General features: G+C 45.4%; 4 protein-coding genes across 6 annotated transcripts; all 4 read right to left on the bottom strand.

Annotated features, from left to right (window-relative positions):
• Positions 1 to 16,683: 16,683 nt before the first annotated feature.
• Positions 16,684 to 23,963, bottom strand: LOC127343417 (LEAF RUST 10 DISEASE-RESISTANCE LOCUS RECEPTOR-LIKE PROTEIN KINASE-like 2.1). Its single transcript, XM_051369549.2, has 3 exons — positions 23,107 to 23,963; positions 19,110 to 19,136; positions 16,684 to 18,237 (listed from the first exon to the last, which is right to left on the bottom strand). The coding sequence occupies exons 1-3, from the start codon at positions 23,957 to 23,959 to the stop codon at positions 17,162 to 17,164; spliced, it is 1,956 nt and encodes a 651-aa protein (XP_051225509.1). The 5' UTR covers positions 23,960 to 23,963; the 3' UTR covers positions 16,684 to 17,161.
• A 230-nt stretch (positions 23,964 to 24,193) lies between these two features.
• LOC127339818 (LEAF RUST 10 DISEASE-RESISTANCE LOCUS RECEPTOR-LIKE PROTEIN KINASE-like 1.2) lies at positions 24,194 to 25,768 on the bottom strand. The gene is made up of 2 exons (XM_051365629.2): positions 25,142 to 25,768; positions 24,194 to 24,510 (listed from the first exon to the last, which is right to left on the bottom strand). Exons 1-2 carry the CDS (start codon positions 25,692 to 25,694, stop codon positions 24,200 to 24,202), a joined length of 864 nt encoding a protein of 287 aa, XP_051221589.1. The 5' UTR covers positions 25,695 to 25,768; the 3' UTR covers positions 24,194 to 24,199.
• A 15,452-nt stretch (positions 25,769 to 41,220) lies between these two features.
• Positions 41,221 to 44,338, bottom strand: LOC127343418 (LEAF RUST 10 DISEASE-RESISTANCE LOCUS RECEPTOR-LIKE PROTEIN KINASE-like 2.7). Its single transcript, XM_051369550.2, has 3 exons — positions 43,467 to 44,338; positions 42,219 to 42,257; positions 41,221 to 41,663 (listed from the first exon to the last, which is right to left on the bottom strand). The coding sequence occupies exons 1-3, from the start codon at positions 44,176 to 44,178 to the stop codon at positions 41,437 to 41,439; spliced, it is 978 nt and encodes a 325-aa protein (XP_051225510.1). The 5' UTR covers positions 44,179 to 44,338; the 3' UTR covers positions 41,221 to 41,436.
• Positions 44,339 to 45,558: 1,220 nt separating this feature from the next.
• On the bottom strand, positions 45,559 to 56,078 carry LOC127343416 (LEAF RUST 10 DISEASE-RESISTANCE LOCUS RECEPTOR-LIKE PROTEIN KINASE-like 2.1). Of its 3 annotated transcripts, XM_051369546.2 has the most exons (4): positions 52,690 to 53,682; positions 51,534 to 51,641; positions 49,547 to 49,585; positions 45,559 to 46,856 (listed from the first exon to the last, which is right to left on the bottom strand). In XM_051369546.2, the coding sequence occupies exons 1-4, from the start codon at positions 53,411 to 53,413 to the stop codon at positions 45,724 to 45,726; spliced, it is 2,004 nt and encodes a 667-aa protein (XP_051225506.1). In that variant the 5' UTR covers positions 53,414 to 53,682; the 3' UTR covers positions 45,559 to 45,723. The 3 variants fall into 3 exon arrangements, with proteins under 3 accessions (XP_051225506.1, XP_051225508.1, XP_051225507.1); XM_051369548.2 differs by lacking the exons at positions 51,534 to 51,641; positions 52,690 to 53,682 and adding an exon at positions 55,285 to 56,078; XM_051369547.2 differs by lacking the exon at positions 51,534 to 51,641 and having other exon boundaries at positions 52,690 to 53,676.
• Positions 56,079 to 70,942: the final 14,864 nt, after the last annotated feature.

Raw genomic sequence — 70,942 nt, 5'->3', positions numbered from 1 at the left:
CCGCCTACATATAGTCTTCGTCGCGAAACCCCCAGTACCGAGAGCCACGATACGGAAAACCTTCCAGAGACGCCGCCGCCGCTAATCCCATCTCGGGGGATTCAGGAGATCGCCTCCGGCACCCTGCCGGAGAGGGGATTCATCTCCCGGAGGACTCTACACCGCCATGGTCGCCTCCGGAGTGATGAGTGAGTAGTTCACCCCTGGACTATGGGTCCATAGCAGTAGCTAGATGGTTGTCTTCTCCTCATTATGCTTCATTGTCGGATCTTGTGAGCTGCCTAACATGATCAAGATCATCTATCTGTAATGCTATATGTTGTGTTTGTTGGGATCCGATGGATAGAGAATACTATGATATGTTGATTATCAATTTATCTATGTGTTGTTTATGATCTTGCATGCTCTCCGTTATTAGTAGAGGCTCTGGCCAAGTTTTTACTCTTAACTCCAAGAGGGAGTATTTATGCTCGATAGTGGGTTCATGTCTCCGTGAATCTGTGGGAGTGACAGAAACCCCTAAGGTTATGGATGTGTTGTTGCCACTAGGGATAAAACATTGATGCTATGTCCGAGGATGTAGTTATTGATTACATTACGCACCATACTTAATGCAATTGTCTGTTGTTTGCAACTTAATAATGGAAGGGGTTCGGATGATAACCTGAAGGTGGACTTTTTAGGCATAGATGCATGCTGGATAGCGGTCTATGTACTTTGTCGTAATGCCCAATTAAATCTCACAATACTCATCATATCATGTATGTGCATGGTCATGCCCTCTCTATTTGTCAATTGCCCAACTGTAATTTGTTCACCCAACATGCTATTTATCTTATGGGAGAGACACCACTAGTGAACTGTGGACCCGGTCCATTCTTTACATCTGAAATACAATCTGCTGCAATACTTGTTCTACTGTTCTCTGCAAACAATCATCTTCCACACTATACATCTAATCCTTTGTTACAGCAAGCCGGTGAGATTGACAACCTCACTGTTTCGTTGGGGCAAAGTACTTTGGTTGTGTTGTGCAGGTTCCACGTTGGCGCCGGAATCCCTGGTGTTGCGCCGCACTACATCTCGCCGCCATCAACCTTCAACGTGCTTCTTGGCTCCTACTGGTTCGATAAACCTTGGTTTCTTACTGAGGGAAAACTTGCCGCTGTACGCATCACACCTTCCTCTTGGGGTTCCCAACGGACGCGTGCTGTACGCGTATCAAGGACTCTTCACCGCCATGGTCGCCTCCGGAGTGATGAGTGAGTAGTTCACCCCTGGACTATGGGTCCATAGCAGTAGCTAGATGGTCGTCTTCTCCTAATTGTGCTTCATTGTCGGGTCTTGTGAGTTGCCTAACATGATCAAGATCATCTATCTGTAATGCTACATGTTGTGTTTGTTGGGATCCGATGGATAGAGAATACTATGCTATGTTGATTATCAATCTATTACCTATGTGTTGTTTATGATCTTGCATGCTCTCCATTATTAGTAGAGGCTCTGGCCAAGTTTTGAAGGAGATATGCCCAAGAGGCAATAATAAAAGTGGTTATTATATATCTTTATGTTTATGATAAATGTTTATATGTCATGCTATAATTGTATTAACTGAAACATTAGTACATGTGTGATATGTAAACAACAAAGAGTCCCTAGTATGCCTCTTAACTAGCTTGTTGATTAATGGATGATTAGTTTCATAATCATGAACATTGGATGTTATTAATAACAAGGTTATATCATTATATGAATGATGTAATGGACACACCCAATTAAGCGTAGCATAAGATCACGTCATTAAGTTATTTGCTATAAGCTTTCAATACATAGTTACCTAGTCCTTATGACCATGAGATCATGTAAATCACTTATACCGGAAAGGTACTTTGATTACACCAAACGCCACTGCGTAAATGGGTGGTTATAAAGGTGGGATTAAGTATCCGGAAAGTATGAGTTGAGGCATATGGATCAACAAAGGATTTGTCCATCCCGATGACGGATAGATATACTCTGGGCCCTCTCGGTGGAATGTCATCTAATGTCTTGCAAGCATATGAATAAGTTCATAAGAGACCACATACCACGGTACGAGTAAAGAGTACTTGTCAGGAGACGAGGTTGAACAAGGTATAGAGTGATACCGATGATCAAACCTCGGACAAGTAAAATATCGCGTGACAAAGGGAATTGGTATCGTATGTGAATGGTTCATTCGATCACTAAAGTCATCGTTGAATATGTGGGAGCCATTATGGATCTCCAGATCCCGCTATTGGTTATTGGTCGGAGTGAGTACTCAACCATGTCCGCATAGTTCGCGAACCGTAGGGTGACACACTTAAAGTTGGATGTTGAAATGGTAGAACTTGAATATGGAATGGAGTTCGAATATTTGTTCGGAGTCCCGGATGAGATCCCGGACATCACGAGGAGTTCCGGAATGGTCCGGAGAATAAGATTCATATATAGGAAGTCATTTTATGAGATTTAAAATGATCCGGAAGGTTCTAGAAGGTTCTAGAAAAGTCCGGAAGAAACCACTATGGAAGGTGGAGTCCCAAAGGGACTCCACCTCCATGGCCGGCCAACCCTAGAGGGGGAGGAGTCCCAAGTGGACTCCCCCTATGGGGGCCGGCCACCCCCCACATGGAAGGGGGGAATCCCACCCCAAGTGGGATTCCCACCTTGGGTAGGTTTCCCTATCACATGGAAGGTTTTGGGTTCGGGTCTTATGCGGAGACTTGTAGTCCAACACTTGGGGATTCCACCTATATAATGAGGGACAAGGGGAGGGGGCCGGCCACCCCAAGAACCACCAAGGTGGCCGCACCCCCTAGATGGCCAGCGCCCCCTCTCCCCAAACCCTAGCCGCCCCGCTCCTCCACTTCCCGCACGCTTAGCGAAGCTCCGCCGGATTTCTCCACCACCACCGACACCACGCTGTCGTGCTATCGGATTCAAGAGGAGCTACTACTTCCGCTTCCCACTGGAACGGGGAGGTGGACGTCGTCTTCATCAACAACCGAACGTGTGACCGAGTACGGAGGTGCTGCCCGTTCGTGGCGCCGTGATCAAGATCTTCTACGCGCTTTTGCAAGCGGCAAGTGAACGTCTACCGCAGCAACAAGAGCCTCATCTGTAGGCTTTGGAATCTCTTCAAGGGTGAGACTCAATAATCCCCTCGTTGCTACCGTCTTCTAGATTGCATCTTGGCTTGGATTGCGTGTTCGCGGTAGGAAATTTTTTGTTTTCTATGCAACGTTATCCTACAGTGGTATCAGAGCCGTGTCTATGCATAGATGGTTGCACGAGTAGAACACAATGGTTTTGTGGGCGTTGATGCTCTTGTTATCTTTAGTTTGAGTACTTTGCATCTTTGTGGCATAGTGGGATGAAGCGGCTCGGACTAACTTTACATGACCGTGTTCATGAGACTTGTTCCTCGATCGACATGCAACTTGTATTGCATAAGAGGCTTTGCGGGTGTCTGTCTCTCCTACTATAGTGAAGATTCAATTTACTCTTCTATTGACAACATTAGTATCAACGTTGTGATTCATGTTCGTAGGTAGATTAGATCTCTCTCGAAAACCCTAAACCACGTAAAATATGCAAACCAAATTAGAGACGTCTAACTTGTTTTTGCAGGGTTTGGTGATGTGATATGGCCATAATGTGATGATGAATATGTATGAGATGATCATTATTGTATTGTGGCAACCGGCAGGAGCCTTATGGTTGTCTTTAAATTTCATGTTGAGTAGTATTTCAAAGTAGTTGTAATAGTTGCTACATGGAGGACAATCATGAAGACGGCGCCATTGATCTTGACGCTACGCCGACGATGATGGAGATCATGCCCGAAGATGATGGAGATCATGTCCGTGCTTTGGAGATGAAGATCAAAGGCGCAAAGACAAAAGGGCCATATCATATCACATATGAACTGCATGTGATGTTAATCCTTTTATGCATCTTATTTTGCTTAGATCGCGACGGTAGCATTATAAGATGATCCCTCACTAAAATCTCAAGATAATAAAGTGTTCATCCTTAGTAGCACCGTTGCCAAGACTTGTCGTTTCGAAGCATCTCGTGATGATCAGGTGTGATAGAATCAACAAGTGCATACAACGGGTGCAAGACAGTTTTGCACATGCGGATACTAAGGTGGCCTTGACGAGCCTAGCATGTACAGACATGGTCTCGGAACACGTGATACCGAAAGGTAGAGCATGAATCATATGGTTGATATGATGAACACTTTGAGTGTTCGCCATTGAAATCACACCTTGTCTCGTGATGATCGGACTTAGGTGCGGTGGATTTGGTTCGTGTGATCACTAAGACAATGCGAGGGATATTGTTTTGAGTGGGAGTTCACCTAGATTTTTAATTATGTTGAATTAAAATTTGAACTCAATTTGTCATAAACTTAGTCTAAACTTTTGCAAATATATGTTGTAGAGATGGCGTCCCCAATCAATTTTAACCAGTTCCTAGAGAAAGAAAAACTTAAGAGCAACGGTAGCAACTTCACCGACTGGTTCCGTCATGTGAGGATCTTCCTCTCTGGCAGAAATCTGCAATATGTGCTTGATGCACCGCTAGGTGACCCTCCTGCAGAAACTTAAACCGATGAAGTAAAAGTTGTTTACGCGACTCAGAAAGCTCGGTACTCTCAAGTTCAGTGTGCCATCCTGTGCAGTCTGGAATCCGATCTTCAAAAACGTTTTGAGCACCACGATCCTCATGAGTTGATGAATGAGCTGAAAGCTATATTTGAGACTCATGCGGCCGTGGAATGCTATGAAGCATCGAAACATTTCTTCAGCTGTATGATGGAAGAAGGCAGCTCCGTTAGTGAGCACATGCTCGCCATGACCGGGCATGCGAAGAAACTCAGTGACTTGGGAATAGTGATTCCTAACAGACTGGGGATTAATCGTGTCCTTCAATCACTGCCACCAAGTTACAAGAACTTTGTGATGAACTACAATATGCAGAACATGAACAAGGAGTTACCTGAACTCTTTGGCATGCTAAAAGCTGCTGAGATTGAGATCAAGAAAGAGCACCAAGTGTTGATGGTCAACAAGACCACCAGTTTCAAGAAACAGGGCAAGTCTAAGGGGAAATTCAAGAAGGGTGGCAAGAAAGCTGCCACGCCTCCTATGAAACCTAAGAACGGCCCTAAGCCTGATGCTGAGTGCTATTACTGCAAGGAGAAGGGACACTGGAAGCGTAATTGCTCCAAGTATCTGGCTGATCTGAAGAGCGGCCTTGTCAAGAAAAAGAAAGAAGGTATATCTGATATACATGTTATAGATGTTTATCTCACTGGTTCTCGTTCTAGTACCTGGGTATTTGATACTGGTTCGGTTGCTCATATTTGTAACTCGAAACAGGAACTAAAGAATAAACGAAGACTACTGAAAGATGAAGTGACGATGCGCGTTGGAAACGGATCCAAAGTCGATGTGATCGCTGTCGGCACACTTCCTCTACATCTACCTTCGGGATTAGTTTTAAGCCTAAATAATTGTTATTTTGTACCCGCGTTGAGCATGAACATTATATCTGGATCTTGTTTTATGCAAGACGGTTATTCATTCAAGTCTGAGAATAATGGTTGTTCTATTTTTATGAATAATATCTTTTATGGTCGAGCACCTGAAAAGAATGGCTTATTTCTGTTAGATCTCGATAGTAGTGATACGCATATACATAACATTGATGCTAAGCGAATTAAATTGAATGATAATTCTACTTATATGTGGCACTGTCGTCTTGGTCATATTGGAGTGAAACGCATGAAGAAACTCCATACCGATGGATTACTTGAATCACTTGACTTTGAGTCACTTGATAGATGCGAAGCATGTCTAATGGGAAAAATGACTAAGACTCCATTTTCTGGTATGATGGAGCGAGCTACTGACTTATTGGAAATCATACATACCGATGTGTGCGGACCAATGAGTGTAGCATCGCGCGGTGGTTATCGTTATGTTCTAACCTTCACAGATGATCTGAGTAGATATGGGTATATCTATTTCATGAAACATAAATCTGAAACTTTCGAGAAGTTTAAGGAATTCCAAAGTGAACTAGAAAATCAACGTAACAAGAAGATTAAATTTCTACGATCTGATCGTGGAGGTGAATATCTGAGTTATGAGTTTGGCATGCATTTAAAGAAATGCGGAATACTTTCACAATTGACACCGCCGGGAACACCACAACGAAACGGTGTGTCCGAACGTCGTAATCGAACTCTCTTAGATATGGTTCGTTCTATGATGTCTCTTACTGATTTGCCGTTATCATTTTGGAGTTATGCATTAGAGACAGCCGCATTTACTTTAAATAGAGCACCATCAAAATCCGTAGAAACGACACCGTATGAATTATGGTTTAATAAGAAACCTAAGTTGTCGTTCCTTAAAGTTTGGGGTTGCGAAGCCTATGTAAAGAAGTTACAACCGGATAAGCTAGAACCCAAAGCGGAGAAATGCGTCTTCATAGGATACCCTAAGGAAACTATAGGGTACACTTTCTATCACAAATCCGAAGGCAAAATCTTTGTTGCTAAGAACGGAACCTTTCTTGTGAAAGAATTTCTCACTAAAGAAGTGACTGGAAGAAAAGTAGAACTCGATGAGATTGATGAATCTATACTCGTTGATCAGAGTAGCGCAGTACCGGAAGTTGTACCTGTACCGCCTACACCGGCAACAGAGGAAGCTAATGATAATGATCATGAAACTTCGAACGAGGAAACTACTGAACCTCGCAGATCGACAAGGGAACATGCCACTCCTGATTGGTATGATCCTTGTCTAAATGTCATGATTGTGGATAACAATGATGAGGACCCTGCGACGTATGAAGAAGCGATGATGAGCCCAGATTCCAACAAATGGCAAGAAGCCATGAAATCCGAAATGGGATCCATGTATGATAACAAAGTATGGACTTTGGTAGACTTACCTGATAGCCGAAAGGCTGTCGAGAATAAATGGATCTTCAAAAGAAAAACAGATGTTGATGGTAATATTACTGTCTATAAAGCTCGACTTGTCGCAAAGGGTTTCCGACAAATTCAAGGAGTTGACTACGATGAGACTTTCTCACCTGTAGCGAAGCTAAAATCTGTGAGGATTTTGTTAGCAATAGCTGCATTTTTCGATTATGAGATTTGGCAGATGGATGTCAAAACGGCGTTCCTTAATGGAGACATTGAGGAAGAGTTGTATATGGTACAACCCAAAGGTTTTGTCGATCCTAAAAATGCTCACAAAGTATGCAAACTTCAGCGTTCAATCTATGGACTGAAGCAAGCATCAAGAAGTTGGAACCGACGCTTTGATAAGGTGATCAAATACTTCGGGTTTATACAGTGTCATGGAGAGGCCTGTATTTACAAGAAAGTGAGTGGGAGCTCTGTAGCATTCCTGATATTATATGTAGATGACATATTATTGATTGCGAATGATATAGAACTATTAAGCAGTGTAAAAAGTTATTTGAATAATAGTTTTTCAATGAAAGACCTTGGTGAAGCATCGTATATATTAGGCATCAAGATTTATAGAGATAGATCAAGACGCCTAATAGGGCTATCACAGAGTACATACCTGGACAAGATTCTAAAGAAGTTTAGAATGGACAAAAGTAAGAAAGGGTTCTTACCTATGTTACCAGGCAAGGTCTTGAGTAAGACCCAAGGACCGGCTACGGCAGAAGAAAGAGAAAGGATGAGTAATATCCCCTATGCCTCGGCAGTAGGATCTATCATGTATGCCATGCTATGTACTAGACCGGATATAGCGCATGCTGTTAGTTTGACTAGCAGATATCAAAGTGATCCAGGAATGGAACACTGGATAGCGGTCAAGAATATCCTGAAGTACTTGAAAAGAACTAAGGATATGTTTCTTTGTTATGGAGGTGACCAAGAGCTCGTTGTAAATGGTTACACCGATGCAAGTTGGAACACTGATCCTGCTGACTCTAAGTCACGATGCAGGTACGTGTTTATATTGAATGGTGCTGCAGTAAGCTGGGCAAGCTCGAAGCAGTGCACGGTGGCGAAGTCTTCAACAGAATCAGAGTACATAGCGGCTTTAGAGGCTTCATCAGAAGCGGTATGGATGAAGAGGTTCATTGTAGAGCTCGGTGTGGTTCCTAGTGCATTGGACCCATTAATCATTTACTGTGATAACATGGGTGCCATCGCCAATGCACAAGAGTCAAGGTCACACAAGAGGCTGAAGCATATCAAGCTGCGTTACCACTCGATTCGCGAGTACATCGAAGATGGAGAAGTAAAGATTTGCAAAGTACACACTGATCTGAATGTAGCAGATCCGTTGACTAAAGCTCTCCCTAGGGCAAAGCATGACCAACACCAGAATGCCATGGGTGTTAGGTATATTACAATGTAATCTAGATTATTGACTCTAGTGCAAGTGGGAGACTGAAGGAGATATGCCCAAGAGGCAATAATAAAAGTGGTTATTATATATCTTTATGTTTATGATAAATGTTTATATGTCATGCTATAATTGTATTAACCGAAACATTAGTATATGTGTGATATGTAAACAACAAAGAGTCCCTAGTATGCCTCTTAACTAGCTTGTTGATTAATGGATGATTAGTTTCATAATCATGAACATTGGATGTTATTAATAACAAGGTTATATCATTATATGAATGATGTAATGGACACACCCAATTAAGCGTAGCATAAGATCACGTCATTAAGTTATTTGCTATAAGCTTTCAATACAAAGTTACCTAGTCCTTATGACCATGAGATCATGTAAATTACTTATACCGGAAAGGTACTTTGATTACACCAAACGCCACTGCGTAAATGGGTGGTTATAAAGGTGGGATTAAGTATCCGGAAAGTATGAGTTGAGGCATACGGATCAACAGTGGGATTTGTCCATCCCGATGACGAATAGATATACTCTGGGCCCTCTCGGTGGAATGTCATCTAATGTCTTGCAAGCATATGAATAAGTTCATAAGAGACCACATACCACGGTACGAGTAAAGAGTACTTGTCAGGAGACGAGGTTGAACAAGGTATAGAGTGATACCGATGATCAAACCTCGGACAAGTAAAATATCGCGTGACAAAGGGAATTGGTATCGTATGTGAATGGTTCATTCAATCACTAAAGTCATCGCTGAATATGTGGGAGCCATTATGGATCTCCAGATCCCGCTATTGGTTATTGGTCGGAGTGAGTACTCAACCATGTCCGCATAGTTCGCGAACCGTAGGGTGACACACTTAAAGTTGGATGTTGAAATGGTAGAACTTGAATATGGAATGGAGTTCAAATATTTGTTCGGAGTCCCGGATGAGATCCCGGACATCACGAGGAGTTCCGGAATGGTCCGGAGAATAAGATTCATATATCGGAAGTCATTTTATGAGATTTAAAATGATCCGGAAGGTTCTATGGAAGGTTCTAGAAGGTTATAGAAAAGTCCGGAAGAAACCACTATGGAAGGCGGAGTCCCAAAGGGACTCCACCTCCATGGCCGGCCAACCCTAGAGGGGGAGGAGTCCCAAGTGGACTCCCCCTATGGGGGCCGGCCACCCCCCCACATGGAAGGGGGGAATCCCACCCCAATTGGGATTCCCACCTTGGGTAGGTTTCCCTATCACATGGAAGGTTTTGGGTTCGGGTCTTATTCGGAGACTTGTAGTCCAACACTTGGGGCTTCCACCTATATAATGAGGGACAAGGGGAGGGGGCCGGCCACCCCAAGAACCACCAAGGTGGCCGCACCCCCTAGATGGCCGGCGCCCCCTCTCCCCAAACCCTAGCCGCCCCGCTCCTCCACTTCCCGCACGCTTAGCGAAGCTCCGCCGGATTTCTCCACCACCACCGACACCACGCCGTCGTGCTGTCGGATTCAAGAGGAGCTACTACTTCTGCTGCCCGTTGGAATGGGGAGGTGGACGTCGTCTTCATCAACAACCGAACGTGTGACCGAGTATGGAGGTGCTGCCCGTTCGTGGCGCCGTGATCAAGATCTTCTACGCGTTTTGCAAGCGGCAAGTGAACGTCTACCGCAGCAACAAGAGCCTCATCTTGTAGGCTTTGGAATCTCTTCAAGGGTGATACTCGATAATCCCCTCGTTGCTACCGTCTTCTAGATTGCATCTTGGCTTGGATTGCGTGTTCGCGGTAGGAATTTTTTTGTTTTCTATGCAACGTTATCCTACAAGTTTTTGCTAGTAACTCCAAGAGGGAGTATTTATGCTCGATAGTGGGTTCATGCCTCCATTAAATCTGGGACAGTGACAGAAAGTTCTAAGGTTGTGGATGTGCTGTTGCCACTAGGGATAAAACATCGATGCTATGTCTAAGGATGTAGTTGTTGATTACATTACGCACCATACTTAATGCAATTGTCTGTTGTTTGCAACTTAATACTGTAAGGGGTTCGGATGATAACCTGAAGGTGGACTTTTTAGGCATAGATGCATGCTAGATAGCGGTCTATGTACTTTGTCGTAATGCCCAATTAAATCTCACTATACTCATCATATCATGTATGTGCATTGTCATGCCCTCTCTATTTGTCAATTGCCCAACTGTAATTTGTTCACCCAACATGCTATTTATCTTATGGGAGATACACCTCTAGTGAACTGTGGACCCCGGTCCATTCTTTTACATCGAATACAATCTACTGCAATACTTGTTCTACTGTTTTCTGCAAACAATCATCATCCACACTATACATCTAATCCTTTGTTACAGCAAGCCGGTGAGATTGACAACCTCACTGTTTCGTTGGGGAAAAGTACTTTGGTTGTGTTGTGCAGGTTTCACGTTGGCGCCGGAATCCCTGGTGTTGCGCCGCACTACATCTCGCCACCATCAACCTTCAACGTGCTTCTTGACTCCTACTGGTTCGATAAACCTTGGTTTCTAACTGAGGGAAACTTACTGCTATACGCATCACACCTTCCACTTGGGGTTCCCAACGGTCGCGTGCTGTACGCGTGTCATCCACTCTTGTCATTGGGGGATTGTTGCACACTCAACATCTTGTCAAGTGCGGATTTCCCTTCATGACCCTTTTCCAAGTCTTTCTTCAAAGAAAGGACTTGTGCCTTGAGATCTTTGATTTCCTCTACATGGTTAGTAGAAATGCAAGTACTAGAGGAAGTAGAAGCTTCATTGTTAGAGCAACAAGGCAAGGCAAGTACTCCAACACAAGGTGTATCAATAGTTTGACTAGATGGATTACTAGGACTAGCACATGGCAATATAGCATTTTGAGTAGAGGTTGTGCTAATGTCCATATGAGGCTCACGAGATGTTACCTTAGTAATACTTGCCTCATGAGCTAACTTAGCCCATCATAGGAAATTAGAAGATCATTATGAGAGCCCGAGAGCTTTTCATGACTTTCTTCCAATTTCCTATAATTCATAGTTAGCAACTGAAGTTGAGCCCTTAGCTCAACATTATCCTTTAAGATAGATGCTTCACAAGAAGTAGAGTTAGTAGCACAAGCATCATCAACATGATTTTTCTTTTCAAGCTCAAGGGATTCAATTTTTTGTGTGAGAAGGAAATTAGTATGCTTCTCATTGTTCAGCTCATGCTTGAGGAGATTGAATCTCATTCTTCCATTTTCAACATGGGACTCCAACTCCACTATGGTTCCCTTGTATTTATTCAAGGTTTCCATAGAGTGTTCGAGATTAGCACGAGCTTCTTTATTATCATGAAGAGAAGCATATACCATCCCCATATAATGCAACAAAGTATTATATTCCTCATCATTATCATCATCATCACTCTCATCATTAGAGTATGTGTTAGGAGTCAAAGTAGGAGATACCTTTGATCCATTTGCCATAAGGCACATGTGCATACCAGAGGATGAAGATGAGGATATTCTTGAATCCCCTATTGAAATCGTGTCTTGATCCATAGAGTGTTCGGTTTCCTCTAAATTGTTAGTCAACAAACAACTAGAGGAAATATAAGCATTCTGATTATGGAAACAAGACAAGGCAATTATATCATCATGAGATCTATGTAAGCAATTTACACATAATATGCAAGGACTATCAACACAAGCATGTAGATTATTTTTAGTGCTAGATGTTTTTAAGTCCAATGAGGAATCATTACAATGGGATAGAGATGAAGAATCATCATTATTGAGCACAATATCAACATTGCAATTTTCCTCACCACTCACCATATATTACCTTGTGTCTTGTCACACGTTGGTGAAGTGGAAGAAGATGATAATACTTCACGGCCGGAGGTGGAAGCAACTTGGAGCTCTTCATGATGTGAAGGGGAAGAGAGCTCCTCGGATACACCACCGACCATATGAGAAATTGATCCACCAAACATTTCCTTAAGCTTGATCCACATATCATGAGACGACTTTCGCTTTATATATATCAAGAACCTACGAAAATCTGGTCTCAAGGAGAATAAAATCTCATTAGATACTTGAGCTTCAAGATGTAAGTTTTTTCTCATCCTCTAAAGATAGATTTTGAGGATCCATCGGAGGATAAAAACCTACATCTAGAAATTTCTCTATATTTGGACACAAGGTCCGAAGATTACAAAGCAAGCAATTTCCCCACAAAACATAATTTGTCCCATCAAGGATAATTGTGTCATTGTGCACTATATTACTAGCCGACATCTTTACTCTCAAGGCGGTGAAGCCTTAAACAAGGAGAGACCTTGCTCTGATACTAATTGAAAGGACGAGATGTCGCCTAGAGGGGGAGGGGGTGAATAGGCGTTTAAAAAACTCTTACGGATTTGGCTTGTAAGAATGCGGAATTAAACTAACATTTATTTCACAAGCACAAATCCTAAATAAGCTAGGCTCAACTAAGTGCAACAACAACAACTAGAGCTAAGCAAGATAGTCACAAGATGTATGTAGCACAAGTGATAGCAAGATATATGTACTTCAAGCACGATGGCTATCACAAGGAAAGTAAGCTCAGTTATAGAAATAACCGAGGCACGCGGAGACGAAGATGTATTCCCGTGTTCCTTTCCTTTGCAAGAAGGTACGTCACGTTTGGATAGGTGGGGGTCCCACGAAGGATTCCCCAACGCCACGAAGGCTCACCTTCTTCTCCGAGCCAAACCCACGAAGGATAATGGCCCTTTCCTTATGGTTAGTTTTTCCTCCACTCCGGAGATGGCAAGCTCCACAACCACTTCACAAGGTCCACGAAGGAGAAGCCCGGGCCCCTTCACAATCTTCCATGAAGAGGTCACCAGGACACCAACCAAGCCAACTAGGAGGTCACCCTCCAAGAGTAACAAGCTCACGGTCTCTCACTCGAACTAATCGTGGTGGAGAGCTCAACACTATGCAATGATGCAAAGCAAGAACACTAGAGGTGTTCAAATCCTTCACACTCAAATCCCACCCAAGTAACAAATGCTAGGATGAGATTAGAGAGGAAGAACAATGGAGGAAATCAACAAATGACACCAAGATCTAGATCCCAAGAGTTCCCCTCACTTAGAGGAGGAATGGATTGGATGAGGTTGTAGATGTAGATCTCCTCTTTCAAATCCTCCAAGAATATGCAAGAATCATAGGAGAGAATGGAGACAAAGCAAGCTCAAGAGGTTCAACAATGATGGTCAAAAACGTGCTCAAGAACCCTAAATAACTTTTGGGGAAGAACCCGGCCCTTTTATAGCCCAAGGAAAGATATAACCGTTGGGGGCAGATCTGAGAGATTTTCGTGCAGCCTGGTCAACCGGGCCAAACCGGGCCTAACATCGGGCCGCCTGGCGTAAGAGCCGGTCCGACCGGGCTAGGGACCGGGCCACAGACCGGGCCGCCAGGTGTGAGGGCCGGTCCGACCGGGCCACAGACCGGACCATCCGGTCCAAACCGGACCTGACGCCGGGCCCTGACCGGGGCGGATCGGGGACATACAGAACATGTCCCCAGTTGCCACCGGAGCAGGAGCCGGTCCACGCCGGGGAGGCCGGTCCACAGCCAGGTGTGACCGGGCGTAAGGCCGGACCGGCCGGGCGAAACAATAAAACATGTTTTACAAAAACCATCATAACTTTGGCGTCCGGACTCCGATTTCGATGATCTTGGGCTTGTTGGAATCAGAACAACAAGCCCTACAACTTTATGCATAGAAACATCATTGTCCACCCACGGAGTAAAAACCATAAGATGAATGTTTTGACCTATCTATAAAAGAGACTCCGGTAAAACCTTCAAGCTCAAAAACGCAATAGAAGATGCATATGGATTCCGTTTTTGATGAACTTGGGTTTGTTGTAAAGCTAGCAACAAGCTCAAGACCTCACAAAGAGAAACAACAAGAAGAAACAAGATTTATGGAATGCAAAGCATGCAAAGGGTTGAGCTCCCTAAAACGATGTGATCAAGTTACCCAACCGAAAGCCCCTCTTGATAGTGCGGCTATGTATCTATAACCCGGTCTCCCAACATCCACCTTGAGACCGGTAGAAAGGAAACCTAGCAAGGCCATACCTTTGCCTTGCGCATCCCGCTTGATCTTGATGATAACTCTTCAAGCTCCACTCAAGCCGGAATGCCTCACTTGATCATTGTTGCTTCGTGAAGACTCACAAATGCTCCCCCATACACCATGATGGGAAAGCTCCATCGATGCATATCTTCACATATCAATTATCACCAAATGGACGACAAGTTTCAAGCATATGATCCTCTTGAGATGCTCAACTTGAACTTGCCCAACTCAAGCCTTGATGACGATCACCACTTGACGTCATCCTCTCATGGGCTATATGAGATCTCACTTTTGATGCATGCCCATGGAAATATACCTAGCCCAGATAGACAACACAAGAGCACATATATGATGGGTTAGTTGATAAAGCATAATTGGTGGCACATTCTTCATACTTCATGTGTTGACCAAACTTGAATCTATTCTTCACTCTTTGTATTGGTCAACCTTGTATCTTCTCATGCTCTATCATACTATCTTGAGGTGCATATAGAACTCTTCATTTGTTTGCATGCTCTGAATCTTAGTTACACATAGCTCAACTTATGAGACTATCATGACACCGACTTAGAGCCATTACTTGAATTCTTCACTTGGAAGCAAGCACTCAAGATCTTGATCATTCATTGCTTATCACATAATTAAGCTAGAGCATTGCTAATATTGAGTTCCACATAAGAACTCCATCTTCATTTCTTCTTTTTGATCATATCACATATATATATCTTCAAATCGATGATCTTGATGCCAATACACAAGGTATATCTTAATCTTTATGGCATCCATACTTGAATCCAACATATGGAATACAAGTAGTACCTATGGAATATTCCTTCATATAAACTCAATGAAAACATTAGTCCATAGGAGTTGTCACTAATTACCAAAATCACACATAGGGGCAATATACCCTTACACCAGACCATCGCCGCCGTGAAGGAGATGGAGGCGCGAGGCCGCCGCCAATGCGCCATTCGTCATCCTCGACGAGTAGGTCGATTCGTAGAAGTCGCGATCCATTAGGATCGCGCAATTTTGTAAAATCCCTATCTATTATCTATGTATGAACGTGATGAACTATCGAAGAATTTTCCCAGGGTTTGCAATTTTCAAAAATACGGGGTGAAATACGAGTTCTGTTAGACGGAATGGTTCTTGCGTGAGCATTCTTTTTGATACAGGGTCCTCTACTCACGTTTTACGGGGCAGAAAAATAGGGGGGCGATGAATGCCAGTTTTAAGGGGAAGATGAATGCCAGTTTATGCAGGAGCCGATGAGAAGATGTGCCATGGCAGACGACCGAGAGAGTAATAAGGCAGTCGTGCTGAGAGGATTTGGTCGCTTCGGTGGTTCCATTGGATGTGGAAATTTGGTGTCATACGACCACGGGTCAGCGGAGCTGCTAATCCATTCGACGACCTTTCCTCGTTCCATACTTCCATCCCATGATTCCAAATTACAATTATCTGTCGCTTTCTGCACGATGGTGACTAGCTGTCAGCAGTTTACGAGCGAAAGTTAGAAAAATTCCTAGTAGGCTTTGCATTTAGCTATGATTCTCATGTTCAGTATCCCAGAATCAATATAAATATTGGTAGCTAGAACACCATTTGTATTTTTTGGAGAGGGTGCCATGGGTGGCACCCCCACTGGCTAGAGGACAAATAAAAACTCCTTCCGTTTTCTAACATAAGATGTTTTGAGAGTTTATTTTGAACTCTTGAAGGTTGTAGTAGTTTATTTTGTTTTTCTTTGCCATGTTTTTTTTGGGAAGCCGCAGACAACATGACGTCAGGACATGGACTAGGGGTACTCATGGAACCCTGTCCACACATGTTAAATGAGGCAACCCAGTGGGTAGGCGGCGTTTTACTTCAGTTTTTTATCCTCAATATTTACATGAAGATAAACTCCCTTAAAAATTCTCAACGATCAAATATAATTTTTAATAATAAAAATGATGAAAAAGGAGTTATACAAAAAATACTCCTAACGTCACATAGCACAGTATGCTATAGACAAATTACATTTCTAGGAACATATAATATAATATAATATAATATGAACCATTCTAGCTCTTTTTTGTCTACAATTTCTGACATTTGTTGGCACCACTATACATGGAAATTTCCATCTAGGTTATAGCAACTTGTAGAACTTGTTCATGTAAAGCAAAGAAATATTCAGCTTGTAAAACATATATTAGAATACAGTCACACATAAAGCAATAAAACACGATTGTGGATGGCGTCCACACGTCCGGAGAGATCTTATTTGTTGAGCTATATTGATTTGAAAAGATTTTGAAATTTCAAGTTGAACCAAATGTTCTATATGTAATGAATCAGGCTTCAGCGACTGATCTAACCAAAACTGGGCAAAAGAGTGTAGCGAATTTCATCCAGATTATGCCATAATGTAGTGTCACTTGAATAAGCCCGAATACTGAACCCAGTTCATGGTTCCATCACTGTTTACAGACCATTCAACACTAAATGTAGGTTTTAAATCTATCCCACTGTCTAACATGTGCAGTATTGCAGGTTTGCAACTACTGAACAACACATTACAAACATATCGGCTTATCAACTCAAACTCATTGCACGATCTTCATAAAAACTTAAAAGCACTTTAGGAGGTAACTTCAGGCCACTTGTGGTCCCTTCTAGCATCTCTACGACTCTAGTCATTGTTGGTCGATTAGGAGGACTTACTTGTATACACCACAGCCCAACCACTATCATCTTCCTTACAATCTCTGTAATTTCACCATTTATCTCAGAAGCACTCACACAATAATCATCTAGATTCTCATAGATCCACTGCGGGAAATATTGGCTGCTAGATTCACTGTCATTGATATTCTTCTCCCTTGCTCCAACCATCTCAAGGACCATCATTCCATAGCTATAGACATCAGACTTGCTACTCACTGCTCCAAAATGCTTTGAAAAAACCTCTGGGGCAATATATCCTATTGTTCCTCTTGTACCGCCGATGGAGATAATACTCTCTTTATTTACGCACAACTTTGCCATTCCAAAATCAGAAATCTTAGGGAAGAAATCTTGATCCAATAGAATGTTGTGGGGTTTGATATCGAAATGTACGATGCGAGTATTGCATCCTCGGTGGAGATACTCAAGTCCTCGAGCAATGCCAACTGCTATATCAAACAATTTCTCCCAACCTAAAGTATTTCCACCTTGAGAGTTATCTTTGAAAGCATATTTTTCAAGTGAACCATTAGGCATATAGTCATAAATTAGCGCCCTTTTGGATCCTTCCAAGCAAAATCCTATGAGAGTAACAATGTTAACATGAGAAGTTCTACTAATGCTAGCCACCTCATTGATGAAATCCCCCCCATCAGTCTTGTAGTCCTTTAGCATCTTCACTGCTATCTGACGGCCATCTGAGAATCTGCCTCTGTAAACAGCACCAAATCCACCTTGACCTAGCTTTTCAGCAAAAGATGTCGTCATTCTTTTCACTTGTGCATAAGTGTATCTTTTTGGATGTATAGTTCCATTCTTTTGTAGGAACGACTCAATTCTTGCTGTTTCCTTTGATTTATTTTTGCGCCCGTACTTCTTGTAGCCCAACCAAAATGCAAACAAAAGCAGGCACATCATTATGCTTGAGATGCCTGCTATTGTATCTGTGTAGACAATTTGAAGGAAAAGGCATCAAATTTGTGGGAAAAGGCATCAAATGGGGAAGAACCTTATGAAATCTTCTACTAATTTTGGTTTCTTCGCCCTTTTTCTACTAGCGCATAACGACAAAGGCATATATGAGTGCACACATGAAAGCAACACAATTTCTAGTTTCACGAATAGAAAGCAATGGATCTGAGTTACTGAAGATCCTTGTTGACAAACTGACTGTATTGTGTATTCTAAAAGGCTAGATATATTTAGAGTACGTTCCACCTTTTTTCCTTTAGTTGTTACTCTGTGACAGTATTTACCTTATTAATTTTTTTCTTCATATTTTAAACTCTAGTTCTGGCACTGTGACAATTTTTACCTCATTATGTTGTTTCCCACAAACTGAGAAGACATATCCACGTATATATCAGCAGCTGGACGGACAACTTGGACATATATGCATTAGATTTAGAGGTATATCCGACGTGGCACGGGAGCAGCCCGGTCCAACTAGGGGCACCTATTTGGAATAATTTGAAGCAGTTTCATGGTTTCGACCTCATTTATGAATTATAGGCATTTAACATAATCTATACACCCCCCAGAAAGTACATGCCTAAGTTGTCAGCCTGTCAGCTGCCATGTTATCTGAACAAGTGGGTCCAATTTGGTGGACATGATAAAATGGGGGTAAATTCTGTCGCATAGTCACAGCTCGGAATAAAACACAACAATATTTTTCAATGGGATAAAAACCATCACAAAGTCATGTTAAAGTGCAATATTGCGTAGTTGCTAAAAACATAGGATTGAAGCAACCAGATTGTAAAAGATGGAAGATGGAAAAGAATTAATAATCTGGTTGAGAGATATTTCTTACATATTTTTATGCTGGCCTTTTTCTTTCCTGCAAAATTTCAACATAAGGGCTGATAAGTAGATGAAAGATGCATTTCTTAACAAAAAGAAGTTTTTACTGCACGGCATCGTTCGGACAGTACCCATACACATTGAAACAGAAGGTAACTTAACAATTGTTCATCTACGGCTTAGTCTTCTTCTCAAAAGAATGAAAAGAACCATCTTTTTCTATGTATAAATCCGAAAGAGATAATTTGATAGATGATAAGTAATTGCTGTCATTTCTTAATTTATCACAGATCAGATCGTCAGTTGAAGTGAATGCAAATTTGTCTATTTGTAAATAGGTGACAGCTTGCAACAGTTTTTTTTTCTTACACATAGTACTAGGTTTTTCAGAAAGCTAGATCCACTTGTCACCACATTTAGAGATTTGGGTAGGGCTTACATGCGGGGTCCACAATTTTTGCTGACTGGGCAGCACATGTTTGACATGCGGGTGTCCGACGGCGCCGGCCATTGTAGCTCATCTTGCCATGGGAGGTGTGTCACCCTGTGGTGCTACTGTGCTAGACCCCGACAGAGGGGCGAAGGCCTGCAGCAGCTACTGAATGCTGGGTGTCCTCTCTGGCTCGGGGTATTCTGCACGCTCCATGGCAGCAGCTTCTGAATGCTGGGACTCCTCAGCCTCACCTTCACCTAATCTCCAAATAGGGTGCAAAGTGGAATGTTTCTAAATTTTTATGCAATGTGGTGCAAAAATAAAATCTGGTGGAACCTGTCACCTCTTTACTAGTACATGATGCAAAGTCGAATTCACTCTCCGTTGGTGTAAAAATAAATTTTTAGGATTCATGGTGATCGATTTCGGTTCAAATCAGAATGGTGTAACAGTTCACCTGTCCTCTGTATTTCAGGCCAGAATACTCATTGTCATTGTATAACCAATATTGTGAAGTGACGATCACGACTTAATTTTTGTTGCACATGAGGAGATGACGATGATGCACCTCTGAATTGATCTTAGTGCTAAACATACGATATAATCATCCAGAGATGAATCATTCTACGGTTGCAATGCTAAGCAGTTCGGCGCACCTCATTCATATAGGGTATGTCATGCCCAAAGACCGTAGGCTGGTTGCCTGTTGAGTACGTACTCCGGCAAAAAGTTCAGTTTAAGTTCATCTATATGGGTATTCATACAAAAGAAAACATCTACACAACTTCTTTCAGATCGGATCTATGTTAGAGATATGCTCATTTCATTCGCACTTATCACTTGGAACCAGCAACTTTGCAAAGAAGAACGTCGGTTTTGGTCCAAGAGCTTACCAGCAATAGCTACTGCAATCGTCAGAATTGGCTGATACTGCTATTTGGAGAGGGAATTGATTCCCACCACCAAATGCTACAACGTGCACTGCCTCCTGCAGGCTGCAGGCCTATACAGCCGTCCTGTTTTCATCCTTTTCCTCCTCCATCTCTTCCTAAAAGACAGATCTCGCCATTCTCCATACTCCTTCAGTCATGCCTGCCCTTCTCCAGCACTTCCTCCTCCTTTGCTCTTCTTCCTCCGCCCCGAACAAAAAAGACAATAGAACTGCTCTCATGGACGGCCTCATGGTGGAGCTCGAGGCAGGAGTTCTTTGTGACGTGACGTGAGTATGGGGAAGATGGTTCCAAAGGTGGAATTAGGGTTAGGCACCTCAAATATTAATGGTGAGAAGTTCAGAAAATTGAGATTGTTTCATGTTGCACAAGTTTTGACGTGTTGCAAACTCCTATTGATATACACATGACGTACAATATGTTGCAAATGTTGTGATCATGCTGCAACGGTGTTTTTCTATTGCACATTCTCAATGATCTGTTATTATAACTAATGCAGATTCGTTGCATACATAAAAAAGTAGTTGCATTGGTTTGTTTAAAGTATTGCTGCGTTTTTGTATGTTTTATCTGAAAATTGAAAAGATATTGTATGCTACAGGAGAATATTGTGTCTGATCTTTTTTTGTTGCCGGACGTACTAGAATCGCCTTTGATTAAGACCGGACGGCGTGGGGCAGCCAAGTTTCACGTACAGCTGCCCCAGGCCCGATGTAGATCTCCATTAAAGAAGAAACCTTTGTTGTTTTACAAAGCATAAAACTAAAAGGAAACAAAATCAAAGAGCGGCACGCACTCCAAGTCCGAGGCATGGAAAGAAAACGGAGGGGGTGAGATACAAATTGCCGAACAATTTTGGAAAATAAAACACAAAATTGCCTTTTCGTAGTCCCGCATAAGGGTTCAGTTTAAGTCTATCTAGATGGGGACTTTTCATGGGTTAGTTCTTCAAAATCTGTAAATATGTCTCACAAAAAAATCGATTTCCTTGCTATTTATTACTAGAAAATTGGTGGCTGATTGAGAAGTGTTTACCAGCTGAATTGGACGTAGTGCAATTTCTACCGTTGATTTGGCCGTTGGTGCACAGGCAAGCCACGAAGTCGCGCCCGTTTGGCTCGGCGGATTCCTCGCACTGTGTACACTCGGTGGATCTGTTGTCCCGCGACACCTGGAAGCCCTGACGAAGAACATCGCCGTATCCGGTGTTTCTCCATGTACTATCATCGTTTGGGTCGACGGGGTCATATTTGAGCACATGAACTTGTGTGACCACGCCGCACGCCCGCGACCAGTTCCCGGCGCATACTGAAACACTACTGGGAAGCACGAACGACGATCCAGAAACACTACTGCCGAAACCTGGGCAGGTGATCTATAGAGATTGGTTCAACATGTATTCGGGCTGACATAGGAAGGCTGTAATTGTAGGTTCCGTGGCGGTTGTATGGACTATTTGGAAAACAAGAAACAAATCTTGTTTTCAAAAAATTCGTCCTGGAGACCCCACAAGTGTTATTACTCTTGTTTGTCATTTCATTAACACTTGGTCGAAATTGTAGAAAAACGGGCTGCAAAAGTTACTGCTACAGGGGCTAGAAAGATGGCGCATGTGGCACAGGAAGTCTTCGGGCAGAATCACGGATGGAATCCTGTGAGGAGGAGGATTACCACCTAGTCTTGGTTTACTTCCTGAAGCTGCAACATCATCGTCGTCTTTTTGTCTTAGCTATCTTTCTCTGTAGTGGTGTGTAGCCTGAAAACCTGTAATTTGGTTCAAGTACCTAGCCTCTGGTTTTGTTGCTTGGATGGATAGGCTTCCATTCTAGCCTCTTTTTCGTTTCAGTTTGAATAGATAGCAGTTTTTTGTCCTAATTTTTCTTTTTGAAGTTAGTTCCTTGAACCATGTAAAATGTTCTGAGTGACTCTCAGTTTCTATTGAAACTGGGGATCCCCTGTGGGGTTCCTTTTCTTGAAAAAAAAAAGCTACTCGATCGCATGCGGCGGGCGCAAATATCGATCGAAACTTGAACCCTTGTATAGGTATGCCATTTTAGAAAGCACAACAATGGAAGAAAAAGCACCAATTTCTATACCGGTTCCAGAAGAGCGTAAGAGTGAAGTCTGGGGACAACGGTAAACGTCAAAAATGGGAACCTAGTTCATACCTCACCGGCTCTTTTTGTAAAGAAGAAAGAAGGTTCGTGGCGCGGCCTGATGACGACGAACCTCACTCGCGAGAACAGGAGCAAGGGGGCGTGGAACTGGTCAGGAACCATCCTTGTGGACTGACGAAATCAGGAACGAATATCTCCGCTACGCGCTATTCGGTTTTCAGGCAGGCTCCGCTGGTTTTCAGACTACACGTTTGCGACGGCCGACGGGCAAGAAACGCGCGCGCACACGGGGAGAGGGGCTGTGAAGCTACGACAGAGCTGCAAGTCACCATGGAACTAGACGAGAGAGAGTCAGACCGGCATGTGAAATTACTAACTACCGAGGTTCGCACAAATTGAGTTTATCGTCCGGCGAAATGGCTATCGGCAAAGCGAGAGATACTGTCGGGCAGTTGTTTCAGAGGGGAATAAAATTGATGGATCAGTTGTCAAGATTGAAGGACTTACTTGGTGAGGGGTATGCGGAAGCAGGTGTGGCGCCGTAGCAATCCTGAACGCCCACCTTCCCACCGGGGCACAAGCAACCAAGGAATTGATTGCTCGCGCTGTAGGCGCACCGTCCGCCAGACTGCTCGCAAAGGTTGCATACTTGCTCTGTGCCCGGGTTCCATTCCAGCTCGAACCCCCTCTGAAGCACGGCACCGTACGCCGTCGGCAACTTGAGCAGACCACTTCCCAGTAGAGGATCTTTATGTACCGGCACCTCGAAAGTATGATTGCAGTGGCCAGCCAGGTCGTACTCTTGAGAAACGTCGACTTTCTCAGAGGTGAACACGAAGGAAACACCGTCTCCACTGAACCCTTTGCAGTTTATCTGGTAATCAGGTAAATCAGGAGGCGACTGATCGCCTGGGTTGTAGCAGTCGAAGAAGAACGTCAGGTTGTCCAAGGAGTCGGTGTAGCTCAGCCACGCTTGGCCGAGTGACACGTTGTGGCTCACTCTGGGGCATAAGTTCCCGCGGAGCACGTCGGTGTCCGCGAGGACCATGTGGCGATCGTCGTAGGAGATGTTCAGGATGGTGTAGGTATCTCCATGGAGATGAAGGAGCGGGGCTATAGCTTTCCCCTCGCCTTCGCAGAAGATCTTCAGGTCGGTGTAGCCGCACGAGTAGTTGGATGCGTAATCGGGTGCTGCTCGTGTCGCGGTTGACAGATAGAATGGATATCTGATTTCAACGCCGCCACAACTGAATGATTCCGAGCACATGGAATCGTCGTAGGTACTGAGCGGAAGGGGGGAGACATGGGAAACATGGACGACGAGGAAGACGAAGACGAGCAAGCGGAGTGGGTGAGCCATGGCGACTGGCGAGAGGAGGCAGACGAATTTGGCTAATTCTCGCTCCAGTGCTACACGTCGCTGGCTTCGGCGACCCCAGCTCAATATAAACAGTGTTGACTTTGACCAGGTTTAGCAGAATGTTTGGCTGCTTGTTAGCCCGGAGGTTGGGGCTGAGCTAGTACTCGGTAAGCGCCCCTCAGTTTACGCCAAAAATGAGAGCTCCTAAATCACTGACACTAATAAGTCACCACCCACTGACTATTCAAAGAGAAGCACTGAGCCTGAGGGAGGAGATGACGGCATTGACGCGTACGTACCACAATGATCCGTGGTCGGGCCGCTATGGCAGAAGCAGGTGAATCCCAACGATCCATTCGTCTGGTTGTGCTGGTAGCCGCACCATCCGCCGGAACGCTCGCAGATGCCGCACTGCCCGGAGTGCGGGCTGTAGTTCAGTTCGAACCCGCCCATCAGCACATCAGCATATCTTCTCTCCAGGGGCATTTCCCCCATGCCCTCCTTCAGGGCCGGCCCTAGTGGGTGGGCAGGGTGTGCGGGCGCCCAGGGCCCTACAAATATGGGGGCCCAATTCTAAATACATGCACCTGTACATACGTTGCCTATCTAACTATGCTCAGGTGAAAGAAAAGGCCCATAGGTAGATTAGAGGACTTTGACGTGAACGTGCCGGATTTCGCTTCGTATTCCATCGATCTGGAGAGACGATTAATTAGCTACTTACATACTTCGCTTCATATTCCACGCAACCGTGATTGAGAATAGTTCTATGTCTCGTCGCTTCGTTGGCAGCCAGGAGGGATTGATCTCCTGCTGTATGCAGGCTGCTGTGCTGGTTGTTCTCTTCTCTTCTCTGCCTACGACGCCCAGCCCTGGACAACGGTCGATGGCACGACGCCATCTTCCTGCGACGGTGCGACCGATCACAGTACAGTTCGGCTGCCCAAACCGATCAGAGATTCAATCGCTGTCCGCCGTCCGCCGATAGCAGTTCACGACTACTCATGTAACACACTCTTTTATTTCAAAGTATTTTTTCTCTAATTCTGAATTTTTGATGGTCAGTTTTTTGATGGTCAGTTCGTCGACTCGTCGTCTTGTCGATGTCGTCTTCCTTGAGAAAGGGTCCATCTGGTCAAGCTAAAATTTTAGTCTCGCCCAGGGCCCTCAAAATCTTAGGACCGGGGCTGCCCTCCTTATGAGTATCCAGCACCGGCGCCACCACCGCCGCCTCGCAACCGTACTTGGACGCTTCGCCCGGGTAACCATCGTCCATGAGCACGTACGAAGTCTTGTTATAGTCTGGACAGCCACTTAATTCCACGGCAGAAGGCCAGGAGGCGTTCTTCGTGCAGTTGTAGAAGAAGGTGATGTTGGAGCCCGAGCTTGTGAGGTGCAGAGGGGAGCTGGTGTCGATGGTGAGGTTGAAGTGGAGGAGCGGGCAGCTGGTCGTGCTGAAGGTTTCGGCGTCTCCGACCAAGGACACCGTCTGTGTGTCGTAGTCGATGTGTGAGACTCTGTACCGGTGGTGCGATTGGTCGAGGAGAATCAGAGTGGTGTTGCCCTCGCAGGCGAGGCCCAGGCCGGAATAACCGCAGCTGGAAGATGTAGAGGAGTTGAGCCAGAACGGGTAGGCGATGGTGAGGTCGCCGCAGGTGGCGTTGCTGCAGATGGACGGGTAGCCGTCCACCACGACGAAGAGGAGCAGAACGGGGAGGAGAGGCAGTGGAAGCATCGTGTGATGAAGAAGACGAGACTGGGTAGAGTGCCGATTTTCTCGGTCAGTAAAGATGGCCGACGGTGAGATTGCTCGGGACAGTCCATAGTCACGATATGGCTGAAGGGGAGCTGTCACTTCGGGAAATTTTGCGCCACATGACCACGACTGGACGCGGCTGCTGGACCATTCCACGCCATTTCCTCCTTTCTATGCCCCTCCCCACGTTCGTTGCAAATTGTTAGACCATCTCCAGCCGTTGGGCTCCCCACGCCCCCAAATCCGGCGATATTGTCGTCCGGATTGGAGAAAAATTTGGTCTGGGGAGGCCCATTTTTCCAGCCGCGAGCCCAGGATGGATGTAACGTATACGGCGAATTCAGACAAAATTGGCGAGTTCGTTCAAACAATCAAACATAAGCGAAATTTAATGATATTTAACATATAGAGGCGAGTTCGTACATAAATAGGCCGAATTCGTACATATATTTGAATTCGGTGATTGGCAAACTAAAACTTAAACTAAAAAGCGGCCTCCTACATGCCGAAATGGCGGTAGAAGGCCGTGTAGTCGCCGCCGTCGTCGTCGTCGCTCGAGCCGGCGTCGTCCTGGGGCGGCGGTGCCTCGTACCAGCGGCTCGTGCCCTGGCCAGCGTCGCCGGCGCGTGGCGGCGACGGACGGTAGATGTCGTCGTCACTGCTCTCCTCGAGCTTGACCACCTTCCCGGGCGCGGCGTTCCTACCGGCGGATGGTGCGGCGGCGCGGGCGGCGAGTTGACGCGCGGCGGCCAGATCCAGCAGCCGCCGCTGCTGCTCCGCCTCCTGGCGCTCCCAGTCACGCCTGAACCACTCCAGTGCGGCGTCGATGGGGAGGTTGTTGTCGGCGGGCACCAGGTCCTTCAGCGACCTGGCGATCGCCTCCGGCACCGCGGCGTCCTCCGCGCTCTTCGCCTCCTCCTCGGCGAGCTGGTTGGCGGCGGCCGCGGCGGCCTCCTTCTTCGCCGACTTCCTCTGTCGTTGCCTAATCGACGGTACCTCGGAGGAGGGATCCTCACGAGGGGGAGAAAAAGTAGGGGCCATAGGGCGGAGTACACACGGGACGGTGGTACGCGAGTTACCCAGCTTCGGAACACCTGCACGATGACAGGGCCTACTGCTGCTTGTCTGGAATTATCTGGGCGCTTTCGCGTTGTTACAATGAGTTGTGGTTGTGTCTCTAGGGCTCCCGGGATCCGGCTTATAAAGGCGCACGGATCTAGGGTTTACACGGAGAGTCCTAGCCGGAATACAAGTTGCCTAACTACGGTACAAAGTCTTGCCGTGTACGTCAAGGATCCGCCTTCCTTCTAGGTCACGCTGGATCCGGATACTTCATGGGCCTTCACGGATCCGGCCTCCTTCGTAGGTCGGTTAGGATCCGGCTCCTCATTCCTGGGCTGGACTTCATCCTTCATGATCTACAGCAACTGGGCCGCCCGATGGGCCACATGCCTCACCACCAACTATGGGCCACCCGGGCTTGCTGGATCTAGGCCACGCCGTTGATATACCCATAAAGTATACCCACAACAGTAGCCCCCGAAGTTCTCCGAGATTCATCATTCCTCCGACTTCATACAGCTCGGAAACGAAGAGAATCTTGAAGAGCTTCAAAACTTCTTACTTGATTCCGGGTTCGCTCCTCCGGAAATCCTCCATCTTCAGATCATGCACAACAACGGAAAGTCCACTTTTCCCGCGCACAACTTCCTCATTTCCCGCGCTAAATTTTCACAGATGCAAATCTTTAGCCGGAATTTTCGGGAGTGCATGGTTAAGTTACCTCCACGTCATTTTACCGCACTTGACCTAAAACACGTGTCATCCATCCAACGGTGCGACCGTTCCGTTTCCACCGTCGGATCCGGATCCCGAATCTCCGCGCGCGGCCTATAAATACCCCGCGGCTCGGTAAAATTTCATTCTTTCACCTCTTCTCACCACCTCGTCTTCCTCCTCGCGCCGCGCCGCCCACCAGATCTCAACTCCGGCGAGCTTTGCCACGGTGAACTCCGCGCGCCGCCAAACCAAGGCTCCCCTCGCGCCAAGATTCCCGCGGTTGAACGAGAATTTCGCTCCGCCGCCGATTCGTGGTCACGCGGGACGATTTCCTTCAAGTTCGGCGACCTCATCTTCACCGGAGCTCCGTCGAGCCACCGCGCCATTAGCGGTAAGTGCGCCGGCCTCGTAGAAGATAACCTAGTGTAGAAGATAGACTTAGTGATCCGGGTACTTAAATACTTTGTATGGGCGCAGCCGGAAGCATGCCACTCGAATCGTCGCATTGTACTGGTAGCTCTCCGAGTAGCCCGGATCCCAATCAAATAGAACCCATATGCCCGGACCCCATATCATTCCTGCCACCATATGTTTCCGACATTAGATTAGCTCAACCTTTTTCCGCATCTTCCAGCACCGCTCCAGGCCGGAACCCTTCCCTCCAAGAACTCCAAGAAGAACTCGAGGGACAAGCTCGGATGGCAGCAAAGGTGCAGGAGGTGGAAAACAAGAGGGCGTCCAAAGCCCGGATCCGCGAAGGAGAGCGGGGTCAATGGTGGCCTTGCGCAACTACCGACGTGGAGCTTAGAGAGCTCCAGAACGAGGGCATGATCTCCACACATTGGAGTTTCACTCGTGATTCCGACGTCCCCAAGCCAGAAACCGGAGAAATTGTTATGACCAAGGCTTGGGTGGAACGCGGACTCTCACTTCCCTGTTCGGAGTTCTTTCTCTCCGTCCTCAACACATACGGGCTCCAGCCCCACAACATCTGCCCAAATTCATATCTCCTCCTGTCCAACTTCGTGACTCTCTGCGAAGGACACCTTGGGATCCGGCCAGACGTCAAGTTATGGCAGTTCTTTTTCCGGGTGAAGAAGGAAACCAAGGACAAAGCAATGGTGAACTGCGGAAGCATGACGTTTATGCTCCGCCCTAGCCGCATGTACCCTCCTCACGACTCGCACGAATCCGTCCGGTACTGGAACGCCGGATGGTTCTATGAGAAGAACGCTTCAGTTCCGGATGTCCACGAAGGCCTGCCCCAGTTTGTCAACGAACCTCCGGAAGAGCTTGCAAGCTGGAGCTTCGTCCCTTCGCTCGCCCAGACCCCGATCTTGGAGAAGGCTGCGCGGAGAATCTCCTGGCTAGTCCACGACGGACTGACCGGAGCCCAGCTCACTCTTAGCTGGTTTTCCCGGAGAATCCAGCCTCTACGCTACAACGCACGCCTGATGTGCGCTTATACCGGGGCGGACGATCTTCTCCGGGTTACCCGCCACGATCTTCCGGCCGACTCTCTAAAGAGAAGGTTCAAGACGCTGGTGAAGATTCCGAGGGGCCAACAGGTCCCGGAATTGATCAAGGACATTTACACGAACGACTAGTGTCCTCCGGTAAGCTTTGTTCTTTTCGTTGCTTCAAACTTCGCAAGTTTTTGATGTTATCTCTAACTCTTGTTCATTTCCTTCCAGCTCAACACTTTAGCGGAGGAAAACTTCCGCACCATTCTTCGTGTTCCCGTTAGCGGCGACGCGGCGGAGGAGGCTCCGGAAGACGACGAGGAGGAAGAGGAGCAGGCACCCCGCAAGGCGGCCCCTCGACCTACAAAGCGTCCCCGCGCCAAGGTTTCCGGCACTGAAGCCGGAACTAGCGGCGAGGCCTCCGCCAAGAAGCCCAAGACGACAAAACCACCTCCGCTAGACTCAAGGAAAGCGGAGCATGCGCGCCTAAGGATGCTCTCAACGGCTGGCCAGCACACGCGCCCCATCATCCCCGGCGCTCCGTAAGTTTCCGAACATGATGCAACTTTATGTTGGCAAAAATATCTTTTGTCTAAACCCTTTCACTTGTTTGCAGGAATCCGAATACCACTGCCACGCGGACCACCAGCCAGGAGCCCATCACAAAATATATGAAAAAATCTCCGGCTGTTGGTCCTTCTACTCCAGTCCCGCCAAGTGCCTCCCACCCAACTCCTCAACCATCTCCCCCTCAGGCTGATCCATCTCCCCCTCCTACCGCAAATACTCCACCGGAAATAATTCCGGTTAGCAGCGAGCATGCGGGCGGAGAAGATCCTAAGGCCAAGGGCCCTGCCCAAGAAGACGCGGAAGCACAAGGCCAAGGAGAGGCTGAAGTCACTTCTTCCGAGAAGGCTGGAGAGGGCGCTGGCGACATGGTCGTTTTTCCGAAGAACTTTGGAGATCCGGTTGACACCACTTCCACCCCCAAGGCGTATGCCACCAAGTTTTTCAACAAGCTGTCCGAGGCGGAGAAGTGGGAACTTGAACAAGACCTGCTCAACGCCATGCTGAACAACGCCTGGGGGAAACCTGACTCCAGGACATCGGAAATCCAAGACTTCAAGAAGAACGTCGGCCAGTTCTTCGACCAGCTCATCTGCAAGCAAAAGGTACTCCCCAGTAGCCCCCAAGCATGTAGGCGGAAACTCAAAAAGTAGTTAGCGCTTAGATGCTTAGAGAAAGATTACTTCCGGGAGATTGTTAAATTGGACCAGTAGCCCCCAAGCATTATGGCGGAAACGTTCCGGCAATGATGCTTTGGAGAAAACCACTTTACAGGCGGAATTTTTACTCCTGCTCTGTCTATGTTTTACAGGAACAGCAGGCGCTGCACTATGAGCTGCACAAGAACATTGCACTTCAGCGCCGCGTTACTCTGAATCAGGCGGAAAATATCCGGACTCTGAAGGATGAGAATGCGGAACTGACCAAGCAACTGGCGGACGCCCAAGGTTGGTTTCCGCCTTCTTCGTCACTAGTCATATTCCGACTTAGAACTTTGTTGTTAACTTATGTTATTATAGGTGCATCCTCTTCCCTTGCTACAGCCTCATCTGAACTTGAAAACCTGCGCTCCTCGTACCAAGATTTGGAAACGAAATTAAAGGAGACGGAACTAAAGAGGGAGCAGGCCGAGAAGCAGCTGGCGGAGAAAAACTCCGAGCATATCAGGGAAAAGGGCGAGCTGTTGCTGAAGAAAAATGCTGACAGCGAAACCATCAAGAGGCAGCAGAAAGAGCTCAATGGTCTCCGGAAATATATGGAGACCGCGGAGCATCACTGGGACTTGCTCAACGAGAACATCTTGGGTACGATACTGAAACCTTGCCCAAATGTTTTCTCCGACTTTTTACTTTGCGCTCAAACTGCATGCTTATATCCTGATTATCTTTATGCAGAGCCGCTTGGATATCCGGAGCAGTGCCGAAATTTGTTCCCCCGGGATGACCTTCTTCAACTGGCAGGCGACGATTGCAAAGATCTCATCTCCGCCTCCCGCAAGATATGCTATAACTTATCCATCAAGAGGAGTCGCACATGCAACGTTCGCAAGCTTGTTGGAAAGATGGATGTTCTGCCGGAGCTGGTGACGGATCTGCAAGCATCATCAGCCCGAGGCGCAGCTGCAATGACGTTGGCTATGTGCTTAGCACATAACCCGGATCTTGACCTTGATGTGGTAACCACGGGCGTTCCTCCGGATGCAAATGTTGACGCACTCCTGGATGCAGTGAGCGGTTACGACACCCGCATTGCGCGAAGGATCCAGCATGAGGAATTCTACGACAAGGTCGTTCTTCCGGCAGACGAACCCTTGGAAGAAGAACTTCAGAAGGAGCTCGCCGCGAAGGCGCGACCTGCGGAATCCGGAACCCAATATACCTGGACCAGCTCCAAGGACGCGCCCCAAGAAGAACCCAAGACCAGCACTGCAGCTTCCGATGAGGAAAAAGAGAGCGACGAAGACGTGTCATCTCCGGCCAAGGACGCCGAGAAAAAAGATTCTGAGGGCAAGTCTTCTCCGGCTAAGGGGGAATGAAAAACTTTTATTCCTGCGGGAAAGACAATGCATCATTTTGGCCCCAGCGAGGGTTTGTAATATAACTTTAAATTCTTAAGTATCTAGGGACGAAATAATTATGCATGGGCGGAAAACTTATCCTGCTATCCTTTTGAATTATTTGCATGTTTCGTTTGTAAAAAGCAAGTGCTGGTTTGTTAATTTTCCGGCTTACTCATTTGACCTTCCACGAGCCGGAAAACCTTTGGCCGGAAACGCTCGCCTGCGGCGACGAAGCCCAATGGCGTCCGTCCATAACCGCGGAAACAAGCCCCCAGCCTAGGTGCCGGAAATCGCTACCAGGAATCCACAAGTTCGCAACGAAAAAAAATTTCCACCAGAAAACTTAAGCTCACGTCCTAAAGGACGATTTTAAAAATCACAACTTTCATACACGCCTAGGCGGAAACATCCAGCTCTGCGGTTTTAGTCGGAAAAACATACACGATCTAAAATGAACAAGTAAAGGAGGTAAAAGACTCAAAGAGTGAACCATAAGCTTTATTTCATTGATCATGTATAACTATTACAGAGTTTGTAACTCGGAAAAAATATGCTAAGTGTAGAAAGGACGTAGCTGTGCGATATTCCAAGGGCGTTCTGTTTCGTCGTAGATATCATCCGGATCCTCACGCTTGCGTTTCCGGTGCCAGTTAGCAGGTCTATCCCTCAGCTCGCGGAAATCAACAAGGTAGTACGACCCGTTATGAAGCACTTTGCTAACGACGAAGGGTCCTTCCCATGGAGATTGCAGCTTATGGTATTTCACCTGTCGAAGGCGGAGGACCAGGTCTCCTGCCATGAAGGAGCGTTTCCGAACTCGACGACTGTGATAACGTCGGAGCTTCTGCTGGTAGATGGCGGAGCGCTGGTCAGCTAAGTTCCGAGCTTCCTCAATCAGGTCCACAGATAGCTGTCTGGCCTCGTCAGCTGTTTCTTCATTGTAGGCGGAAATTCGCGGTGAATCGTGGATGATGTCGGAGGGAAGCACGGCTTCGGATCCGTATACCAGGAAAAATGGGGTAAACCCTGTTGATCTGTTAGGGGTAGTTCGTAAACTCCACAGAACAGCTTCCAACTCATCAGCCCAAGCTCCAGCTACTCGTCGCAGCGGTCCTTCAAGGCGTGGTTTAATTCCTGATAATATTAGGCCGTTAGCCCTTTCAACCTGACCATTGGATTGTGGGTGAGCCACAGATGCAAGGTCCAATCGTATCCCCATTGTTTCACAATAATCCCTTAATTCTCCTTGAGCGAAGTTTGTGCCATTATCTGTGATTATGCTGTGTGGGATGCCGAATCTCATCACGAGGCTGCAGACGAATTTTAGTGCTGTAGCACCATCGGCTTTTCTCACTGGCTTAGCCTCGATCCATTTGCTGAACTTGTCAACAGCGACCAGGAGGTACTCAAAACCGCCAGGAGACGATCTTTTTAACTTACCAACCATATCGAGCCCCCAAACCGCAAATGGCCAGGTGATAGGTATGGTCTTCAGCTCTTGGGCTGGAGCGTTTGGTTGAGTAGCGTAATACTGACAACCTCGGCAGGTCTTGACTATTTTGTCAGCATCTTCTTTAGCTGTGAGCCAATAGAAACCTAACCGAAAAGCTTTTGCAACGAGCGATCTGGGGGCGGCATGATGCCCGCAGTCCCCTGCGTGGATCTCTCTGAGGATTTCAATGCCATCTTGATTGGAGACGCATTTGAGAAATACCCCTGCTGCACTTCGTTTGTAGAGCTGTCCATCAACAATTGTGTAGGATCTTGCTCGTCTGGCGATCTGTCTTGCGAGGACCTCGTCCTCAGGCAACTTCTGATCGATGAGGTAGTCCAGGAAAGGCTGTGTCCAAGCCGGAATGATAGCCATCACCTCCATGGCCGGAGACACTGCCACCTCTGGGTTTTCCGGGTTAGCGCCCTTTACAGAGGGTATCCGGAGATGCTCCAGGAAAATGCCTGGCGGAATTTGCTTCCTGCCGGATCCGAGCTTGGATAGCATGTCTGCCGCTGTGTTATCGTCTCTCCTGACGTACTTGACTTCGTATCCGAGGAAGCACTTGGCGATCTCGTCAACTTCGTCTCTGTAGGCCGCCATGACGGAGTTTCTGGCGTTCCAGGTTCCGGCTACTTGTTGTGCCACCAGGTCGGAATCTCCACAGCAGATGATGTGCTTGATCCCAATTTCCTTAGCGATGCGCAGACCGTGTAGTAGAGCCCCGTATTCCGCCATGTTATTTGTAGCTTCGAAGTGGATCTGCAGAACATACTGCAGTTCTTCTCCGGTAGGGGACTTCAGGGTGACTCCGGCTCCTGAGCCTTGATGCTGCTTGGATCCATCGAAGTGCATGACCCATGTCTCTGGTTCCGGCTCCAGACTTGCATCCGGAGCTTCTGTCCAATCTGCAACGAAATCTGCCAAGACTTGGGATTTTACCGCGGTCCTGGGCTTGTAAGCGATGTCGAAGGCGGATAATTCAATGCCCCATTTAGCCGTACATCCTGTTGCATCAGCGTTGTTGAGAATTGTTGACAGCGGAGCCTTGCTCACAACTGTTACTGGGTGCTCTTGGAAATAGTGCCTCAACTTCCGGCTGCCCAGGAACACTCCATAAGCTAGCTTCTGAAAGTGAGGGTACCTTTGTTTTGACTCCGTCAGCACCTCGCTAATGTAGTAGACAGGTCTTTGAACGTCATATTCATGACCTTCTTCCTTTCGCTCCACCACGATGACGAGGCTGATGACTTTGTTGGTAGCTGCCAGATAAAGGAGCATTGGCTCTGACTCTGCTGGAGCTGCCAAGATAGGTGGGGAGGTAAGTATTTCCTTCAACCCTCGAAGAGCTGCGTCAGCTGCGTCATCCCAGACAAATTTGTCTGTTTTCTTCAGCAGCTTGTACAGAGGTAGCGCCTTCTCGCCAAGATGGCTAACAAACCTACTGATTGCTGCGACGCAACCAGTTAGTCGTTGCACATCTTTGAGACAAGTTGGCCTTTTGATGCACAGGATTGCCTTGATCTTTTCCGGGTTAACCTCAATGCCTCTGTGTGAGACTATGAAGCCAAGGAGTTTTCCGGCTGGCACGCCAAAAACGCACTTCAGTGGATTCAACATCATCTTGTACCTGCGGAGGTTGTCGAAGGTTTCTGTGAGGTCGCTGATCAAGTCGGATCCTTTCCGGGTCATGACCGCGATGTCGTCGACGTAAGCGTGCACGTTCCGGCCAATTTGGTCCTTCAGGCACCGCTGCATCGTACGTTGGTAGGTAGCACCTGCATTTTTCAAACCAAAAGGCATAGTAACATAGCAGTAAGTACCAAACGGGGTAATGAATGAAGTCGCCTTTTGGTCGGATTCCTTCATCCGGATCTGATGATACCCGGAATACGCATCAAGAAAACACAGAAGTTCCGCCCCCGCCGTCGAATCAATGACTTGGTCAATGCGCGGCAGGGGAAACGGATCCTTCGGGCAATGTTTGTTCAAGCCAGAGTAATCGATGCACATTCTTAGTATTTCAGTGTTCTTTTTGGGTACAAGGACGGGATTCGCGACCCAATCGGTGTGGATAACTTCTATTACAAAACCTGCTTCTAGTAACTTTGCTAGTTCCATTCCTATGGCGCGGCGCTTCTTATCTCCAAAGCGTCGCATAGCTTGCTTCACCGGTTTAGCCCCCGGATTTATGTTGAGGTAGTGCTCGGCGAGTTCCCTAGGTACTCCGGACATGTCAGAAGGTTGCCATGCGAAGATATCCATGTTAGCGCGGAGGAACTCGACGAGCGCGTCTTCCTATTTGGGGTCCATGTTGGCTCCGACTGAAACCTGCTTGGAAGAGTCGCCTTTGATGAGGTCGTGCTTCTTGGTTTCTATCGCGGCCTTGAAGGAGGTTTTCTGCTCGGAGATCTGCTTTTTGGTGGTCTGCATCTCAGTCGGATCCACCGCGGCTCTGTAGCCTTTTAGCTCTTCTCCAGATATCACAGACTCTGCGAAGGCGGCTTCGCCTAACTCGCACTCATGAGCCTTTTTGTAGTCTCCGGATACGGTAATCATACCTTTAGGACCCGGAATCTTGAGCTTGTTGTAGATGTAGCACGCTCTTGCGTGGAACTTGTGGTAGGTGGGCCTGCCGAAGATGACGTGGTAGGAGCTCTTGAAGGGCACAACTTCAAACGTGATCTTCTCTTCGCGGAAATTATGAACATCGCCAAAAGCCACGGGAAGTGTGATGCTGCCGAGGGAGTTTGCCTTCTTACCCGGAACCACGCCATGAAACTCAGTGTTGCTGTGCTTCAGCTGCTCCTTGGTGAGGTTCATCCGCTCTAGAGTCTCCAGGTACATGATGTTCAAGCTGGCTCCGCCATCCATGAGGCACTTGGAGAAGTCATACCCATCTATGCGGGGACTTACAACCAAGGCGTAGCATTCTTTTGGCACAATTGCGGGGTGATCCTTCCTATCAAATGTGCACGGGATTTCCGACCACCTGACGTACTGTGGCACAGCCGGAACTATGGCGTTCAGGATCCGGGTAGCTGACTTGGAGGCGCGTACTGTTGGAGTCCCGAGGAAAGTGTGGTAAGCCCCCACGCTCTTTTTGTCGAATGGGTTGGATTTTCCTGCGGATCCTGCCTTGGGATCCGGCGAGTTATCATCCTCATCCATCGCCTCGGAACTATCATCCTCTTTGTCCTTGTTCTTGCCCTTGCCACCTTTGCCGCGTGGGCGGTGCTTCCGGGCGCGCTTGTATCCTGCCTCCGGGTCGTTCTTTAGATCATTGACCCACTTGCAGTTGCGGTTGGTGTGAGTGGACTTCCCTGTAACCGGATCCAGATGGGCCAGGCAGGGCATGTCTCTGTACTCCTCGTAGGTTTGCGGAGCGCGGGATCCGCCTGCAGTGACCTCAGAGGTATGCTGCTGACCCCTGCCGGCTCCGCCTCCGCGTCCGCGTCCTCTTCCGCCTCCTGGACCTCCGCGTTGAAACGCCATGGCGACCATCTCGGATCCGCCATTCTTCTGGTCATCAGGGTTCTTGCGCTTATGGCTGCTGCTGCTACCGTTGTCACGGTTCTTCTTTTGTTGATGCAGGGGGATTGCTGTAGCTGCGAGATCACCGCCTGCGTCATCATCGGCGGCAGTGTGATCGCTGGCGATGGTGATCATGTCATCCAACGTCAGTTTGTTTGCATTGACCAAGCAAGTTAGCTTGTGTCATAGCAATCCTCCTCGCTGCAAGCCCCCAATGAAAGCCTGCATTGCTGTGCGGTTGTCGACGTTCTCGCACTCGTTTCTGCATGCCAACCATCGGGTGAGGAAATTCCTCGATGTTTCGCCCTTCTTCTGGATACAAGCCTGCAGATCACTTGTTGTGGCAGGCCTCTTGTAGGTGCCCCTGAAGTGTCTCTCGAAAGCGTTCTTCAGGTCAAACCAGCAAAAGATGGAATTCTTCTCGAGGTCGCTGAGCCAGATCCGGGCTGGACCTACAAGGTACAACTGAAGCATGCGGCAGGCGATGTTAGGGGTTCCTCCGGCGAAGGTTACAGCATTATAGTAATCCTCAATCCAGGTATCCGGCCTTTCCGTGCCATCATAATTCTTCAAATTTCCGGGTAGCTTGAGATTCATCCTTGGCTTTGGTTCCTCTCGAATCATCCTGCCAAAGCACTTCGGACCAATGTAGTCGGTTCTGTACTCGTTAAGGCGATCCCGTGCGTCACACGGGTCGTGGCGGGGGGATTGTGAGCGAGAGCGAGATCTCCGGCCACCGCCTCCGCCTCCACCTCCACCGCCACCGCTAGGTGGTGGTGAGGGAGATCTGCGAGGTGGGCGGTCTGATTTCTTGCTTCCGCCATCTGATTCTCCTCTGCCTTCCTGGTGCTGGCTCCGGCTCCTGTGGCTGCCTTCGCTCTCGCGCTGGCTGCCCTGGTCGTTCCGGCGCGGCTCCGGGTCCCGGCTCCGGCGGGGTGCTGGGTCACGGCTCCGGCGAGGCTCTGGGTCGCGATTCCGGCGAGGCTCTGGGCCGCGGTCTTCATTCCGACCCCTCCTGGGCTCGGGCTCACGAACATTGTTCTGGTTCCGGCGTGGTTCCGGCGAGCGCTCCCTGTTTCTGTTTCTTGGCAGCACGTTGTCGCGGATAATAATCCCACCATGCCCTGGGGGCCTGGTGTTTCCGGCTGGACTACGGCGGCAAGGGGGTCGCGGGTAACCATTGGGCGGAGGGGAGGGGTTGCGATATTTATCTCGTCCGGGTACATTGCATCCTTGCCTTTCCTCGGATCTGACGAAGGCGTCTTGGATGGAACGGGGATCGGATTTGGGTGTTCCCTGGTCCTTCTTCGGCGCTCCGAGGATCCGGTATGTGATTCATCATCTGGATGCCGATCGGCGCGGGCGTCCTTCTGCGCGGTAGATACACAATTATCCGGATTGGATTCCAGCCTGCGCGAAGTATCTGCCTTGCTTTGCTGCTGCATTGCTGAAGCGACAAGCGTGCGGAGGTAGTTGATATCAACTTCTTCGTCCTTCTTCTTCAACAGTTCCGCAGCTTTTTGCATGTTGTCCTTTGGGGTTTCCAGCGGCTGGTGATCTGCGGGCGTGTTGAAGGGTATCCTGCGAGGCGGAATTGCTTCTCTAACGATTCGATTGGCCTCCGCCTGCGCATAAATCATCTTCACTTCCCACTCTTTCGCCATGCCCTTGACCTGCTCGAGTGTGGCAGTAATCTCGCGATCCTGTCTGTCGAAATCTTCCGCCAAACCTGCAGCTCGTTCCCTTTCTTCCCTTAACGCGGCTTCGGTCTCAGCGAGCTTCTTGGCAGTGGCCAGCATTTCCTGTCTAGTGGCTTCTAGAGCCTCCAGATCTGCGGCGTCGCCCGGGGTTATAGGTGTGTTGAGAACTGCTCGCGCCACCATCTCTTCAGCCGGCAGGATTTCCTCCGAGGAAGAATCCCTGAGAGGTCGTTCCCGTGACATTGGAGATCCTTGGTGGGATGGCTGGGGGTCAGATTGGCTGGCTGGCTCTTCAGATCCGGTTTGTCCCAGCGCTGCTATAGTTGCGAGAACCTGCTTAGGCTGGGCGGAGTCGACTTCAGGCTGATCGCCGAAACCGTACTCCCCTAGCTTGCGGTTAAACTCGTCAGTATCCATGGAGGGGGTATCTCCGGAAATTGGGCTCAGATTGCCCAAAATCGACTCTTCAACCGGAGCTTCGCTTTCTCCAACAGGCTCAGCCTGATCCGGATCTGCGCCGTTTTCCGGTGCCTCTACCTGCTCAGGACCAGCTCCGACTTCTTGAGGGGCGGTTCCGGCGGTATGGGCCAAGAAGTGTACGAAGTGGCACCTTTGCTTTTCTAACACCTGGGAGACCCAGGCGGATCTGCATTGGTCTTCCACCGTTGTTTCCTGCTCAGGGGCGGATTGGGTGGGCTTTGAAATTTCCAGATCCAAGGCGGAATCTTCCTTGGGAAGCTCCTGCATCTCAGATCGGATCTTCGCGACAGCGTCCAGCTCTGCGGCGGTCGCGTCTGCGTTACTTACCAGTGGGTTTCCGTCGGAATCGACGGTTTCCCCGATGAAGATGTGTATGCCGCCAATTGGGACGATGGAGAGCTTGACGGGGTTTGTCCTAGCCGGAATCCAGCACTCATCCGGAGGGACGATCGGCAGCTTTCCGGCGTAAAGGACGCGCCCCACAGCGATGGTATCGTCGTAGCTTCCCATGGCGGAACCCTCCCGGTTCCGGCCTCCAGACGCCACAGGCCCCACGGTGGGCGCCAACTGTCGTTGCCTAATCGACGGTACCTCGGAGGAGGGATCCTCACGAGGGGGAGAAGAAGTAGGGGCCATAGGGCGGAGTGCACACGGGACGGTGGTACGCGAGTTACCCAGCTTCGGAACACCTGCACGATGACAGGGCCTACTGCTGCTTGTCTGGAATTATCTGGGCGCTTTCGCGTTGTTACAATGAGTTGTGGTTGTGTCTCTAGGGCTCCCGGGATCCGGCTTATAAAGGCGCACGGATCTAGGGTTTACACGGAGAGTCCTAGCCGGAATACAAGTTGCCTAACTACGGTACAAAGTCTTGCCGTGTACGTCAAGGATCCGCCTTCCTTCTAGGTCACGCTGGATCCGGATACTTCATGGGCCTTCACGGATCCGGCCTCCTTCGTAGGTCGGTTAGGATCCGGCTCCTCGTTCCTGGGCTGGACTTCATCCTTCATGATCTACAGCAACTGGGCCGCCCGATGGGCCACATGCCTCACCACCAACTATGGGCCACCCGGGCTTGCCGGATCTAGGCCACGCCGTTGATATACCCATAAAGTATACCCACAACATCCTCTTCCGCCCGCGCTGCGGCGAGGACGCCGGCTCCTTCTTGACGCGCGCCGGTGTCGACGGAGACGCCGGCTCCTTCTTGACGAAGACCGACGTGGACCCGCCGGACCTGGACGCCGACGCGGTAGTTCGGCGATAAATAGAGGTAGGCGCGCGTGAAACCGAGGCGACGGCATTAACTCGCCGCGTGGAAGCTACGCGGCCGGCGAATACTGACCGGCGGCAGGCTTTTACAGCGCGCGGAAGACGATGCGATGAGGACGATGATCGGTGTCTCTCGCCGACAAGTTGGGGCCACCAGACACGCGGGAAGTTTCCTCGCCGTTTCCCGCGCTTTCGTTTCGTCGGACTCCCCGAGCGCTCCCCGGGTGGCCGGGGATGGCGTGGGCTCGCCGGATGGATTTAGGCCCAAATCCGGACGAAAACGAGAAACCGGGGGGCGCGACTGGGCCGAATTTCACCGTCCGGATGACAAAACGCGGTCCTGGGGGCCTCGTCGGGGAGACGAGTGGGGATGCTCTTATTCACTGGTCAATGGAAGCGTGTCTGACTTCATTACTGTTGATACAGAAAAAAGTATATAATACCCAAAAAAAATAGAACAAAGCCAACAAACACGAGCAAGGAAAAACTTTTACCAAACAAAAGCTACACCAAGATCTCCTGAAGTTGTCTTTTTTTTAAATGGTGGCAAAAAGATTTGCCTCGCCTCATTAATTAAGAAGAAAAATTCACAAGTTTTTACAAGAAAAACAAATCAAGGCCATAGTGACCGATATAAGGGATTACGTACTCTCTCGAGATTACATCTCCATGGTGTTTGGCGCCGGCCTTGACCCAATTCTTTAGCTCGCCTTTGATCTTGTATACGATTAGAGATGGCATGGAGCTCTTATTGTGGAAGACTCGAGCGTTCCTCTCATTTCAAATCTCCCACGAGACTAGCATGATGATGGATGTCAAATTCTTCTACCGTGACCCATTGCGCTGCAACACCGCTGACCACAAATCCTTAACCTCGCCGAAGGCCACCTACTTCTTTAGGTTTAGCTTCATAAGCCCAAACCACTCCTTTATCGAGCGCCATATCCGAAGAGAGTATCTGGAACTGAAGAAGAGATGAGCTGCAATTTCGTTTTGTTGCTTACAAAGTTGGCATATCCCACGGTAGGGCCATACCCGCCACTCAAGCTTATCCGCAGTAAATGACCTTGACCTATCTTCGTAGTAAACTATTTCTTTATTCTTCACTTCTGCATACTTATGTTTTTCGGGGTGTACGGTTCCGTTCTTGCAAGAAAGATTCAATCCTTCATGTTGGATTTGGTATCTTTATGGTTATTTTTTCATGAAGGGCTTAATCATTGATGCCTTTTCAGAGATGTAACCTTTGATTCATGGCAAAGCCAGATACAATCGGCTTTGGGCCCCCACCGGCCGACGAAGAAACCGACACCAGGGACATATGCTCCACCAACCAACACAACAACGAAAAAAGTGTCCAAGCCTAAAATTCAAATTATCGCGGAAAAAGACCCGCTTCGTATTGTGGCGACCTTGGATCCTGTATGGATGAGCCAAATCCAACATCACCCGCCAAGAGGCTCAAGGAAACCTCGGCAGGCCCCTGAAAGGAGCACGGAAGGTGACTGGCCGAAAGTGCAGAGTGGTATTTCTTATAGCCCAACAAACATGCCAATAATAGTAGGCATATCAAAACTTCGCTTGAGGTGCTTGCTATTTTATCTGCAAATAGGAGGGAAGACATTAAGAGAGATTGCAGTCATTTACTATACCACATCATTCAAAATGGAGCAACTTCGAACAAGAAAACCCTATGTGAGTATTTACATCGTTCATAACTTGTGAAAGGGTGTGGCTGGTAAAAGGAATTTGACGAAATTGGCAGGCTCTCTACCTATTCACCAAGATAGGGGAAAAAATACAAAAGCTTATGCACATATTAGAAAGATCAACACGAGTTATATCTCACAAAGTAGGAGCAATAGCTCGGATGGTAAGATGTTTGTTCACGTTTAAAGTCCAAATTTAATTTGCCAGGTAGTGGCTCTGCCATTCAAATGGTCGCTGCTAACATTTTAAGTGCACGTGGCGGGAGCAAGTTTAACAATCATTTTTGGGATATCAAACCTTTTGGAGTGTCATCTTTTTTTTGTTTGTTTCTATATCAAGTCTCTTTTGCTCCTTTTGTAGTGAGATAGTAGCATGTTTGATAATAATATATATGAACACAAGTGAGAAGCGAAACAACAAATTCTAAGAATAAGAGATTTCACTTACATATTTTTTGTCTCTTCAAGCGTAAACACCGTGGATCCCCTGCAATATTTGAACAAAAATGCTCATTAGTAGATGAATTATAAATTTTCTGAAAATTTATGGAGCTTGTAATAATATACTGATGCACCGTAGCTTATCATTATGTTCATCAGAATGATCCTATGTTCCTACTTTTGTTCTAGATCTCTAGTTCCTACTTTTGTACCGTAAGAGGGAGTTGCGAAGAATATTCTAGATCTCTAGTTCCTGCTTTTGTTCCTTCCAAAATATGGTTCGAAATTTTTGTTATGTGATGTTCGCTGCCTAATAAGAGTAATAATAATTAAGATGACTTTCTTCCACATGCGTTGGAGAAAGACCCAGGGCAGCCCTAGTTCACCACTTCCTTAATAAAATACCACAGTTGTTCCTGCATCAATCGGTGGGTTAGTCTTGTTTTTCTACGTGTGTTGCATGGTATTTTTTTCGTAATGGGTGTGAACTCATACACGAATTGAACTGTTACTTGTGTACTATACTTAGTTTGTTCCAAAATATAAGAGGTTTTGATAGTCCAATCTAAACTCTCAAAATGTATTATATTTAGAAACAGAAGTAGTACATCAACAGGAAACTTGTGCCCAGGCACTTGTGCCCTGGTTGTCTGAAAAAAAGGTTCTCCCAGTTTTCACATATGTTTGGACGGCTAGCCTATGTGCCACAATTTAACATTTCACTAGCTAGTAGTTCCTTCAGTTTGTTTAAGTGTGCCACCTAGAAATAATGTACCTAGTAATCTGAAAGTGACAAAGATCGGTATCAACTACTAGTAGCTAGCTTTGAAGACTCAACTGTATACTACCAGCTTGGCACAGGGAACACCCTATCAAACTGACGGGGGGTTGCTATCCTATGCCGTCCTGTACTGGCCGTCTGACTCGGTAAGCCGCCAAGCCGGGTCTGAATATGCAAACATTCGAAATTACATATGCAGATATGCTAGTATTTGAATATGTCTGTCTTAATGAACGATTTCTGCAAGCATAGCGGTCGTAATCAAGCGCGCCGGTCTACCAATGGCAGCATAGCTTTACTACCGGTCAACGCTGGCTACAACTACCAGCACGCAAGACTTGGAGTCGCGACACGCAAGCGCGCGGAAAGTCATGTGCATGATCAATTGACGAGCACTCAGCAGCCACCACGGCGAAGACGCGCGCGCGCGTGGTTCGTCGAGCAAATTCCAGATCGTGCGCAGAAATCACGTACCGCAGTGGTCGGACTTGGCGTCGCAGACGCAGGCGAACTCCGTCCCGCCGTGCTCCTCGATGCGGCCGTATCTGCACCGCCCGCCGGACTGCTCGCACGCGCCGCACTGCTGGGAGTTGGCGCCGTAGCGCATCTCGAACCCGGCGTTCAGCACCTCGCCGAGCGACGGGTTGGTCGCCAGACGATGCAGGCTGCTCAGCAGCACCGGCGTCGTCACCGCCTTCTCGCACCCGTGCCCGTAAGCTTTGCCGGTGACCCCGTCATCGGGGAGGACGTACCAGGTGTTGCTCTGGTCCTGGCACCCGTCGAGCTTCACGGCGGAGGGCCGGGATAGCTTGGCCTTGCAGTTGTAGAGCACGGTGAGGTTGGAGTTGGAGCGCGTGAGCTGCAGCCATGAGTTGGGGTCGCGGGAGAGACTGAAGGTGAGGCGCGGGCAGGTCGTGTTCCAGGCGTCGGCGTCGGCGAGGGCGACGGTGCGATTGGCGTAGTCGATGCGCAGGACCCTGTACTGGTGGAACTGGTGGTCGAGGATCGGGGTGTTGTCCTGGCAGGATATGCCGAGGCCCGGGTAGCCGCAGTTGGGGCCTGAGTTGGCGAGCCAGAACGGGTAGCTGATGGTCTGCCCGCCGCAGGTGGCGTTACTGCAGGAAGCGGTGTAGGCTTCGGCTGCGGCGAAGAGGAGCACAACGGCCGGGAGGAGCAGATGATGCATGGTAAGCTGGACTTAGGAGGGAGGAGGAAGAAGAGACCAAAAGGGAAGACGAATGCCAGTTTATGCAGGGGCAGGGGGTCGATGAGAAGCTGTGCCATGGCAGACGACCGAGAAGCAGTCGTGCTGGGGCTGGTGGGAGGGCGATCAGTGGTTCCATCGCATGTGGAAATTTGGGGTCATGACCACGAGTCAACGGAGCTGCTAATCCATTCGACGACCTTTTCTCGTTGCATCCCATGATTCCAAATTGCAATATTACCTGTCGCTTTCAGCACGATGGTGACTAGCTGCCGCGAGTTTACGAGCAAAGGTTAGAAAATTTCCAGTAGAGGCACAAAGATTTCAGAAATATGAAAGCAGGAAGATTTTAGTTTTTCTATAAATTTAGAATTTTTTAAAAAAGATAAAATTAATAATTGCATCCTGCATAAAGATTACTATTACTTTTACCAAATTTTTAGATTTCAAATTTTTAGGTTTGGTAGAAAAATGAATATTTTAAAAATTAAAAAATTAAAAATAATACAAATTAAAAAGTTAATGTTTATTTATTTATTCAAGATTATTATTACATCATTACTTTTATTTATTAAAAAATATTTTAAATTCAAACAATAAAGAAATGTGACATCGACCAACATGTTAAGTAATTTGACGAGAGGTAAGTGTAAAAAAAATAGATATAAAAAAGGCACTGGTAGCGGGGTTATGGCGTTGCAGCGTTTTGGGATGTTTTCCTGCCGCGGCAGACAGTTTAGCACCGGTTTGTGTCCCCTTTAGCACCGGTTCGCCTAGCACCGGTTGGGCAGCCGGTATATATGGGCTTTACCAACCGGTGCTAAAGCCCCGTTTTCTACTAGTGCTAGAAGCACGTGCTAGAGCTAGCCCTTGCATAAGAACTCACTTACATTCTCTCGTCTCTTATTTCTCCTTCAACTAGACACAAATATATTATTTTAATCATTGTAGCAAGCTGATTAAAATTTATTATACTTGCTCTAATGGCTGTGCAGGTAGCTTCACCGGATGGCCCATTTCTAATGAAAGCAGGTGGATTAGTTCTTGTAAGTTGTAATCACAACTTTTGCTCTTTGCTTTAAAAATCGAACAAGCACAGGAGCACAAGCCAATATTCAGCTCGTAAAATATTTAGAATACGGTCACACATAAAGCAATAAGACACGATGTTGATAGCCTCCACACGTCCAGAGAGATCTTAATCTCCGTTGAGCTATATTGATTTGAAAGGGTTTTGAAATTTCAAGTTGAACCAAATGTTCTATATATAATGCACCAGGCCAGCTTCAGCCACTGATCACCAAAACTGGGCAAAAGAGTGTAGCGAATTTCATCCAGATTATGCCATAATGTAGTGTCACGTGAATAAGCCCTAATAGTCTAATACTGAACTCCAGTTCATGGTTCCATCACTGCTTACAGACCACTCAACACTAAATGTAGGTTTTAAATTTATACTATTGACTAACATGTGCAGTATTGCAGGTTTGCCACTATTCAACAACACATTACAAACATATCTGCTTATCAACTCAAACTCATAACTCGATCTTCAAAAAAACTTAAAAGCACTTTAGGAGGTAACTCCAGGCCACTTGTGGTCCCTTCTAGCATCTCTACGACTCTAGTCTTTGTTGGTCGATTATTAGGACTTACTTGTATACACCACAGCCCAACCACTATCATCTTCCTTACAATCTCTGTAATTTCACCGTTTATCGCAGAAGCACTCACACAGTAATCATCTAGATGCTCATAGATCCACTGTGGGAAATATTGGCTGCTAGATTCACTGTCATTGATATTCTTCTCCCTTGCTCCAACCATCTCAAGGACCATCATTCCATAGCTATAGACATCAGACTTGCTACTCACTGCTCCAAAATGCTTTGAAAAAACCTCTGGGGCAATATACCCTATTGTTCCTCTTGCACCACCGATGGAGATAATACTCTCTTTATTTATGCACAGCTTTGCCATTCCAAAATCAGAAATCTTAGGGCAGAACTCTTCATCCAGTAGAATGTTGTGGGGTTTGATATCAAAATGCACGATGCGGGTGCTGCATCCACGGTGAAGATATTCAAGTCCTCGGGCAATGCCAACTGCTATATGAAACAATTTCTCCCAACTGATAGAAATTGCGTCTCTAGAGTTGCTATTGAAAACATATCTTTCAAGTGAACCGTTAGGCATGTATTCATAGATGAGAGCCCTTTTGGATCCTTCGAGGCAAAATCCTAAAAGAGCCACAATGTTGACATGCGAAGTTCTGCTAATACTGGCTACCTCATTAATGAAGTCCTCCCCATCACCCTTTGAGGCCTGTAGTATCTTGACAGCTACCTGTCGACCATCAGAGAGGTTGCCTCTGTAAACAGCACCAAATCCACCTTGACCCAGCTTTGCAGCAAAAGATTTTGTTATTTTTTTCACTTCTGCGTACTTGAATCTTTTCGGGTATGGCGTCCCATTCTTTTGTAAGAAAGACTCAATCCTTTGTGTCCGCTTTGATATCTTCCCGGTCCAATATTGTATGACGGACTTAATTTTTGATGTTACCTTTGATATAATTTTGGATCCATATCTCTTATAGCCCAACAAACATGCAAAAACTAGTAGGCATAGAAAAATTATGCTCGAGCTGCCTGCTATTATATCTGCACATAAAAGCAAAAAGGCATTAAGAGGTCTTGCAATAGCACTTAGATTTGTGAAGTGAAATCTATCTAGCATACCACATTGGTAGAAAGGGTGTAGAGTTTGATTAAGAGAAACGTATGCTATTAGTTAATACTTGTTCATAATTTACTGTTTTCTGGAAAGAGTATAGATGGTAAAATAACAGTTCATATTAAAGTTCGAAATTTAATTTGCCAAGGGACTTGATGTCCCATTGAAATGGTGTATTTACGCGTTACAAGATATTTTATAATAAAACATTCTGACATACTACAAAATAAATATAAATAACATTTACTAATCTAGCAACACAAATGTATGGGTTATCCCTGCAAGTTTAAGTTTACTTCCAACATATTCCCGTCCCTCGCATCACCCTTCATGGGAAGTGACTCGAAGGAAACCTTGCACCACCTCTAGTTCTTCCCTGTCGCCGATGCCACTGGCATCACCGTGGTGGCGGCTGCCCCCGCTTCCGAATGTGGAATAGGAGAGCAGCGGTGGAGCCCGTGGAGTTGCGGCGCGATACAGTCGTGGAACGTGTGGCCACATGCTCCTGGTTTTGGTAGTTTCTACGTGGGCCCATTAGGGCCTAATATGGTATGTGCAGGCCGTGCCTTCTATGCACGGATGCAACTTCGGCGGTGTGGTGCCGATCTGGTTTGTTACCATCTGGCCTGAAGTTCAGGAGATCACCCTCACTCATCAGCCGTATTCCATTCAATGGCGATGGACTGACTCTGAGAGTGTGATTGAACTTGGAGAGTTGAGCCATTAACCCTCTCCAACTCATCCTTGAGCTTTCCACTCATCTTGTGTTCCTCAAAAAAATTAGGGGGAGCGGAGCCATCATTAGAACTTCCCTCTATGCGGATGATACGGCGATCTTTGCGGCCCCCAACAAGTATGATATACAAAACCTCTCCTACACCCTTGATTCTTTCGGGGAGGTCACTGGCGTTAATACAAAATTCCAAAAAAAATCAGGGTGGTGCCAATTATATGCAATGACATTGACCTTGATGTGGTGCTCGAGCACTTTCCCGTGATCCGCACCTCCTTCCCCATGAAATATTTGCCCCCCCTTTAGGTTTGTCAACTAAAAAGGGTCGACTTTCAAATGCTTGAGGATAAATTGTCGGAAAGCTTGTCTCTTGGGATGGAAAGAACATTAGTGTGGTTGGCAGTGGGGCTCTTGTCAAGTCCGTGCTCACCTCACAAGCAAGTTTCCACCTCACACCACTCAACATTCCACCGGGCTGCCTAGCTAGTATGAAAAAAAACGAGAGGGCTTTCTTATAGGTCGCCGACACCAAAGATGTTATCAGAGGAAATTGCAAGCTAAATTGGGAAGCGGTATGTAGGACGATCCGCCTTTAAGGTCTTGGTATTCTATACCTTGACAAATTCGCAAGGGGTCTTAAGTTGAGATGGCCTTGGCTACAATGGCGTGACCCCAAGAGGCTATGGGTTGGGATGGGTAACCCTTACAATGATTTTGACCTGGATCTTTTCTACGCCGCCACAACAATCACCATTGGGAATGGGAATATTTCTCTTTTTGGGACTCTTCTTGGCTACTTGGGAAAAAGCTAAAAGACATTGCGCCCCTTTTCTTCGATGCCTCCTCTAGGAAAAACTGGAATGTCAAACAAGCTTTTCATAACACTTCTTGGATTTCCAAGATCAAGATGGATGAGTCCTTATCTATTCCACACAATCAAGAGTATATTACGGTTTCGGCCCTCCTCAACTCCATTCACCTCCAAGAGGAGATTTAAGACACTATTGTTTGTAACCTAACACCAAGTGGTGGGTACTCTTCCAAGTCGGCATATAAAGACCAACTCTTCGGGGCCATGGCTATTAGCATGAGTAGGTTGGTTTGGAAGGCTTGGGCACCACCGAAGATCAAGTTTTTTGCGTGGTTGGCTATTCGCAATAGGCTTTGGATGGCCGACCACCTTGAGAAAAGAGGTTGGAACAATTGTGGCCTTTGCCCGCTCTGCAAGCAAACTCAAGAGATGGTGACACAACTTTTCTCCCATTTCCGGTTCACCAAGAAGCTTTGGGGTTTGGCCAAAGATTGGCTTGGGCTTCCCTCCATCCGAACGCAAGAGTGGACTTCCAACCTCACCGTCAAGTCATGGTGTACTTTCATGACTTCCTAAAGCCGAAAAACTATGGCCTCCTTCACCAAGCCCATAAGTTGGACTGTTTGGAAGGAGCGAACCTCGAGAGTCTTAAATAAAAAATTGGATCCACCACCAATTCTCTTAGCATTGCGGGGACAAAGCATTTTGGGTCATGTAATTTTGGAAGAGCAATCTTGTTTGTTGCTCTTGGACCTTGGACCTTAAAACTTGTCATGTCATGACGCCCCTTCTTATTTAACGAATGGAGGCAACTCTTTTGCCCCCACCCTTAAAAAAAGTTTGGGCTATCATTGCCAGTTGGCTGGCAATATTTGCAGACACCTTGCTCACATTTGGCGAATAAAAGCTGAACCAAAGATCATTTTTTTCTGCTTGCTGATCTCTTACCTCTGCTGACGCTGACCATCATTCACATCTACGAAATTTTCTGAGATAATATTTTGTTATTAAAAAAAATATGAGCACAAATGAGAAGCAAAAGGATGAAGTAGAGAATGAGAGATGCCACTTACATAGTTTTTGTCTCTTCAAGCGCAAAGAGCGTATATCCCCTGCATTATGTGAACATAAATTCTCATGAGTTGATAAATACAAGTTTACTGAACTCTATGTAGCTTAGTTTTTACGGGGAGAAAGCTGTGTATATATCTTGCAATGTACCCGTGACACAGATTAATCGTAGATCAAGGGGAAGTTTGAATTGCGAAGATTTTTTAAATTTAAAGTTCCGACTTTTGATTGTTCCAAAATATGGTTCATTTTACTAACTTGGTCCTATTGCCAGTTTTCTCATGAACCGATTGGTTCTTTTTTCTTTCTGATTGAATGTCATCCCCCTGAAACAGAAACTGTTATGGAGAAATCTTCAACAACAAAGCATTACATAAGTTGGTTCCTTGTTTGGCAGGTTGCAGAAGATATAAAGCTTTTGGCACGGCGAAGGGCTATATTACCCGATATAGGTGGCAACATAATCTTAGGCTTGCTCCGTCTTCTTAGGCCTCGATGCAGTTTCACGCTGATTACATGTATTGAGCCTTTATCTTTTTTACTCAAATGATGGATGTTGAACAGTCATGTTCATGTTGGTTATGCAGAGATTGGATGTAATCTTAAATTTTAATTAATAAAATGGCCTTGATAAAAATAAAACACAGAGATCACGAAACTGCAAACAAAGGGCAGTGGGCGGTCCAGCTGACAGATTAAGTTTTCTTTGTTCTTTCCTTGCCATGGCTGCATCCTGGTTGTGAATTCCCCCCCCCCCCCCCCCCACCCCCCTTTTTTCGTTTTTTTGCCGCTTGGCTCTCCATGTAACTATAATGTAGACGTCGCCTTTACCTTCGATCAATAAAAAAAAAGAGCATAAGCCTATGTAGAGGATTCTGACACTTCTTTCTTTTACTGAAGGCTCGATCAATATTCTGACACATTGGTCTAGTTAGAACAAAATGAAGACATAAATACGAGTGAATACTATTTTTTTGCGAAATTCCACCGATTTATTAAAAATTATCAAAAGTAGTATAAAGAGATCTAAAAGTAATATAAATTACAAATAGGTATTTGGACCACCTAGCGACAACTACAAACACTAGCGCGAGCCGAAGGCGCGCCACCTGCATCGCCTCTCCATCACCGGCGCCAGGCAAAGCTTGGCAATCAATACTTGGACGCGGAGTTTAGCATGTAGTAATGTACAGGTTTTGCTTGAGAAATACTTCCTCATTATATAGGATCATTATATAGGCCAGCTTCCTGTTTTCTCATTATTAATGGCATTTGGACTGGAAAACTACTATATTTTCTTGAAGATGTCGATGAATTAATTGGAAGCTAGTGGCGATGCGATGCACTATCATGGTTGGCTGCTACAGAGGGCATGACTTTGCCAGGCTCAATGTATGTCATGAAAGATGAAGACGATACCTTTTACAAGTCCGCCTAGATCATGGCTTCTACTCGTCGACTCCTCTAGCACATGAAGGGAGGCACGTTGGCCTGGTTAGCTTTGGAGCCATGAACTCGTGGTCATACTACAAGTGGATTTTTTTTGGGGTTTGTGATGCAATCATGAGGTTGTCTATTCCATCCCACCATACATAGTAGGGTGTTGGAAGTGACAAGTGGTTGTTGTCTGGTTATTTGTAGAACTTGGACTGTAAGCTATTTGCCAAGGTTTTGAGTTGATGAAATTTATTTTATTTGTTTGAAACGGATGCAAGCAAAAACTTTCCCTCATCTCATTAATTAAGAAAGGAGTTTTAGTTTTGTTACAAAATCCTAGCTTTGCTCGGGGACAAAAGGATCACTCTCGCGTTATGATAGATCCCAAGTTCCTAGCACCCGAGGCGCTTCAAAGCACCGTAGCTCCTTTAATCTTATCTACAACAACGGATAGTATAGTAGATACATTGCGAAAAACTCTAGTGTTGCGATCATTTCAAATTTTCCGAGAAACAAGCATGATGAGGGAAGCAAACGATTCCCTTCTAGTACCGTTGGGGAAGACGAAGGATAGCCACCACTCCTCCATTGTATCAAAAGAGTCCAAAAACATGTCAACCAAAGTAATCCCTAGCCAACCATGTCCACCAAACATGTGCACTAGAAACATGTCCACCAAACATGAGACTATACATGAATTACATCGAAAGAAATTGGACGGGGTGTTGTTTAAGATTGATTTTGAAAAGGCATATGACAAGTTCAAATGGTATTTTCTTCAACAAGCTTTGTGCATGAAAGGATTTCCGCCTATGTGGTATGAATGGGTAGCAAGGTTTGTGCAAGGGGGAGTGTTGGTATTAGAGTGAATGATGATATTGGTCATTATTTCCAAACTCTAAAGGGATTATGACAAGGTGATCTACTCTCTCCTATGCTTTTTAATATTGTCACGAATATGTTGGAAATTCTTATTGCAAGGGCGTATGATGATGACACAATTATTTTTATGAAACATGATTTAAACATGGCAGTTAACATGAACTCATTCTATTCCTATTTGAACATCTATCCAGTTTAAATATTAACTTCGATAAAAGTGGATTTTGTGCTTCGGAAAAGCTAGAGAAGCTGAGAATGATTATAAACAATTGTTTGGTTCTGGAGTAGGTAATCTGCCGTTCAAGTATTTGGGAATTCCAATTTATTACAGGAGATTGTTAAACAAAGAATCGAAGCCACTTGAGGACCGCTTTGAAAGAAAGTTAAGGTGCTGGTTAGGAAAGATACTCTCGTATGGAGACCGTCTTGTCCTAATTAATGATGTGTTGACAAGTTTATCTATGTTTCTTCTTTCTTTCTTTCTTTGAAATAATGAAAGGGGTAAGAAAAAGATTGGACTTTTATAGGTCACGTTTCTTCTGGCAAAGTGACCAACTAAATAAAAAGTATCGCTTAACGAAATGGAATATTATTTGCCAACCAAAAGATCAAGCGGTTTTAGATATTGAGGTTCTTGATATTAAAAATAAATTATTATTGGGCAAATGGCTTTTTAAGCTACTTCTACCGGCTTGCGAGACTTGAGTCGTGACTCGCGAAGCGCGTATTGAAGTACTTGTGAGCACCCCCACACGGCGAAGTGTCGCCAAGCAAATGCCAGGTCGAATAGTATTGGGTGAGCAAATTAATAGGGGCGCATACATACCGCACTGGCGCTCGTTAGCGCCATCGTCGCAGAAACAGGTGAACTCCAACCAGCCGTCGTCCTTCCGGCGTCCGTAGCTGCACCGCCCACCGGACTGCTCGCACGCCACGCACTGCTCGGATTCGGCAGCGTAACGCATCTCGAACCCATCACTCAGCATCTCACCGAGCGACGCGTTGGCCAGACGATGCGAGCTCCGCACCGGTGTCGTCACCGCCGCCTCGCACCCGTACCCGTACGCTTTGACCGTGACCCCGTCATCCGGGAGCACGTACCAGGTGGTGTTCTGCTCCGGGCAACCTTCAAGCTTCACGGCGGAGGGCCGGGAAACGCCGGACTTGCAGTTGTAGAGCAAGGTGAGGTTGGAGTTGGAGCGTGTGAGCTGCAGCGAGGAGTAGTAGGGGTTGAGTTCGATGGAGAGGTCGAAGATGAGCCGCGGGCAGGTCGTGTTCCACACGTCGACGTCGGCGAGGGAGACGGTGTGATTGGTGTAATCGATGCGCAGGACTCTGTACCGGTGTTGGGCCTGTTGGCTTAGCAGAATCGGAGTGTTCTCCTCGCAGAATAGGCCGAAGCCCGGGTAGCCGCAGTTGGGGCCTAAATTGTCGAGCCAGAACGGGTAGGCGATGTTCTGCCCGCCGCAGGTTCCGTTGCTGCAGGGAGCGGTATAGGCGTCGGCTGTGGCGAAGACGAGGAAGACGGCCGGGAGGAGCAGATGATGCATGGTTTAGCTGCACCTGCACTATGGGGGGACGTACGGGGAAGAAGAGACCAAAAGGTAAGAGGAATGCCAGTTAATTTATCCAGGGGTGGATGAGAAAAGGAATCTGCTAGGGCAGACGACCGAGGCAGTCGTGCTGGGAGAAATCGACCAGTGGTTCCATCGTTATGTGTCAGTGTCATACGACCACGAGTCAACGAATCCACTCGACGACCCATTCCATGATTCGAAATTACAATCACCTGTGGCTTTCCGCGCTATGGTGACTTGCTGCCACGAGTTTATAATCCAACTTATCTCAGAATTTTGCAAGTGAGGAGATTTTAGAGAAAAATGGTAGGTACGATAGGCTGGCTACAGAGCGTATGGAGGTGAGTGTATTCTATTCTTCGTTTAATGGTTTTTTTTTCTCTCTTTTGGATTCAAAATATAAAGATGGAAGAAGTAATAAAAGCTAATAACTTGAATGATAAAACCTTAATAAAACGACTGTGTATATCGACTGATTGATACAAAAGATGGAGCCTTAAATACTACCCTTTATCGCATCATTGTCTCTAACTCACATTTTTTTAATTGTTCATTGCATTAATTATAGAGCTAATCGAAGAATTTGGTGGCCGACACACTAGCAAAGGAAAAGGTGATAAAAAGAGGGTATGCACTATTGCACTTCCAAAACTGTAGCAAGCATATCAATCTTGGAACATCATCTTAAAGCCTACATGTACAAGCATTACACATTTTTAACATGTTGTATAATCTTTGTACGATACACTGGTTCCTGCTCTGAAGTAACTCGAATTGGGATAATTTTGGCTACTATATTGTTAGTGACTTACTGTGTATTGGGCCTAATATTGCAAGTCAATAATTTATTCAATGATGATATAGAACTACTTTAGTTGTTGAAATCATGCTAGAATTGCAAGTCAATAATTTATTCAGTGATGATATATTTTAACTTCTTAACATAGCGCTCTTACTAAACTAGAAGTAGTGTTTGACATACAATTCTATAATATAGTGCCTATCTGCCTAATCTGATCAGTGGAACCTATGCAGCCTTGGAGCCTTGGACTTGAGATTGAAGCCATAGAGTGATTGAGGTGGTCTAATGCTTCCTAGAGCCATGGAGATGGAGTTGACGAGGTGCACATGCACACGCCCAGCTCCTAGACTTTTGTTATGCAATTTCGTTTTATTTCATGAACTTGTGTGATGTACGATCATGTCGTTTTATTTCATGAACTTGTGTGATGTACGATCATGTCGTGATTGACTTAACTTCTTGTTTGGACTTCGAAGTTCAACTTTTTTTGTTATGTTATTTATAGTGTTTGCTGTTGAAAACTGTCCAAGTGCTGTCAAAATAGTGTTGAAATGTAGTCAAAATGTTGTTATACTGCTGCTTCTGTCATTTGCGGTGTCAAAATGCAGAAATACTGCAGACACGCTGCTGATTGCTGTCATATTTTTTGTTCACTGAATGTAATTTGGGCTATTAATGAATTACCTGATCCCTAACCTGAGGTACAAAATTTTATGATGAATTTTCGGGTGTCATTTTCTGAACCCTGAAATATTTTTTTCCTGAAATAACCGATCCGAAGTTTCGGGTTTTCCCGAACGCTCGGACTGAGGTATTTGGATTGGTGTGTCTTAATTGTAAGAACATTTGTACCCACGTATCGACTGAACGTTCCAGTCCACATATCCACGCAGACGACCATCACGCGGACTTGGACTTGCGATTGGCCAAGCGCTCCGAAGGACTCGTCAGCAGCCACACATCGAACTATCGCGCGTGGTTCGTCGAGCAAATGCCAGATCGAATAGAACTGAAGGAGCAAATTAAAGGAGCACATACATACCGCACTGGCGCTCGTTAGCGCCATCGTCGCAGAAACAAGTGAACTCCGTCCCGCTGTGCTCCTCGGTGCGTCCGTAGCTGCACCTTCCGCCGGATTGCTCGCATGCGACACATTGCTCGGATTTGGCGTCGTAACGCATCTCGAATCCTTGGCTGAGCACCTCAAAAAGCGACTGGTTGCCCAGACGATGCGAGCTCAGCACCGGCATCGTCACCGCCTCGTCGCACGCATACCCGAGAGATTTGGCCGTGGCGACATCATCTGGGAGCACGTACCAGAGAGTGTTCTGTCCCGGGCACCCATGGAGTCTCACGGCGGAGGGCCGGGATACGTTGGCCTTGCAGCTGTAAAGGAAGGTGAGGTTGGAGTTGGAGGGTGTGAGCTGCAGCCACGATTTGGGGTCGCGGGAGAGGTTGAAACTGAGCCGCGGGCAGGTCGTGTTCCACGCGTCGACATCGGCGAGGGAGACGGTGTGATTGGCGTAGTCGATGTGCAGGACCCTGTACTGATGGAATTGGACGTCGAGGATGGGGGCATTCTCCTGGCAGGAGATGCCGAGGCCAGGGTAGCCGCAGTTGGGGCCTGTGGCGAGCCAGAAGGGGTAGGTGATGGTCTGCCCGCCGCAGGTGGCGTTGCTGCAGGAAGCGGCGTAGGCGTCGGCTGCGGTGAAGAGGAGGAAAAGGGCCTCGAGGAGCAGACGATGCATGGTATGGGACTTTGGACTTGGAGGGAGGAGGAAGAAGTGCCTGGCAGACGAACGAGGTAGTGAATAAGGCAGTAGTACTGGGAGGAATCGATCGCTAGTCCTGGTTGCCTGGCTCCAATGGATGTGGAAATTTGGTGCAACATGACCACGACTCAACGCAGCAGCATCCATTCGAAGACTTTTCTTTGTTCCATTCCATGATTCCAAATTACAATTCTCCATCGCTTTCTCTACGATGGTGACATGTTGTCACAGAGTTTATAATCCAACTTATTATCTCAGAATTATGGGAATGAGGAGATTTTACGAACAAGGTAGGAGAGGTTGGCTAGAAGTGTTCTTTCGACGAAAGCAGTAGGATCTTGCTGTATATTTGTACTTTTTTTTTTGTTTAAGTTACAAGAATGTACAAAAAGAGGTCATATTTGTTCCCTGCACCCCGGTGTACTTCAACCATTTAAGAACATCTTGAAGATTGCCCTGCATGCATATAAACTTGCTCAACCTGCTTAATTATTTTTGCATTTCTTATCATCCAATTAGCACAGTCTTACGTCCCCAAAGCATGCTTTCGTCCCAGTCTATAAATAAAACAACATTGCTGAGCTGATCTAAAGTGACGAGAAAACCCTCTTACAAATAAAATCAAAGATAAAAACAGGAGTAGTCATGCGCCTGCAAGGAACTCCCTAGAATATCTACTAGGAGAGACATCACGCCTCCTTAGAAAAGCATCGAACATCATAGAACTGCACACACCAAGATATTGCTAGAGACTCGGAGAGGACCACCTATCCTCTCGCTCCAGGCTGATGAGGACCGAGAACGGTGACAACTAAGCCATGTATATAAGATAGGATGCCGCTAGGACCGCCTCACGTCGGAGCCGAAGGAGCTTCGAATCATAATATGAGCTTGCCCGCTGATGACACCAACACACGACTGAAAAATATTAGGGCTCAACGATTACAACCCAAGAGGGTGATGACACAAAGTGTCGTTGTCTCTAAGACTGAAATGATCAAGGGTTTTCACCGAGACCCCTAGCGTGAAGAGGTAACCATAGATGCACCCAAAGAGGGTCACAATACCCAGAGGCATCGCCGCTGCTAGCGCCGAAGCGCTAGACTTTCTCGTGAAATCACCCTCGACAACCCCAAGATACCACGGTTCGCTCGCCACCACCAGAATAGACCTCCATGACATGATTTGGGAGTTGTTGCCAACACCACGTACGATCCCTCGCCGTCCACACAACCAATGAGATAAGCCACCACCATCGCAACTTCGTCGGCCGAAGAGCCGACCTTGTGAACCACCTTCCAGGGCCACCTCCTGGGCATCTAAGATCTCTCTCTAGTAGGACTTGGTCTTTTTTACAACAAGCGTTTCGTATGAAAGGCTTTGACCGTAAATGGTGTAAGTGGATTAATGATTTTGTTACAAATGGCAACGTTGGGATTAGAGTTAATGATGCCATATGGTATTACTTTCAAACTCAAAAGGGTCTTCAGAAGGATATCCTCTTTCCCCGTTATTGTTTACTATAGTAGCGGATATGCTTGCCATTCTTATTGCACGTGCCAAGGAGGATGGCCAAATTGATGGGTTAATACCTCACCTAGTGGATGGAGGGGTGTCTATGTTACAATATGCTAATGATACCATCGTATTTATGGAACAAAATTTAGAAAAGGCTCTCTAAATATGAAGTTGATTCTTTGTATCTTTGAACAACTTTCAGGATTAAAAAATAATTTTCACAAGAGTGATATTTTCTGTTTTGGCCGGGCTAAAGAAATAGAAGATCTATATAGAGACCTTTTTGGGTGGGATATTGGCTCTCTACCTTTTAGTTATTTAGGGATTCTCATACATTTTAGAAAGCTAAAGAATGGATAATGGAAACCAGTAGAAGACCGCTTTGAGAAAAAGCAGAGTAATTGGATTGGTAAGCTACTATCGTATGGAGATCGCTTAGTTCTTATTAATTCAGCTCTTACTAGTTTTCCCATGTTTATGTTATCCTTTCTTGAGATACCCAAAGGGGTGTGTAAGAGATTGGACTTCTTTAGATCGAGAATTTTTTGGCAAAGTGATGGACACAAAAGAAAGTATAGACTAACTAAGTGAAACATCATATGCCAACCTAAGGATCAAGGGGGACTTGTGGTGGAGGTCTTGGATATCAAAAAACAAGTGTTTACGTAGATAATGGTTATTTAAACTCTTAAACAAAAAGGGAGTGTGGAAAGAGCTGATGCATAATAAATACTTACATTCTAGTACCCTATCTCAAGTTGAATCTAAACCTTCTGACTCGCCTTTTTGGAAAGGTTTGATGAAAGTAAAGGAAGAGTTCTTTGCTAGGGTTTTTTTCAGATATGGAATGGCCTACATGCTCAGTTTTGGGAGGATGTTTGGCTAGGAGATAAGCCTCTACCTCAATAGTATCCATCTCTATACAATATAGTACAACATAAAAAATGTCCTAGTTGCAAATGTTTTTGCAGAATTTACTCTAAATATAGCTTTTAGAAGAAATCTTAGCGAATATAAGTGGACAAGATGGTTGCGTTTGGTGGGCCAACTGGTACATGTAAACCTATGGAATGAAGATGATGCTTTAGTGCTTGACTGTATCAGGAGGGTATATAGTTAAGTCAGTGTATCTCGATCTGTTGAATGGGCATACTATTTATCTAAGAAAATATATTTGGAAACTTAAAACACCACTAAAAATAAGGATTTCTGTGTGGTTCTTGCACCGGAAAGTTATTCCTACAAAATACAGCCTCATTAAGAGGAAATGACACGGTAATAAGTCATGTTGTTTTTGTGACAAAGATGGAACAGTACAATATTTCTTTATTGATTGTCCGCTTGCAAAGATTGTTTGGCGGGTTGTTCACATGTCTTTTGGAATATCACCAACCCAAAATATCACTAATTTTTTCAGGAATTGGATTCATGGTATACAAAAGAGAGTGAAAAAACAAATTAGAGTTGGTATATGTGCTCTCTTATGGGCAATGTGGCGTGTCTGAAATGATTATATCTTTAACAAGACAAAAAAATGCTTCATTTTTGCAGGTTACCCATCTTGCTATCCATTGGACATGTACGTGGTTATGTCTCCATCCGGAGGAGCACCATCAGGACATGGATTTTGGGTGCAACCGTTTGAAGAAATTATGAGTCCATCATGAACATACTTTTATTGAAAAATAAAAGATGACTAGTCCTACGAATTATATATGAGGAAGCGATGATAGGTCCAGTAGTTCCTAGAGATGGCATATAATCATTGAATCCAAAATAGAATTCACAAATAGAAAACTATATGTGAACTATTAGTATTTATCTAAAGAGTTTATACTTGATGGATAAAAGGTGAATTTTTTGAATAACGGATGTGATTAGTGTCAACTATTCACAAATAGCTCGAGTAGTTGCGAATTTATTGCTGACAAATTCAATGGGAACTGCCTATGAGAAGATTTATCTTCCATGGTGAAACTATGAACCCGTTAGGGTTTTATTAGTAATCGTTACATATTTTATATATGAAGAGGACATGAAAACAAAATTTTCTCAACAACGTATTGTTAATGAATTTTTTTATTTAATACAATTTGAAAGTTTTGAAGGTCCAATGATACTAATAAAGGATTGCAAGCTTAAAGGAAGGATTTAAGCAAGGAATCTCGGAAATAGAACTCTTTGTTTTGATAAAGATCAAAGAATTTGGATTTTAATCGATTTTACAAAGATATATATGTTTGCAAGAAAATGAGTGGGAGCTCTAATTTTGTTCTTAGTATTTTATATGTAAGTCAGCATATAAATATTAAGGAAAGATGTTGTATAGCCTAGTTGTTCCAAATAGAATAAAGAATTCAAAGATTCTTTAGGGATCAAGGCGAAGCTAAGATTTAGTATAAAGCGAATTATAATCTAAAATACACAATTAGAAAGATTAGTCAAAATATATGTTTGGAATATATAATTACGATATTTGGTTCTTATATATGTTACAGGGTAATGCTATTGATTAACTTCAATACCTAATAACAGTTATTGATAAAAGAAGATGTCGAAACATCTACTATGACTAAGTTATATGCTTTATCGATGGATATATTTAGACATGATTTGTTCAATATTTTGTCTTTGACAAAAGATATCAGAAAATTACTGATATGGAAGATGCATCAATTATAGATATTGTTAGAAGGTACCGTGTCATGGTATTTAAGAAGTATCAAATATTTCATGATTGTTATGAAGAGTTAGATGAAAGGATTTACATCTAAGCAAAGCTTCATTTTTAGATCATGACAAAATGAATTTCTCGAGATAGGAAACTTATAAACATGAAGGAAATAGTTAGAGAACTATTGTTGTTGTGGTGGCATTTACAAAAGAAGTACTATTTTGTGATTACTTATAGAGTTACACAAAAAAGGGAGTGTGGATAAAAACCACTTATATATGGATCTTGTTATGATTTTAATGAATTGAATTAGATAATCGATCTATTGTCAAATTCATGTAAAATCACGGTCATACAAGAGCTCTGAATACATAAGTATTTTCACATATTATATATGTGAGAATTTCAAGTAAAGGTGATATAAAGATTTGCATTGTTCGCACATATCTAAAAGGATATGTTGACTATTCCTCTTCCACGAGCAAAACATGATTGGACACTTAAAGTCTACAAGTGTTGAATCGTAACCATATGTTAAGTAGAATTATTAACTCGAGTGCAATTGGGAGACTGAAGGGATTTGGTGTCGAAGAGCAAATAACAAAGGATTATTTATTATCATCAATCCATGTTCATGATAATTTTTATATACCGTGCTTATTGTATTATCGAGAAACATAATACATGTGTGGAATATGAACCCAATGTGTCCCTAATATGTCTCCATACTAGTTCGTGAAATAAGTGTTGGTTATTGGTTTCCATAGCCATGGACATAGTGTCACTTGTTAGCGAGGTCATATTATTAAGGAGAATAATATGATGGACTTGGCCTAGTTAAAGTGTAGCAATTGATCGCGTTACATAGTTCTAATTGTGAATCTTTTCCGTTGTCATCTATACTGTTTCTTTGACTATGAGATTATACAACTCCTGGGGTATTGGAAGAATGCATAGCTTGTTGCACACTTCGTTATTGAGTGATCATAGAGCTATCTCGCATGTATTCTATAAGATACTTGTTGGGTTGTATGTTATGAAGAGTGGGATTTGTCAATCCAAGTAACAGAAAGATATTCTCTGGGACCTCTCAGTGATACAAACTCAATCGCTTGAAAGTCCGTGACTAGGTCACATGAGGGTGCGCTATCACAACGAGAAAATAGTACTTACTGGTAACGAGATAAGAACAAGGTATGAAGATACCAACGATCAAATCTCGGGTAACTAAGATATCGCAGGACATGGAAATTATATATGAATGACATAAGTGGTCCACTTGATAAGATCATCGTTGAATATGTGGAGGTTAATATGGATCTCCAGATCCCTCTATTAACCATTGCTATGGACATAGTCATGTCCGCACAATCGCAAACCCGTAGGGTCACACACTTAAGGTTTGACGCCGCTAAGGATACAGAAATATCAAGTGCAGTGTTTTCAGTGTCCGGAATGAATTCGGGGATATCATGGATGGATTTGTAAGGGCGACAAACCTATAAGAATATATATGGGAAGTATCGGAATGGTTCTGGAAAGTTCCGGATTTTTCGGTTGTACGAAAAGTTCCGGAATGGGGGAACCCACCTAGCCTAGGGCCGGGTGGGCCCCATGGTACCTTCGATCCGGACTATGGATTCTAGTATGATAAGCTTTTTCCCTAGTAGACCTAGGTTTAATCGAACCTTGGAAAGCACTGCTAAAATGGTGTAAAGGAAACGTCTACAAGATTTGCTAGTTAATTTGATTTTATGTTTACCGGACCTACCTAGTTTACTTTTAAAGGGGTTGTTTTCAATGATGGAAATAGGCCAGGGATAAGGTTTCTCCTGCAGCTATGCATACATATATAATTGAAGCGTAAATATGTAACAAATAAAATAGAGATAAGAGATTTGTGAGCAGTGCATCTGTAATTACTCTTGCCCCTAAAGCTAGAGGTTACAAGAGTCTCTTGGTCAACCCACTATTTCCACAGCCGCGAGTAACAACAGTTATTAAGCATATGAATACAGACCAAAGCATTAAGCTAGATGATTGTGCTATGATCCCAAATGAATCACTAAACATGTATCTTTACTTCCCCTTTCTGTCACTGAGGTTTCGCGGTAGCACGCCGTTCTCCACTCATCCCACCTCTTCCCTTGATCGATCCGATTGACATGGATACCTGCTGTAACATCCCAAATTTCCAAACAAAGGGGAAATGAATTTCCTTTTTCCAAAAATGAGAACCAACAAAAACCTTTGTTACATAGAGTGCTATGCATAGTGCTCATACCTAATACTTGTGTTTTGCCATGATGAGTGTTCTTATGCTTATGTGATAAACCCTAAAACCCTAAAGTGATCAAGTGAAATCACAAACCAAATAAAATAAAAGAGAAAGAAATCAAATAAGAAAAACCCTAAACCCTAACCTTCTCAAAACCAAGTGGATCTATTTTGAGAAACCCAAAATAAAGTAAAGAGACATAGGTGGGCCTATAGCCTTAATATGTAATTTTTGAACCCTACCTTTCTTACTTTGCTAAATGGTGGTGAACCATTGCAAAACTTACTAAACCCTAAACCTCATCCCTCGTGTCACCATCCTTTGAAAAACCAAATAAAAAGAATTGATCTTAAATAAGAAAAAGGCATATGCAAGCCTATGGCTACTTTTTGCAAATGCTAAACTTTGCTTTGTCTACCTTGGTAGATGATTTGGAAATACCTCAACAAACCTAATTTAAGGCTTACCACTCAAATCTTGGTGAAACGAAAAAGAAAACAAAAATCAAATAAAGCATATGCATAGAGGCATATGTGGCACTTAGCCAAAATATCAAATCTTGACCTAGTCACTCATATTGCCCCAAAATGGTTTGAACCTTTTACCCAACTCAATCTAACACCAAATAAACCTCACTCTTGTCAAAGTGAAGCAAAGAAAAATAAAAGAATAAAAGTTAGAAAATCACGAAACCCTCACATATGGTTTATGCCATTTTTCCAAATCTTTGACCTAGACCAATTTGGCCTTCACCATTAGTTGTAATATGTTACTACACACTTATTACAACTTTTGGAATCAAAGAAACACAAACCAAATCAAATTCAAACTCAATTTTTGATCACATATGATAATGGTCAAATCTGCCATTTATATTCTGGTCACTACTTTGAGCCCCTCTATCTCAAGTTTTTCAAACTAAACTTTCCCAATTCTTTGCACCTCATCCAAGAGCACATGAAGTAGAACAACTTTGGTAAGGACCACCATGTCAAATTCATCTTGGATCAAATTCTATGCTCATGCAAAGTCGGAACTTTTTATCAAATGCAACAATCTCACACATTGCAATTTTGCAATTCTTTTATTGTTAAAATTCCACCACCACTTGTATTAGTCTCTGGTCATTTTCAACTTATCCAAATGCACCATTTTCAAATTTTGGAATCACTTTGCTTTGACCAAATTTGGCAAGAAATTGAAATAGCAAATTTGCCCAAATCTCAAACACTATTCTAATTAGTGTTTGGCCCCAACCCTCGCCACCACTTGAACCCTATCTTGCTCCCTGGTCCCCTCTCACTCAAACCACTGCATAGAAACCCTAGGAAACTAGGCAGCATGGCCATGCCATTGGCATGCCGGCCATGCATGCACACATCATGCCCTCTCTCACTCCCCTCCCCTCTAGCCCTGCAGACCTTGTCTCCCAGCACCCCCTTGCTCCCCTGAACTAGCCTAGCCTAGCCGTTGTCGAGGTGGAACCCTGCCCCGCCGGGAACGCGCCGTGCCCGACGCGCCCAGAACGTGCTTGGACGCGCGTGGACACGCCCTGGGCGTGATAGAGCGTCGACGCGCGCCGTCGACCCAGGCCCCATCTCACCCTATCCCTTCTTCCACGCGCTCCACTGGATGACAGCAAACCGCCAGACACGCTCTCGTGCACGCTCAAGCGCCGCAGTCGTCGACATCATCACCGCCATGCCGCCACGGCATCAACCTCGCCAGAGCTACCCCGACCACCCTCGCCCTCGCCATCACGCGCCCTAGCCTCACCTTGACGCCGCCTACCTAGCACTGCTCTCCCCTTGCCCTTTCGAGCACCAAAGCGACCGCGCCACGCTTGACCTCGCCGCACCCCCACGGATGCCCCTTGCACCTATAAAAGGGGAGCAACCCTGGACGATTTGAGGACGCCAATCCACTCCCCTCTCCTCTCTGAGCCTCCTCGCATCCTTTCCGCTCCACATTGGCCACCCCAGCCACCCAATCGCACGCCGGAGTCCCGCAGCACCGCCGCAGATCGAGACGGAGATTGGCGCCACCGCAGCTCCTCCCACGACCACCGCTCGACTCGCCGTCGTCGACAACCTCGAGCACCGTCGTCACCCTGCCTCGCCGACCGCCGGTGAGGTTGCCCGCATCAAACCCTCGCCGCCACTCTCGCCGGAGAAGACGATGCTGCTCGTTCGTCCGATCCCTTTCTGATCCAACGGCCAGCATTGAAACGTACCGATTCAGCTGTTAAGTGCCACTGACAGCTGGGTCCCACCCTGGCAGTTGGCCCGCGTGCACCGTGGGCATAGCTGGGCCAGCCCAGTCCCTTTTCCCTCTGTGCGGCCCGTTTAGTTTCCCGCGTGGCCACAAAATTCAAATTCCGAATTTCTGTTTTAAATCCAAAATGCTTGCAGATGCTTTTTCAAAATGAAATAGTTTCAAATCTACCCAACCAAATTTGATGAATTTTATATTATTGTAAAGCTTGTGAAATGCTTGATCCAACCACACTAGTCCCACTCTGAAATCTTGTGTAGAATTAATGTGACAAAAAGAACAAGTCAGGAACTTTTGTGACTTCAAACAATTCTTAAAAATCAACCAAAATTGATATTTAGTTAATTTCAACTCTCATAGCTCACATTTCACTTACACTAATTGTTTATGCAAAAATATGGTATGGTTACTTTGAGTGATCATGGCCCAAATTAAATAAAGGACTATATGGCTATTTTAATTAAGTGATATTGTCCAAAACTATTATGCAAATCATATGAAGTGTTTCACTTCATTTAAATCTTGTCCCAAATACTTTCATATGAAGTATTGACCCTGGTCTAAATACTCTCACATGAAATACTTGGTGATTTTAAATCACAATTAGAATTGTTAAATGGTATGAGGTATTCTACCTCATTTAAATTATTTTTCTAACACTAAGTAAGAAAACCCTAGAATAATTTTTGGTAGAAATGCTAAGTGAGGATGCTAGATCTTTTGGAGTGAGCCATTCTGGCTAATTAAGACTACTTAAGTATTGTTTGGTGATTGTATCCTCGTATTCGTGTATAGACGCTAGTACAGGAGAATACCAGGAAGAGGAAGGATTCTACCCAGAAGAAGAAGAGAACTTTGATCACCTCAACAACCAAGCCAAGCTAACACCTTTGCAAGCTCTATGGTTGCAAGCTAATACTCTTGGAAAGTGCAAAGCCCTTTGGGGCAAGGCACCATTAGTCTTACCTTTCTTACCACAAGCCTATCCCAAGTTTTTACCTTACAAATTTTTACTTGTTTATTTCAAGAGTTACTTTTATAGTTAACTTTGGTCTAAGTTAAAGAAGGTTTATAGAGTAGCAAAGTTAGTCTCAAGCTAGCCAAGCAAGATAGCACCCCTCATGATTAGTGCTAGTGCTAAATACTAAAACTTGACTACTCTAGATGGGAACATGTGACTTGAAATGAATTTGAAAACTTGGAATGATGAGTCATTCCATTGAATGAATTTTGAAGGTGAATATGACTTGGAGAAGATGGTGATTTTTGATAAAACTGATATTTGTTTGAATGCGATACCTTTCCAATTTTGATTACAACCACAATATCTGATTATGGGTAGGGCTTAACTGGAAATTTATGCATCTTAGTATGGGTTCCCTCTGAACACACATCATAGGGGTTATGCCGAGGCTGCCTCCGTTGTTGAGAAATGATGTGAATTGAGGTGAATTGTACGGCCAAGCCCTGTGCAGTTCCCAGGTTGACAGTTGGTCTTCACTGGGAGGCCAAGCTCATGGGCAGAGGTGCTCATAGTAGGGTTTGTAAGTGAAAGGTTATGGTTGATGATCCGCGTACTGTGTTACGATGATTCGGGGTAATCCCGACGGATGAAATCAAATGTTGTGGCACAAGTGTGCAACCTTTGTAGAGTGTAAACCTATTCGAATAGCCGTGTCCACGGTTATGGACGGTTGGAAAGGCCATACAGTTCCGATGTCAGATTCTTGAAAATGTTGGTGAAGTGAATGGTGAATTGGTGATTTGTTGTTGAATCACCACTTGAATTGTGGGAATGACACTAATGTTCCCACTTGAGTTAGTTAGCACTTGAATAAGTCTTTTCTCAAATACTTGTGAACTAAAATTGGCTTTATGCAAAGTAAACTAGAGCTTAGCACCCCTTACTAGAACTGTTAGTACTTACATTAGTATTAGTTTGCGAGTACTTTAAAGTACTCACGGCTGTGTCCCTGGCTATTCAAATGGCCAGACTATGAAGAGGAGCAGAACTATCAAGATGACGGCAACCAAGATGTCTACGACAACTAGGGAATCTTCTAATATCAGACGCTGGCCTGTGGACTAGAGAGTCCCTTCTATTTACGCTTCCGCTATGAACTTTGTGTCTGTTGATCAATAGATCAACTATTTGTGTAATATGGATCATGTGATCTCTATTTGTAAGACGACTATGGTATGTAATGAATGATGACTTATGATATTCAACTGTTATGTCTCGCAACAACAATATTCCTGGGATTGCGATGTATGGCATAACAGGCATTTGGACTTAAAAATCCGGGTGTTGACACCTGCAGATCATCAAATCGAGGACAAAAGACAAGGATACAACATTGCAAAACTCATATTCAATCCTTACACATTTTATAAGATTAGATGCAAATAACGCTGCGAGGATTCCACTGATGGCTCCCAAGTGCAGAAGATCAATTGTAGTACTTTTGAATAAACAAAGGTTATCGAACCCACGAGGAGCTAAAGGTATTGGTTAGCAAAAATAAAAATAAAGCGGTAATAATAAAGTAACGGTTTGTGTGTTTTGGGTCTATAGTTTGCAATAAAAATGAAGTGCGAAAAGGAAATAACAAATAAGTAAATGCCCTCGATGAGAGAAAATCCCAATCCTCTATGCAGCAAGAGGACGAGCTCAAGTGTGTGTGCTTATATGAGACAAAAGTTCCCGAGAGCGGCTTGGATTAACTAGCATCTGAGTTCTAAACAACATGGTAAATTTTTGTCAAACTTTATTCAATTAGGGGTGGAGCCTTAATTAGGTGCAGCCATAAGCATGTGCAAATACACCCCTTATGATGGGTCCTAGAGCCATTTTCATGTGCAAGTATAGGAATCATTAAGACATAAATGTCTCATCATAGCCATAAGATTTAGGGTCCCCGACATAAACCCTTCTAATGAAACTCATAGTGTTGGAAGACGGTTTCTGTCATTCCGACCCCTCCTACACTAATGCATTACATCAAAATGCAGCCTATGAGCCCATATAGGTGAAGTACTATGCAGTCGACTGATACGCGTGAAGCACACGTCCGTTGGGAACCCCAAGAGGAAGGTGTGATGCGTACAGCAGCAAGTTTTCCCTCAGTAAGAAACCAAAGTTATCGAACCAGTAGGAGTCAAGAAGCACGTGAAGGTTGATGGTGGCGGAGTGTAGTGCGGCGCAACACCAGGGACTCCGGCGCCAACGTGGAACCTGCACAACACAACCAAAGTACTTTGCCCCAACGTAACTGTGAGGTTGTCAATCTCACCGGCTTGCTGTAAACAAAGGATTAAATGTATAGTGTGGAAGATGATGTTTGTTTGCGAAGAACAGTAAGAACAAGTATTGCAGTAGATTGTATTCAGATGTAAAGAATGGACCGGGGTCTGATACGTCTCAAACGTATCTATAATTTCGTATGTTCCATGCTACTTTTATGATGATACTCACATGTTTTATACACACTTTATGTCATATTTATGCATTTTCTGGCACTAACCTATTGACAAGATGCCGAAGAGCCAGTCGATGTTTTTAGCTGTTTTTGGTTTCAGAAATCCTACAAAAGGAAATATTCTCGGAATTGGATGAAATCAACGCCCAGGGTCTTATTTTTCCACGAAGCTTCCAGAAGACCGAAAGGATTACGAAGTGGGGCGACGAGGCGCCGCCACGCCAGGGCCACGCGGCCAAGGGTGGGGCCGCGTCACCCTATTGTGTGGGACCCTCGTGTCGCCCCTAAACCTACCCTTCCGCCTACTTAAAGCCTTCGTCGAGAAAACCCCAGTACCGAGAGCCACGATACGGAAAACCTTCCAGAGACGCCGCTGCCGCCAATCCCATCTCGGGGGATTCAGGAGATCGCCTCCGGCACCCTGCCGGAGAGGGGAATCATCTCCCGGAGGACTCTTCATCGCCATGATCGCCTCCGGAGTGATGTGTGAGTAGTTCACCCCTGGACTATGGGTCCATAGCAGTAGCTAGATGGTTGTCTTTTCCTCATTGTGCTATCATGTTAGATCTTGTGAGCTGCCTATCATGATCAAGATCATCTATTTGTAATGCTACATGTTGCGTTTGTTGGGATCCGATGAATATGGAATACTATGTTATGTTGATTATCAATCTATCATATATGTGTTGTTTATGATCTTGCATGCTCTCCGTTGCTAGTGGAGGCTCTGGCCAAGTTGATACTTGTAACTCCAAGAGGGAGTATTTATGCTCGATAGTGGGTTCATGCCTCCATTTAATCTGGGACAGTGACAGAAAGTTCTAAGGTTGTGGATGTGCTGTTGCCACTAGGGATAAAACATCAATGCTTTGTCTAAGGATATTTGTGTTGATTACATTACGCACCATACTTAATGCAATTGTCTGTTGTTTGCAACTTAATACCGGAAGGGGTGCGGATGCTAACCCGAAGGTGGACTTTTTAGGCATAGATGCATGCTGGATAGCGGTCTATGTACTTTGTCGTAATGCCCAATTGAATTTCACACTACTCATCATGAAATGTATGTGCATTGTTATGCCCTCTTTATTTGTCAATTGCCCAACTGTAATTTGTTCACCCAACATGCTATTTCTTATTGGAGAGACACCACTAGTGAACTGTGGACCCCGGTCCATTCTTTACATCGAATACAATCTACTGCAAACATTGTTCTTACTGTTCTTCGCAAACATCATCTTCCACACTATACATCTAATCCTTTGTTACAGCAAGCCGGTGAGATTGACAACCTCACTGTTACGTTGGGGCAAAATATTTCGATTGTGTTGTGCAGGTTCCACGTTGGCGCCGGAATCCCTGGTGTTGCGCCGCACTACACTCCGCCACCATCAACCTTCATGTGCTTCTTGGCTCCTACTGGTTCGATAACCTTGGTTTCTTACTGAGGGGAACTTGCTGCTGTACGCATCACACCTTCCTCTTGGGGTTCCCAACGGACGTGTACTTCACGCGTATCAAGCACATTTTTCTGGCGCCGTTGCCGGGGAGATCAAGACACGCTGCAAGGGGAGTCTCCACTTGCAATCTCTTTACTTTGTTTTTGTCTTGCTTTACTTTATTTTATTTACAGCTTTTTTTCTCATTATATCAAAAATACAAAAAAAATAGTTACTTGTATTACTTCATTTACTATCTTGTTTGCGTTCTCAATATTAAAAACACAAAAAAAGTTACTTGCATTTACTTTATCTAGTTTGCTTTATTTACTACTGCTAAAATAGGTACTCCTGAAAATACTAAGTTGTGTGACATCACAAGCACAAATAATAATGATTTCTTATGCGCACCTATTGCTCCACCTGCTACTACAGCAGAATTTTTTGAAATTAAACCTGCTTTACTAAATCTTGTTATGAGAGAGCAATTTTCTGGTGTTAGTTCTGATGATGCTGCTGCCCATCTTAATAATTTTGTTGAACTTTGTGAAATGCAAAAGTATAAGGATGTAGATGGTGACATTATAAAATTAAAATTGTTTCCTTTCTCATTAAGAGGAAGAGCTAAAGATTGGTTGCTATCTTTGCCTAAGAATAGTATTGATTCATGGACTAAATGTAAGGATGCTTTCATTGGTAGATATTATCCTCCTGCTAAAATTATATCTTTGAGAAGTAGCATAATGAATTTTAAGCAATTGGATAATGAGCATGTTGCCCAAGCATGGGAAAGAATGAAATCTTTGGTTTAAATTTCCCTACCCATGGACTGACTACTTGGATGATCATCCAAACCTTTTATACAGGATTGAATTTTTCTTCATGGAACCTATTGGATTTAGCTGCTGGAGGTACTTTTATGTCCATCACTCTAGGCGCCGCAACAAAGCTTCTTGATGATATGATGATTAATTACTCTGAATGGCACACGGAAAGGGCTCCACAAGGTAAGAAGGTAAATTATGTTGAAGAAACCTCCTCGTTGAGTGATAAGATTGATGCTATTATGTCTATGCTTTTGAATGGTAGATCTAATTTTGATCCTAATAATGTTCCTTTAGCTTCATTGGTTGCTCAAGAAGAGCATGTTGATGTGAACTTCATTAAAAATAATAATTTCAACAACAATGCTTATCGGAATAATTCTAGTAACAACTATAGGCCATATCCTTCTAATAATGGTAACGGTTATGGTAATTCTTATGG

The sequence above is a fragment of the Lolium perenne genome, chromosome 3 (assembly GCF_019359855.2).
Source record: "Lolium perenne isolate Kyuss_39 chromosome 3, Kyuss_2.0, whole genome shotgun sequence".
Taxonomy (NCBI): Eukaryota; Viridiplantae; Streptophyta; class Magnoliopsida; order Poales; family Poaceae; genus Lolium; species Lolium perenne.
Note: the sequence above shows the minus strand (reverse complement) of the source record. Positions and strands in the feature narration are given on the sequence as shown.

Bases quoted from the DNA above. Each gene is read 5' to 3' on its own strand.
- LOC127343417 (XM_051369549.2), bottom strand. From the start codon at position 23,959: ATGGCTCACCCACTCCGCTTGCTCGTCTTCGTCTTCCTCGTCGTCCAT. The intron at 19,137-23,106 runs GTAAGTCCTTCA...GAAATTTTGCAG, and splicing joins TTCCGCATACCCCTCACCAA to GAAAGAAAAAGGCCAGCATA. The intron at 18,238-19,109 runs GTAAGAAATATC...TTGTCTACACAG, and splicing joins AAAGGCCAGCATAAAAATAT to ATACAATAGCAGGCATCTCA.
- LOC127339818 (XM_051365629.2), bottom strand. From the start codon at position 25,694: ATGCTTCCACTGCCTCTCCTCCCCGTTCTGCTCCTCTTCGTCGTGGTG. The intron at 24,511-25,141 runs GTCCTAAGATTT...CCATATTTGTAG, and splicing joins TCATAAGGAGGGCAGCCCCG to GGCCCTGGGCGCCCGCACAC.
- LOC127343418 (XM_051369550.2), bottom strand. From the start codon at position 44,178: ATGCATCATCTGCTCCTCCCGGCCGTTGTGCTCCTCTTCGCCGCAGCC. The intron at 42,258-43,466 runs GTACGTGATTTC...CAAATATTGCAG, and splicing joins CGCCAAGTCCGACCACTGCG to GGGATCCACGGTGTTTACGC. The intron at 41,664-42,218 runs GTAAGTGAAATC...TCCTATTTGCAG, and splicing joins CTTGAAGAGACAAAAAATAT to ATAAAATAGCAAGCACCTCA.
- LOC127343416 (XM_051369546.2), bottom strand. From the start codon at position 53,413: ATGCATCATCTGCTCCTCCCGGCCGTCTTCCTCGTCTTCGCCACAGCC. The intron at 51,642-52,689 runs GTATGTATGCGC...ACATGTTTCTAG, and splicing joins CGCTAACGAGCGCCAGTGCG to TGCACATGTTTGGTGGACAT. The intron at 46,857-49,546 runs GTAAGTGGCATC...TTTTATGTGCAG, and splicing joins CTTGAAGAGACAAAAACTAT to ATATAATAGCAGGCAGCTCG.